Raw genomic sequence first — 71,714 nt, 5'->3', positions numbered from 1 at the left:
TGCTTTGAAGGCCAGCGTAGCAGGAGCGGGGGTTTGGGGACCATGATTTCAGGGGACATCTAAGTCAATTGGCATAATAAAATCTATTAAGAAAACATTTTGCATTCGTCTTTGGAAAGCTGCGTCTGGGGTCTTAAACGCTAGCAATAAAAGCAGCCATCTAAGGTGCATCAATTGGTCTCAACCCACCTGGAGCAAAGGAGAATGAAGAACACCAAGGACACAGGTAAATATGAGCCCAAGAGACAGAAAGGGCCACATAAACTAGAGAATACATCATCCTGAGACCAGAAGAACTAGATGGTGCCCAGCTACAACCGATGACAGCCCTGACAGGGAACACAACAGAGAACCCCTGAGGGAACAGGAGAGCAGTGGATGCAGACCCCAAATTCTTGTAAAAAGACCAGACATAATGGTCTGACTGAGACTAGAAGGACCTTGGTGATCCTGGCCCCCAGATCTCCTGTTTGCCCTGAACAGGAACCTTTCCCAAAGCCAACGCTTCAGACAGGGATTGGACTGGACAATGGGATAGAAAAAGATGCTGGTGAAGAACGAGCTTATTGGATCAAGTAGACACTTGAGACTATGTTGGCATCTCCTATCTGGAGTGGAGATGAGAGGGAAGAGGGGATTAGAAGCTGTCAGAATGGACACCAAAAAAAAGAGAGTGGTGGAAAGAAGTGTGCTCTCTCATTAGGGGGAGAGCAATTAGGAGTATATCAAGGTGTATATAAATTTTTGTACTACAGACTGACTTGATTTGTAAACTTTCACTTAAAGCATAATAAAATTTAAAAAATTTCTTTTTTTAATTTATCCACATGTTGTGTGTATCAGTAGTTTATTCTTTCTCATTTTTGAGGAGTACACCATTGTTTAAGTATACCACATTGTCTTCATCCATTCTCTCTGGATGGATATCTGGGTTGCTTCCAGTCCTCAATTATTGTGAAGAGTGCTTCTCCAAACATCCTTGCATAAGCCTTTGGGGGTAAATGCATTCATTTCCCTTAGGTATAAACAAGAGTGGAATTAGTGACTCATAGAGTAGACATGGAATCCCCGGGTGCTGTGAATGGTTAACATGGTAGCTGTTAAGTGAAAGCTTGGAGATTTGAGCCCACCCACAGGTGCCTTGGAAGACATACCCGGTGATCTACTTCCAAGAAAGCAGTCATTGCAAACTGTTTGGAGCACTGTTCTCGGTGACACACGTGGGGCCACCATGAGTCGGAGTCGACTGGACAGCAACAGGGAAACTGGTCTTAGGGTAGGCATATGCTTAACTTTACCAGGATCATTGGAGCAGTTTTTCAAAGTTGTATAAATTCACAACACCAGGGCATGGGAGTTCCCCTTGGTCCACAAACCCAGTCTTTTTTCTGTTAACCACTCTTTACGTTTATATGAAGCAAATGCCCCTGCGGCCAACGTCCCCAGGTAGGGAAGGGCAGAGAGTGATTCTTTATTGGATTTTCTTAGGATTCTAGCTCCCCAAGGCACACAGTTAATATTCACACAGCACATTTCTCATGCTTCTGTTGACTCTCCTGCAGTGCTGGTTGTAGAAGGTGAGAACTTGTGTTTCTGCACATTGTTGTTGTCGTAGGTGCCATCGAGTCGGTTCTGACTCATAGTGACCCTATGCACAACAAAATGAAATGCTGCCAAGTCCTGTGCCATCCTCACAACGGTTGCTATGCTTGAGCCCATTGTTGTAACCACTGTGTCAATCCATCTGGCTGAGGGTCTTCCTCTTTTTTGCTGACCATCTACTGTACCAAGCATGATGTCCTCCTCCAAGGACTGATCACTCTTGACAACATGTCCAAATTGTGTGTGACATAGTCTCTCCATCCTTTCTTCTAAGGAGCGTTCTGGTTGTACTTCCTCCAAGACAGATTTGCTTGTCCTTTTGGCAGTGCAGGGTATATTCAATATTCCCCGTCAATACCACATTCTGCAGAATGTTACAAATTTGTTAAAAAATATTGTAACTTCTTTTTGTTGTTAATTTTTTTAAAAATGTTGTTTCTTTTTAAAAGACAAAATATATTCTCCAAGCCTCATTCTCACCTGTATGAGTAGGGACCTTGGTGGTCCAAGCGGTTTTCATTCAGCTACTAACCTGAAGGTTGTTGGTTTGAACCCACCCAGTGATATGCTGATGATCTGGTGATCTGCTTCTGTAAAGATTACTTCCAAGAAAACCCTATGGAGTAGATCTACTCTGTAACACATGAAGTCACCATGTGTCATAATTGACTCACTGGCAATGAGTTTGGTTGTTTTCATTTATTTGCTTGTTTGCTTAGGTCTATCAGTCAGGATCCTAGCACGATTGAGGAAAAACAATGAAGGGACTATTTGAAAAGTTGTGGTCAGGTTAGACAGGGGAAGAAGAAGTACCCTAGAAGGCTAGCACAGGTGGGTGGTTCCTACCTGTGTTGGTCTGAAGGAAGGAGAAGACGGCGTGGTTTTCTGGGCAGCTGAGCATTGTGCCTTTGGGATAAGGCTGCCTGCCAGGAGAGATGGCCTTAGGAGAGGAAAGTAACCAGTATAAAATGAAGCCCCACAAGAAGTGAGCCAGCCAGGGTAACAGTATAATCATTCCCACTTCTAATTAGTGTGACCATATGTCTTGGTTTGCTCTGAACAGGCCTGGTTTTAGCATTAAAAGTCCCCTATCCCAAGAAACCCCTTAGTCCCTAACCCAGGATTGTTGGACATCCTGCCACCTTCTCCTTTCCTGCCATTATCCCCTTCAGCTGCACTCAGCCATGAGGAAGAGGAGAAAGGACCAGGGGGCCAGCCTCCCATGGCTCCAACCAGATGGGTGTGGGGGAGTCAGCACAAACCACCCAGAACCCACTGCATGGGGGGCTGAGGGAAGCAAACCCGAGGGCCTAGTCTGGGCTGAATGGTGGAGTCACAGAGGCCTCTCTGGGCAATCTGCACCCCTCAAGCTCAGACACCCTAGCCCACGGTTTGCACTTGATTTCTAACGTAAAGTTTGAACCCACCGAGGGTGCCACTGAAGAAAGGCCTGACAATTAACTTGTGTAAAGATTGTTCCTGTTATTTGTGGTTGGGTGGATTCCAACTCATGGTGACCCCAAGTCTACAGAGTAGAACAGCTCCAGAGGGTTTTCAAGACAGTGATGTGACCTTTCAGGAGCAAATCACCAGGCCTGTCTTCTGAGGTATCTCGAGGGAGTTAGAACCACCCACCAATAGGTTAGTAGCTCTGAGCAAACTGTGCCATTCAGAGACCTTTTCTAGATGGATGGATGGATGGGTGGGTGGGTGGATGAATGAATGGATGGATGGCTGGTTGAATGAATGGGTGGTTGGATGAGTGGATGGATGGTTGGACAGACGGACGGACGGACGGATGGACGGACGGACGGACGGACGGATGGACGGATGAATGGATGGATGGATAGACCGAGGCATAGCTACATAGACAGACTTATAGTTACATAGATGGATACAGAAATGGATACATAGATAACTGTGATTGAGTGGATTTCAACTCATGACAACCCCAAGTAATCAGGGTAGAACTGCTCCACACAGTTTTCTAGGTTGTGACCTTCCAGAAGGAGGTCACCAGGACTGCCTGCCAGGCATCTCTGGGTGGGTTTTAACTGGCATCCTTTCAGCTGGTAGTCAAGTGCTAACTGTTGAGCCATCCAGGGACCCCTTCCGTGAAGATAACAGCCAAGAAAACCCTCTGCAGCTCTTCTACTCTGCACACACAGGGTTGCTGAGAGTTGGAATTGACTCAGCAACTTTGGGTTTGGTTTTTTGGTTTAGACTCCTTTGGACCTGATCACGTGGACCAGATCCCGGCCCATTTTGGAGGGCTTGAATGCTGCCTGGGACATGAAATTTACAGACAAACCTAGCTGAGCCTGGCATTGGGGGATATTATGGGGCCCGAGGAAGCACTGGGACTAGTTTAGTCAGGGACCCCTCCCCCACAGCAAGGCTCAGGCCTCTGAGTCTAAAATGGAGCCCTGCAGGCAGCAGAGGTCCCTCACCTCCCCGGAATGAGGATTGGGAGGGAGGACAGGGGCAGTCAGAGGAGCCAGGCCTCAGAGACACAGAAGAGATGCTGTGTGGGGGCCCGACCATTGCTGTAAAAGGCTTTGCAGACAGGGCAGGAGCCTGTGGTTTGGGGAGGGGACACTGGAAGCCTCAGCCTGAAGTGACAATGACACCAGACAGTGACATAACAGGGCATCCCCCAATCAGGGAAATGAGGCTGAGGACTCCAGCTCTCTCACCCCAGATGCCCAAACCCAGAGTAAGCAATGATGCTACCCTGTCCAGGGGCCCTGAGCTCCCAGAGCTCCTGCTGGGTGCTGTTTTGCCTCCTGGGGACAGAGGAGTCCTGTGGACAGTTAGCCCCTGCACTCGGAGTTGGGCCGACCCTGGGGGCACCATCAGCACCCCCGTGCTCATCTCCTCCTTGCCCTCACCCTCCTGCCATGGGCCCAGTGGGTTCCGGAGTCACCCAGACACCAAGACACCTGATCAAAATACCAGGACAGTAGGTGATGCTGAGCTGTTCCCCCCATTCTGGGCACCTCTCTGTGTCCTGATACCAGCAGCTCCTGGGCCAGGGACCAAGGTTCCCTTCACTATTACAGGGGGAAACATCAAGAGAAAGGTGACACCCATCACCGTTTCTCAGGCCAACAGTTCTCTGACTTCCACTCGGAGTTGAAACTGAACACCCTGGAGTGCGGGGACTCCCCCATGTTCCTCTATGCCAGCAGCTTGCACAGCCCTGCAGAGCCCCCTCCACCCTGTTCACAAAGCCCTCTGCCCGGCTCAGGAAGTGACAGTGAGAGTGAGGGTGGCCCCCAGGTTGAGCTCAGGCCTGTTGAGGGAGAGCTCCCCAGGTGCTCTTTGCTCTGCTCATCCCTGTAACCTGTGTCACTCCTGACAGAAGTGTGCTGAGGAAGGACTGAGTGACAGTTTGTTCAGATGCAGAACCACAACTGACAGAGGTGAGGCCACTCTCCAGCTGGCAGAAGTCACAAACAGCAGAGCGAGGAGGCACACTGGGCTCCGTTCCTCCAGTACCTGTGGGCCCCCCACCCCACTCTGCAGAACCATCCCTGCATCAGCTTCCCCTTTCCAGGCCCAACTGTGCAGGAGCAGGAAGGTCATAGGTCATGCACCACGTGGAATTGTCATGCTGCTTCCCTGACGACTTCAGGGCAGAGATCCCCCGTGGGTCCTACAGATGCCAAGAGAGAAAGGCGAGGCTTTCAGCACTGGAGCCCTCACAGGGATTCCGGGTGTGTGAGGTCTTTTATGAAGGCTGTCCCTGGGTGGTCCAAACAGGGAACATGCTCCACTGCTAACTGAAAGGTTGGAGGTTCCAGTCCCTTCAGAGGTGCCTCAAAAGAAAGGCCTGGCCATCTCCTTCTGAAAAACCGTCTGCTAAAACTCCTACGGAGCACAGTTCCACTCTGACGCACTTGGAGTCGTCATGAGTCAGAGGTGACTCAGCTGTTCCTGGTTTTGTTGGGTTCTGTATGAGCGGGGTTTCCAGCAGTGTCTTCTCAGCTGCACACAGAGAGGAGGGGGGATTTGCTAGGGAGGCTTCCTATGCATGGTGGGGCCTACCAGGAGAGAAAGGGCATGAAGAGTTGGCATTAACTAGTCAGTTCCTCTTATTTAACCCACATTTGTACATGCCCCTTACTTTATACAAGATACGGGATCACATGAAATAGGAAAGGGAACTTCAAATGACATAAGCCTCTTTCTTGTTTGGGGGTTCCAGGGTCTCCAATGCTAAACGTACAATATTGACCTTAAACATCTGCCTGTTTCTGTGGAAACTTCTGTCTCATGAGTCACAGGCCAATTACGGAATGCGGGTGGTCAGGGCACTACTGTGCATGCAGGGTCCAGCTCTGCTCCCTGGAGAAGGTTCCAGAAGAAAACACTCATGGGCAATTTCACCAGTTACCAGCTGTTTTCAAGTTGAGTCTGACTCATAGCGACCCCATGTGTGTCAGAGTAGAACTGCTCTATGGGGTTTTCAAAGGCTGACTTTCCAGAAGCAGATGGCCAGGCCTTACTTGTGGGGCACCTCTGGGTGCACTCAAACCTCCAACCTTTTGGTTAGCAGCTCAGGGTGTTAACTGTTTGTACCCCCAGCGACTGTGTCCACTGATTAGCAACCTTAATTTCCTCTACAGCCTTAATCCCCTGCCATGAAATCTAATAAATTCATAGGCTTCAGGGACTGGGATGTACACATGTTTGGGAGCATCCTCCTGCCAACCACACCCAGGAAGCAGGTGCCCTGATGTATCTAGCTAGGTGTGGGCAGGTGTCCCACCAGTCAGTGAATTGATAAGGAGTTGAGTGAAACCTTCCTGAGTGCTGGTTGAAGAGGTGCCCTGGGATCTGGAGCCCTGACTCCAGAGAGTGTCTTTGCATGTGGAAGGGTGTTAACAGGAGGGTGGGCAACCAAGCAAATGAGAAAAGGACTCTTGAAGGAATATCTGGGACACATGAGTCATAAATGGCACCAGGAAGCCCCAAAGATCTCCCCTGTCATTCTGGACTGCAGGGATAGTTAGGTAAAAAAACGCCAGTGAGTCAAGGAGGAATTCCACAAGTGTTTTGCAGAAAGCAGGAAAGACTCATCTCCTCGTAAGATTTGTGCAAATCAGAGGACTGCATTCCTCCCACTCGGAGCTGCTGGCTGCATGTTTGTTTTTCACCTGAGGTTTCCCAGGGAGTGGGTAGGAGTGGGCGTGACCACTGGGGCAGGCTGCTCTGGGGCCAGGCTGGGACAGGACGGTGACATCTCAGAAGGGCCCCTCCAGAGCTGGTTCCTGCCATGCGCCTCCTGTGCACTTTGGTCCTGGCTGTCCTGGGGGCAGGTGTGTCCTGGGCAGGAGCCTCCCCTCTCCTGGGATTTCCCGATCCCGCCCCAGCTTTTCCCTATGGCCTCGGCACCAGCTTTGGTCTCTGTCCCCACAGGGCACACGGATGCTGGCATCACGCAGACCCCAAGACACAAGATCACAAGGACAGGAGGGAACTTGACCCTGTAATGCACCCAGGACATGAACCACAACTTCACGTACTGGTACCGACAAGACCCGGGACTGGGCCTGCGGCTGATCCACTACTCTAACGGTGTTCCTGATACCTACAAAGGCGATGTCCCTGAGGGGTACAATGTCTCCAGGTCAAACACGAAGGACTTCCCCCTCATGGTGGGGTCGGCTGCCCCCTCGCAGACATCTGTGTACTTCTGTGCCAGCAGTGTCTCCACAGCGCTGCACAGCCACCTCAGCCCCTCACAAAAAGGGTTCAGGAAACCCATGCAGCCCGCTCAGCCTGGGGACCTTGGAGCTGGGGTGGCAGGCGCAGGGGCTTCTGTTGCTGCTGAGGTCTAGCTTCAGGCCACTCTTAGCCAGCCAGGACCTAGTGATGGGACTCAGCTGTGTGTCTCTGGGTTAGCAACAATCACACAGAGCTGCAGTGTGTCCTGTCCCTGAGACCCTTGCCTGGCTCCCAAATGCTTGACCTTTTCCAACCCTGCTCCCCCTGAAGGAAAGGGAGTTTGTAACTACAGTGTCCAGTTAATGAAAGTGGACGTGTTTTAGTGACTATGGAACACCTGGCCATTCCCCTAGCAGTGAAGTGAGGAGTTGAACCCCCTGTAACAGCCTCGTGGGTTCTGGAAGCACGGGGAGACGCTCTAGGGCATATTGCACACCGGTGTTTCTGGACGAAGAGGCTAAGTCTCCTTCCATAAAGAAGTGGAGAGGAACTGTTTCTGTGGCACGGAGACTTGAGTGGCAGGGCTTTGGCATGGGACGTGGAGACATAGTCTCTCACAGAGAGAAGAGAATGCAGGGGACATGGGTCTTTGACTGGGGCAGTGGGCCAGGACCCCTGTGGTAATTTTTTTAAAGAGCGCTTACCCGCTGCAGTAGAGTGGATTCCGACTCATAGTGACCCTATAAGACAGAGTAGAACTGCCCCATATGGTTTGCAAGGAGTACCTGGTAGATTCGAGCTGCTGACCTTTTGGTTAGCAGCCGTAGCTCTTAACCACTATGATGCCAGGGTTTCCAAAGGGAGCTTATACATATTCAAATCAGTGATGCAAGTGTGTTATAATGTGGGCACATGTTCCTGAGGCCATGGGAACTGATGAGACTGTGGGAAAAGGGACACTTCCTCCTCTGCTCATGTGCACAAAACCCTGCCCCAGCAAATCCTCCAGTCCTGCCCAACCCACCATGGGCTCCAGGCTCCACCGCTGGGTGGCCCTCTGCTTCCTGGGGGCAGGTGAGTCCCTGGACACCAAGTAGTTCCAGTGTGTGGTGTGTGCGTGTGCATGCATGGGGGCGTGTGTGAGTGTGCGTGTGTGCTTGTATGTGGTGCGTGTGTGTGGTATGAGTGTGTGGTGTGTGTGTTGTGAGTGATGTCTGTGTTTATGTGGTGTATGCATTGAGTGTGTATATGGTATGTGTGTTATGTTCATGTGTATGGTGTATGTGTTGTGTGTGGGGGTGTGTGGTGTGTGTGCCTGTATGGTATGTGTGTATGCACAATATATGTGGTGTGTATGTGTGTGTGCATGTGTGGTTTGTGTGTGGCTGTATGTGGTTAGTGTATGTGTGGTGTGTGTGTTGTGCGTGTGTGTCTGTCTGTGTGGTGATTCCCATCATTGTTTCCATTCTGTTCCTAGCGTCTTTCTCCTCAGGTCACAGATGTACTGGAGTCTCCTAGGCCCCCAAGCACAGGGTGGCAAAGAGGGGCCAGGCTGTAGCCATCAGGTGTGATCCAATTTCTGGTCATGCTAGCCTTTTCTGGTACCGACAGACCCGGGGGCAGGGCCTGGTGCTCCTGACTTATTTCCAGAATAAAGACGAAGCAGACAAATTGGGGATACCTGAGGTTCGGTTCTCAGTGGAGAAGCCTGACGGGTCATCTTCCATGCTGAGGATCCAGGCTGTGGAACCGGGGAACTTGGCCGTGTACCTCTGTGTCAGCAGCTTAGCCACAGCGTGGCATGGCCACCTCCTTCCTGTGCACAAACCACATACTCCTCCTCTCTCCTTGCCTCTCCTAGAAGCCTGAGCAGAGCCTTCCTCTGTCCTCCACTCCCCAGGGAAAGAAGTAGACTAGGACATCAGCTGACCTTTGTGTAGGAGGAGACGGGACCACAGGAGAACTCCTGAAGCACTGTGGTTGTAGGTGGAGAGAAGGAAATCATTAGAAGGAGACAGAAATGTCTGCCCAGTGCTATACTGATCTGTATTTACTGGGGTTACCTTGATGGTCTCCCTTGTGTGGCAGGGGGTAGGGCTTTTTTGTATATCTTCAGTAACAGAGATGAAAGAACCTCCTACTTCAAGTGCTGAGTTTTTCTTCCCATTTTACAGAAGATATTATTTCCTTCTATCCCTCACTCTATTTCTCTTCCTTTGAGAACATAGTTGAAAGGAAGAAAGTCCCAGTTAGATGACAACTGTCAGATATGCTACCGGAGTTAAGTAGAATGAGCTTAGAATAGTAAACATAGTAACTCAAAGGATTAGAGTTTGGGTGTTTTACGCTGGCTTCTCTAGATGAGCAAAACCAGTCAGGGGTATATATTAAGACATATGTTGTTGTTGTTAGGTGCCGTCGAGTTGGTTCCGACTCTTAGCGACCCTATGCACAACAGAACGGAACACTGCCAGGTCCTGAGCCATCCTTACAATTGTTGTTATACTTGAGCTCATTGTTGCATCCACTGTGTCAATCCACCTCTTTGAGTGTCTTCCTCTTTTCCGCTGACCTGTACTCTGCCAAACATGATGTCCTTCTCTAGGGACTCTTCCCTCCGGACAACATGTCTAAAGCATGTGAGATGCAGTCTCACCACGCTTACGTTTAAGGAGCATATAGAAAGACATATAGAAAGATTTATTTCAAGAAAGTGGCTCACACAATTGTGGAGGCTGGCAAGTCCCAGATCCACAGGTCAGGTGTCAGGCTAGAGGCTTCTCCAGACTCACATGCTTGCAGGAGCTGGTGAATCCAAAATCTGCAGGTCGTGCGGCAGGCTGAAGGTTTCTCCAGGAACTGGAGGTCAACCATGCAATGAGCGTAGGATCGAGAGAGAGAGTATGAGCTTTGCCAGAACAACCACATATATTGGATGCAGGCCACACCCCCAAGGAAATTGTCCTCCCACCTGATTGTGTCACATCAGATGACAAAATGGAGGATGATTACATAATATCTGCCAAACCATAAGATCCATGGTCTAGACAAGCTGACACATAACGTTAACCACCACATAGGGTTAGGACTAGTGCTGGGATTAGGGTTCAAGAAAATTGATTGCAAAACTTCCAGAATATCCTGGAATATGCACTCTGCTGCCTACACAGAAGCCCCTGGGTGGCGGACGAGTTTGTGCTCCACTACTAACCGGAAGGTTGGCAGTTCAAATCCACCCACCGCAACCAGGGAAGAAAGGGCTGGATATCTGCTTCCACAGAGATTACAGTCAAGAAAACCTTGTGGAGCTCAGTTTTACTCTGTAACACACGAGTCCCTTGTAATTCAGAAGCTAAGTCAATGGTTTGGTGTTTGGTTTTGAATATGCAGACAGTTCCTAGAGTCTCTTGGGCCAGAGCAGAAGGGATAAAACTTGATGGGGCTACCTTTTTGGCCTCAAGATGGCACTGTGGTACCATTGAGGTCTAGGGGGCTCTGGGGGGGGCGGTCTGGGGGAGCTGCCCAGGAGGGGAAGGGTTAAGAAAAACTTCACCACATCCCATATTAGGCAGACCTTTTGAAGCTCTCAGTCACTGCCAGGCTACCTATAGCTCTGCAGGAGGTGGGTGGTCCCTCTAATTGCTGATGAGACCCACAGTGGGAGATCTGTGGGCCCACAGCCTTCATCCCAGGGGCAAGTGCAAAGAGAGGAAGAGGAGAAACCCTGGGGTGGGGTCTACCCCGAACTCAGTGCACTGTGCCTTACCCTATTGTTCCTGCAGTCAGAGTGCCCTGGGCTTGGGACCCTGGGGGAAAGCTACCCAAATGTCCATTGGAGAAGGGGCTCTGAGGAAGAGGAGGATTAGGAAGGAGAGGAGGAGGAGAAGAAGGGAAAAGGAGATGAGAAGAAAGTGGAGGAAGAGAAGGAGAAGAAGGAAGAAAAAGAGGAGCAAGAGAAGGATGAGAAAAAGAGCTGTTAGGAGGAGGAAGAGAAAGTGGAGAAAAAAGAGAAGGAGGGGGAGGAAGAAAGAACAGGAGAATGGGGCTCCGTAGAGGAGGAAGAGGAGAGCATTGGTCTGGGTGGTATGTATGTGCTTGTGCATGTGTGGGCACGTGCATGTCTGTGTGTACATGTTTGTGTGCCTGTGACTTTGCATGTGTGCATGTCTGTGCATGTGATAGAGAGAGAGAATGCAGATAGCACTTCATGCTACATCATCAATTTCAAATATTCTGGGCATCTGAGTAAAGTAGAGAGCAGTCGCTCCCAACCTGAAATTTATGGCTTATTTTCTTTCCAAGGGATAGGAGCAAAGTAGGATGCCATTGAGCAGCTTTAAACTCCCCGGGTGATTTGGGATTTTACACCTCTTAAATAATTACATAAGTCACTTTAGTATTATTGGGTGGCTGTTGTCCTTGTTTTAACTTCTGTGATATTCACCCCTGATACATGGAGACCCAATGAAGAACAGAATGAAACTCTTCCTGGTCTTGCGCCATCCACCTGATGGGGTATGGATTGGAATGTCATGATTGCCATGATTTTCATTGTCTGATTTTCAGAAGCAGATCACCAGCCCTTTCTTCTTATTCCATCTTAGTTTGGACTCCTCTAAAATCTGCTCAGCTTTACAGCAACACACAGGCCTCCAATGACAGATGGGTGGTGGTTGAGCATGAGGTGAACTGGCAGGGAATCAAAGCTGGTTCTCCTACATGGAAGGTTAGAGTTCTGTCTCTGAATCATCACCACCCCCAGCAAACAAAAGCTCTCTGAAAGAAAAAAATGTCAATAGCAAACTATAAAACCCACAAGGAAACAAACCACTCAGGGGAAATGTTAATAGATGCCCCAGACAGCAGCCTTGGACCTGGAGATAATGAGCTAGTAGGATTATCAGCCGGAGACTGTAAGCTAAGTCTCTACCAAGTACCTGTGGGCATAGGGCGGGTTTTGGAGGGTTCTGAAGCTGTCTCAAGGGCAGATTAAGGAAGGAACTGAATAACCGTTGCTTTGGCTTGCATTAAACCCCATGTTGTTGTTGTTGTTAGGTGCCGTAGAGTCGATTCCGACTCATAGCGATCCTGTGCAAAACAGAATGAAACACTGCCCAGTCCTGCACCATCCTTACAATTGTTGTTGAGCTCATTATTGCAGCCGCTGCGTCAATTCAGCTCGTTGAGGGTCTTCCTCTTTTCCACTGACCCTGTACTCTGCCAAGCTTGATGTCCTTCTCCAGGGACTGATACCCCCTGACAACATGCCCAAGGTATGTAAGACGCAGTCTCACCATCCTTGCCTCTAAGGAGCTTTCTGGCTGCACTTCTTCCAAGACAGATTTGTTCTTTGTTTTGGCAGTCCATGGTATATTCAATATTCTTTGCCAATGCCACAATTCAAAGGCATCAACTCTTCTTCAGTCTTCCTTATTCATTGTCCAGTTTTCACATGCATATAATGTGATAGAAAATACCATGGCTTGGGTTAGGTGCACCTTAGTCTTCAGGGTGACATCTTTGCTCTTCAATGCTTTGAAGAGGTCCTTTGCCGCAGATTTACCCAATGCAATGCGTATTTTGATTTCTTCCCTGCTGCTTCCGTGGCTGTTGATTGTGGATCCAAGTAAAATGAAATCCTTGACAACTTCAATCTTTTCTCCGTTTATCATGATGGTGCTCGTTGGTCCAGCTGTGAGTATTTGTTTTCTTTATGTTGAGGTGTAATCCATACTGAAGGCTGTGGTCTTTGATCTTCATTGGTAAGTGCTTCAAGTCCTCTTCACTTTCAGCAAGCAAGGCTGTGTTATCTCCATAGTGCAGGTTGTTAATGAACCTTCCTCCAATTCTGATGCCCCATTCTTCTTCATATAGTCCAGCTTCTTGGGTTATTTGTTCAGCATACAGATTAAATAGGTATGGTGAAAGAATACAACCCTTATGCATACCTTTCCTGACTTTAAACCAATTGGTATCCCCTTGTTCTGTCCAAACAACTGCCTCTTGATCTATGTAAAGGTTCCTCACGAGCACAATTAAGTGTTCTGGAATTCCCATTCTTTGCAGTGTTATCCATAGTTTGTTATGATCCACACAGTCCAATGCCATTGCGTTGTCGATAAAACACAGGTAAACATCCTTCTGGTATTCTCTGCTTTTAGCCAGGATCCATCTGACATCAGCAATGATATCCCTGTCCTCTTCTGAAACTGGCCTGTATTTCTGACAGTTCCCTGTCGATATACTGCTGCAACCATTTTTTAATGATCGTCAGCAAAATTTTGCTTTTGTGTGATATTAATGATATTGTCCTATAATTTTCACATTTGGTTCGATCACCTTTCTTGGGAATAGGCATAAACATGGATCTCTTCCAGTCAGTTGGCCAGGAAGCTGTCTTCCATATTTCTTGGCATAAACGAGTGAGCACCTCCAGCACTGCATCTGTTTGTTGAAACATCTCAATTGATATTCCATCGATTCCTGGAGCCTTGTTTTTCGCCAATGCCTTCAGAGCAGCTTGGACTTCTTCCTTCAGTACCATCAGTTCCTGATCATATGGCATCTCTTGAAATGGTTGAATATCGACTAATTCTTTTGGTATAATGACTCTGTGTATTCTGTCCATCTTCTCTTGATGCTTCTTGCATCGTTTAATATTTTCCCCATGGAATCCTTCACTATTGCAACTCGAGACTTGAATTTTTTCTTCAGTTCTTTCAGCTTGAGAAACGCCGAGCATGTTCTTCCCTTTTGGTTTTCCATCTCCAGCTCTTTGCACATGTCATTATAATACTTTACTTTGTCTTCTCAAGAGGCCCTTTGAAATCTTCTTTTCAGTTCTTTTACTTCATCATTTCTTCCACTTGCTTTAGCTGCTCGACGCTCAAGAGCAAGTTTCAGAGTCTCCTCTGACATCCATCTTGGTCTTTTCCTTCTTTCCTGTCTTTTCAGTGACCTCTTTCTTTCTTCATTGATGATGGCCTTGATGTCATTCCACAACTCGTCTGGTCTTCGGTCACTGGTGTTCAATGCATCAAATCTATTCTTGAGAAGGTCTCTAAATTCAGGTGGGATATACTCAAGGTCGTATTTTGGCTCTCGTGGACTTTCTCTGTTTTTCTTCAGTTTCAGCTTGAACTTGCATATGATCAATTGATGGTCTGTTCCACAGTCGGCCCCTGGTCTTGTTCTGACTGATGATATTAAGCTTTTCCATTGTCTCTTTCCAAAGATGTAGTCAACTTGATTTCTATGTGTTCCAGCTGGCGAGGTCCATGTGTATAGTTGCCGTTTATTTTTGGTGAAAGAAGGTATTTACAATGAAGAAGTCATTGGTCTTGCAAAATTCTATCATTCGCTCTCTGGCATTTTTTCTATCACCAAGGCCATATTTTCCAACTACTGATCCTTCTTTGTTTCTAACTTTCGCATTCCAATTGCCAGTAATTATCATGGGTTAAAACCCATGAGCTCCTCCAATTTCTTCTTATAAAAGTTGACAAAGTGATACTGAGCATTAACTTTCTTCTCCTCTAACCCACATCCCTCCTTTGCACCTTGCAGGTGGATGCCCACAACCAAGAGCCAGTTTTCTTACATGGATGAACAAGCTTCAAGACTGGGAGGTCCAGAGGTGGGCTTCCCAGGGTGCAAAGCCATGTGCAGCAAGATTGTAGGTGCCCGTACCCAGCATCCGAGGTCACAGAATGGGGAGCAAATCCAGTCAGCATATGGCCACTCCGCTAAAAGCCAATGACAATGTGGAGAAACTGCTGACCACTTGGCCAAATTATGAAGTCAACGATGCATGCAATGATTTCAACAGCCTTTGAAGTCATTTTTTGTCTATTTTGAAGTTTTTGTGTTAAAAACTTTTTGTAGAGGCAAGATTCAAAATGGCTTTCTTGGGCCAAGAGCTAAACAAGAATTAGTCGTAATGCCATTTTTCTGAAACAGCAACTTTATCCAGAATCAAACTTAGGAAGTTTTCCTTATCAGCATGAGTTAGCGATACTTAACCAGCATGGGTTAGCAACACTCATCTAGTCAAGACAAAACAACTGAGCATTCAGTGATAACTTTCCCAAAACAAAAGGATGGGTGGGGGAGTGGATGGATGGATGGATGGATAGATGGGCAGGTGGGAAGATGTACGGATGGACGGATGGATAGGCAGTTGGGAAGTTGGATGGATGGATGGACGGACGGACGGACGGACGGACGGACGGACGGGTGGACGGGTGGACGGGTGGACGGGTGGGTTGGTGGGTGGGTGGGTGGGTAGTCAGGTAGATAGAAGACAGAGAGAGAGAGATAATAGACAGGCAGATAGATAGATACACAGATACGTAGATAGCTGTGGTTGAGTGGATTCTGACTCATGGTGACCCCATGTGTGCAAAGTAGAACTGCTTCACAGGGTTTTCAAGGCTGTGACCTTTTGGAAGCACATCACAAGGCCTGTCTCCAAGGCCTCTCTGGGTGGATTTGAACTGACACTATTTTGGCTGGTAATCAAGCCCTTAGGTGTTTGTGTGACCAAGGGATTCCTTCTGTAAAGACCACAGCCATGAAAACTCTTTGGACCAGTTCTAGTCTGCGCACCTAGGGTATTCGTACTCGGAATAGGTTCAGTGGCTATGGGTTTGGTTTTTTTCATTTAGACTTTTTTGGACTTAATTACGTGGCCCACATCCTGATCCACCTTGCAGGGTTGGAATGCTGCCTGGGACAGATAGTCTAAATACAAAACTGGTTGAGACTAGCGCTGGGGGATAAATTTAGCCATGGATCCTCCCTCGCAGCGGGGCACAGGCCTCAGACTCTAGAATGGAGCCCTGCAGGAACAGAGGGCTTCAGGCTTTCATGGGAGGAGGAGTGGGAGGTGGGACGGGGCAGTTGGAAAAGCAAAGCCTCAGAGACACACCAGAGATGCTGTGTGGGAACCTGGCCCCCGATGAAAAAAACTTTGCAGATGGAGCGGGACTCTTTGGGATGGTGGGGCACTGGAAGGCTCAGCCTGTAGGGGCAATGGCATCCGACTGGGATGTCACAGAGTGTCCTCCAATCAGCTCTATCACCCCAGAGGCCCAAAACCCCATTAAGCAATGATGTTTCCCTAGCCTGACTGGCCCTGGGCTCCTGACTCTGTTGCTCAGTGTTCTGAGCTGTTTTGCCTCCTGGGGGCAGGTGAGTCCTGTATACAGTGGGCCCTTGCACTCAGAGCTGGGAATCCCCTGGGTGTGTGCCATCAGCCCCTCCTGAGCTCATCTCTGCCACTTGCCCCACAGGCCCAGTGAGTTCTGGAGTCACTCCCCTCCCCAGTCCCCAAGATATCTGATCAAAGCACCAGGACAGCAGATGATGCTGAGCTGTTCCCCACTCTCTGGGCACCTCTCTGTATCCTGGTACCAGCACGTGCAGGGACAGAGCCCTCAGTTTCTACTTCAGCATTACAGCAAGAAAGAGAGAAAGAAAAGTAACACTTCAGACCAGTTCTCAGGCCAACAGTTCCCTGACTTCTTCTCAAAGCTGAATCTGAATGCCCTTGATAGGTGGGACTTGGTCATGTTCCTCTGCCAGCAGCTTGCACAGCCCTGCAGAGCCTCAGCTGCTCTGTGCACAAAGCCCTCTGCCAGTTCAGGAAGTGACCATGAGAGAGCAGGCAGACTTCCCCAAGCAGCTGATTTCAAGCGTACGATATTTATATAACTGTTAATATGCAGTTCATTAGCAAACATGCACTTTATCAACTCTACTCCACTTAGGACTCAAGCAGTGATCTTGGCTGCAGTGTGCTGGGCATCACTGGGCTTTTTAGGACCTTCCTGAACAATTACTAATAAAGCTCACACTGACCCTGAAGAGGGCACTGTTGTTGCCTCATCTTCCAGTGAGAACACTGGTTTGTTGAGCTGAATCCCTGGCATCCACATGGGGCAGGATGCCCCCTTAGCCCAGAGCTGTGGGATATTAAGCCTACTTTCTCAAGCACCACATCTTTTATTTTTTGCTTTAACATAGAGAAATTCATTTTCTCACAGTCTAGTAGGCTAGAAGTCTAAATTCAGGGCATCAGCTCCAGGGCAAGGTCCTCTGTCTGTAGTCTCTGGAGGAAGGTCCCTTTGGTCAATCTCCCTGGACGAGGAGCTTCTCTGTGCAGGAACCCCAGGTACAAAGGATGCACTCTGCTCCCAGTGCTTCTTTCTTGGTTATCAACACCACATCGTAAGACATGTACATTAAAAGAGGGCCTCATCTGTGGTTGTACACTATTTCTATCTAAAAGTCATTCACCCTAGATCAACCTTGCTGGGTGATAGTACTTTGGAGGTTTGGGGAAGACCATTTTATTTAAAATATTCACCCAAATCACCGAAAGTACCCTAATGATTTAACCTGAGCGTCTAAATGACAGAAATACTTGGAGAGTTAAAAACACAGGAGAAGTTGTTTCATACCGGAAATAATCATGAGCTCAAAGGTCCAAACTGTCTTGGGAGGAGGTCAAAGACAGCACACCCTCTTGGGAGAAATGTCCAAATTTCACTTATTCTGGGATGTGCCCTTGTGTACACTTGGGGGCCCTGAGGCCAAGAGCCCAGCTGGGACAGTGAAATCACTGAGTGATTCCAAGAGAGCTCAGGTTCCATTTTCCCAACACACTGCCTGAGGAGACCCTTCTCTCCCCTCCCTGGGCCCCGACCCACCCCGGGCTCCAGGCTCCTCTGCTGCATGGCCTCTGCCTCCTGGGTGCACCTGAGTCTTCAGACCACCAAGTAATCCCATTGTTTGTGTGTGGATGTGGGTGTGTATGTGTACGGGAGTGCGGCGTGTGCATGTGGATGCGTGTTTGTGATATGTGGTATATGGTGTGTGCATGTGTGTGATCTATGAACATGTGTGTACGTGTGCAGTATGTGGTGTATGTGTGTGCCTGTGTGTTCTATATGGCATGTGGTGTGTTCATGTGGGTGTTGTATGCATGTGTGTAATGTGTACATGTATGTGGTGAGTGCCCAAGGTCCTACACCCCGGTCCCTCCCATGTCCATAGTTGGATATCCAGGTACTGAGTCATCTGTAAATGAAGGAAACTTTTTCTTTGTAAATGAGCTCGGGTGCAGCTGTGTGCCAGAGAACATCTTCCGCTCTGGTGAAGTTTAGGTCCAGGATCAAGTTCGGGGCCACGGTTCTTCAGGTTCTGTGCACAGACCAAGATCTTGGTTCGTAAATGTGTAGGATTTCATTGCCAAATTCAGGTGTGGTCAGGCCAAGCCTCAGTCAGAAACCACGGCTTGGCAGGCTACAAGGGATGGGGAAACTCTGGAGGAGGGGATGATGCCTCTGCGGCAGCTTCAACATCACAGAATGATCCTATCAGGGAAAAGGGGTGCAGAGCATTAGAGTGCTAGGCCTAGGACACCCCACCCTGAGTGGGAAACACTGCCTATCCTGCCTGGAATGCCATAAGCTCCAGGCTCATCTGCTGGGCGAACCTCTGCCTCCTGGGGCAGGTGAGTGCTGGCCACAGGTGGGAAGGCATCAACCTGCCTTTACCATCCCCGAAGTTCAAGCCCTATCATGAGGATGGCTGCAGCCAGGCCCCCTGCACTCTGTCCTCAGCTTCTTCCCTGTCCCCCCTTATACAGGCCCAATGGGTTCTGGAGTCACCCAGTGCCTGAGACACCTGAGCAAAGCATAAGGACAGCAGGTGATGCTGAGCTGTTCCTCCCTCTCTGGGGACCTTTCTATGTACTGGTACCAGCAGGCCCAGGGCAAGGGCCCTTAGTGCCTCCTAGAATATTATGAGAGGAAAGAGAGAGACAAAGGAGACATCTGGCATCCGTTCTCAGGCCAACTGACTCCCTGACTACCACTCGGAGCTGAACCTGAGTGCCCTAGAGCGGGGGGGACTTGGGTTTTTCCTCTGTGCCACCAACATGCACAGCCCTGCAGAACACTTGCCGCCCTTTACACGAAGCCCTCTGCCCAGCTTAGAAAGTGATGGTGAGCTTGAGGGTGGCCCCCAGGCTGAGCTCAGGCCAGCTGAGCCGAGGGCTCCCCAGACTCTCTTTGCTCATCCCTGTAACCTGTGTCACTGCTGACAGAAGTGTGCTGAGGAAGGACTGTGTGACGGTTTGTTCAGCTGCAGAACCACTACTGACAGAGGTGAAGCCACTGTCCTGCAGGCAGCGGTCACAAACAGCAAAGCGAGGAGGCACACTGGGCTCCGTTCCTCAGGCACCTATGGGCCCTCTGACCCCCCTGCAGAACTATCCCTGCTTCAGCTTCTCCTTTTCAGGCCCAGCTGTGCAGGAGCAGGAAGGTTATAGGTCATGTATCAAGTGGGATTATCATGCTGCCTCCCTGACAACTTCAGGGAAGAGACCCGCGTGGATCCTACGGGTGACAAGAGCAAAGGCGCACCTTTCTGCACTGAAGCAGGCATTCATACCCAAACTGTGTGCCATTTTTCATGAAGGTTGTCCCTGGGGGTGCAAACGGTGACCACACTCAGCAGCTAACTAGAAGGTTAGAGGTTCCAGTCTACTCAGAGCTACGTCAAAAAACAAAGGCCTGGCAATCTACTTCTGCAAAAACATCTACTGAAAACCCTATGGAGCTCTGACACACATGGAGTCACCATGAGTTGGAGATGTCTCAGTGGCAGCTGGTTTTGTTGGGTTTGTGTGAGCTGGGGGGTTTCGGTGGAGTCTTCCCTGTTGCACACAGAGAGGAAGGGGGTTTGCTAAGGAGTCTTCCTGTTCGTGGTGCAGCCTACCAGGAGAGAAAGGACGTAAAGGGTTGGAATTCGTTAGTCAAGTTCCTTTATTTAACCCACATTTTTGTGCCATATAGTTTGTACAAGATTTGGGATCACATGAAAAAAGAAACTTAAAATGAAAGTAACTCTGTATCTTGCCTCGGGAGCTCCAGGGTCTACAATCCTAAATGTACAATATCGATCCTAAACACCTACCTGTTTCTGCGGAACCTTCTGTCTCATGAGTCACAGGGAATTACAGAATGCAGGGGGTCAGGGCACTACTGTGCATGCAGGGTCCAGCTCTGCTCCCTGGAGAAGATTCCAGAAGGAAACACACATGGACAATTTTATCAGTATCTGGCTGCAGCCGAGTAGACTGTGACTCACAGCAACCCCATCTGAGTCAGAGTAGAACGTCTTCACGGGGTTTGCAGTTGCTGACTTTTCATAAGCAGATCTCCAGGCCTTACTTTGGAGGCACCTCTGGGTGCACTCAAACCTCCAACCTTTTGGTTAGCAGCTGAGTATGTTAATCCTTTGCACCACCAGGAACTGTCCACTGATTAGCAACCTTAATTCAATCTGCGGCCTTAATCCCCCGGCATGAAGTCTAATACACTCACAGGGTCCAGGGCTTGGGATGCGGACCTCTTTGGGGATCATTCTCCATTCTCCTGCCGACCACACCCAGGAAGCAGGTGTCGTGATGAATCTAGCTAGGTGTGGGCAGGTGTCCCACCAGTCAGTGAATTGATAAGGAATTGAGTGAAACCTTCCCGAGTGCTGATTGAAGAGGCGCCCTCGGATCTAGAGCCCTGACTCCAGAGTGAGTCCTCGCAGGTGGAAGGAGGTTAATAGGACGGTGGGTGACCGAACAAATGAGGAAAGAACTCTTGAAGCAGTTCCAGAACACAGGAGTCTTAAATTGCACCAGGAAGCCACAAGGATCTCCCCTGGCATTCCGGACTGCAGGGACAGTTAGGTAAATAAAAGCCAGTGAGTCAAGGAGGAATTCCATCCTCAGGGAGAAATTTATGCAGAGTTACAAACTGTTCTGCACAAAGGCAAGAAAGACTCATCTACACACAGGACCTGGGCAAATTCAGAGCAGTGCATTCCTTCCAGTCTGGGCTGTTGACCTGAGTGTTTATTTTGACTGGAGGTTGCAGGGAAAAGGGGCGTGACCACTGGGACAGGCTGCTCTGGGGCCAGGCTGGGGCAGGAGGGTGACATCTCAGAAGGACCCCTCCAGAGCTTGTCCCTGCCATGCGCCTTCTGTGCGCTGTGGTCCTGGCTGTCCTGGGCGCAGGTGTGTCCTGGGCAGGACCCTCCCCTCTCCTATGACTTCCAGATCCTTCCCCAGCCTTTCCCTTTGGCACCAGCTTTGGTCTCTTTCCCCACAGGGCACACGAATGCTGGCGTCACCCAGAACCCGAGGCACAAAATCACGAGGACAGGAGAGAACATGACCCTGCAATGTACCCAGAACATGGACCACAACGCCATGTACTGGTACCGACAAGACCTGGGACTGGGGCTGTGGCTGATCCACTACTCTGTCGGTGTTGGTGATGCTGGAAATGGTGACATCCCCGAGGTTTACAGTGTCTCCAGATCAAAAAAAGGGCACTTCCACCTCACACTGCGGTCGGCCACCTCCTCGCAGACAGCTGTGTACTTCTGCGCCGCCAGCAGTTACTCCACAGTGCTGCATGGTCACATCAGCCCCTCAAAAAGGGCTCATGAGGCCCCCTTAGCCTGCTCAGACCCAGGGCTTCAGAGCTGGAGTGGAAGGTGCAGGGCCCTCCATTCCTTTTGAAGTCCAGCTCCAGGCCACTCTCAGCCAGTCAAGACCCGGGAATGGGACTCAGTCATGTGTCTCTGGGCTAGCAGCAATCGCACAGAGCTGCAATGTGTCTTGCCCCCAAGCCCCTCGCCTGGCATGCATGCTCCCCCTGAAGGAAAGGGAGTTTGAAACTACAGTGTCCAGTTAATGGAAGTAGACATATTTTAGTGACCATGGAACACCTGGGGGTTCTTCCAGCAGTGAAATGAGGAGCTGAACCCCCTGTAACAACCTCGTGGGTTCTGAAGCATCGGGAGACGCTCTAGAGCATGTTACACACCACTGTTTCTGGACGAGGAGCCTGAGTCTCCTTCCAAAAAGAAGAGTAGAAGAACCTTTTCTGTGGCATGGAGACTTGAACGGAAGGGCTTTGCCATGGTGGGTAGAGTCCTTCATGGAGATGAGAGAAGCCAGGGGACATTGGTCTCTGACAGGCAAAAGGAATAGGAGCTCCGGACTCAGACACTGGCCCAGGGATCACTTCGTCTCCTGCATCCCTGGATACCCCAGTGACTTCAAGCTCCTCCATGCCCAGCCGAGTCAGCCCCCAGTGCCCACCTTGCCTAAGGATGGGGATGCTGAGCAGTGTGGCCAGGAGGGAGGAGGGGCCATGGCAGACAGGAACACATGGACCATGGGATCTACCTCAGTCAGGCATTTGAGGTGCTGGAGGTGGGTCACAGTGAACATGCCTGGCAGATGAGGAGAGTGGTGAGGGAGAATGTGCAGTTAGAGCTGTGGTGTGAGTCTCCTGTCCAGACAGTCCTGGGGCTCTGGGCCAGCACCCATGAGGTGATGTTTTCAAAAAGGAGCTTGTACATATTCAAATGAGTTGTCAAAGTGTGTTATAATATAATCACGTTTCTGGAGGCCTTGGAGACTGATGAGACAGTGACATGACCTGACTTCTGTGGGGAAGGATGTCTCCCTCCTCTGCTCATGAGCACAAAGACCCTGAACCAACAAACTGTCCAGGCCTACCTGACCCACCATGGCCTCCCGGGTCATCCACTGTGTGACCTTCTGGCTCCTGGGGGCAGGTGAGTCCCTGGACACCAAGTATTTCCCATGTGTATGTGAGCACGTGTGTGCATGCATGGGGGGCACGTGTGAGTGTGTGTGTGAGTGGTACGTACAGTGTGTATATTTGGTGTGTGTCTGTGTGGTGATTCCCATCATTGTCCCCATTCTATTCGCAGTGTCTGTCTCCTCAGGTCACACAGATACCAGAGTATCCAAGGCCCCTGGCACAGTGTCACAAAGAGAGGCGAAGCCATAGCCCTCAGGGACACAACTGCCTTTACTGGAACCAATAGAACCTGGTGTTTTTGATGTAGTTCCAAAATGAGGCAGCAGAGACGTCGGGGATGCCTGAGGCTCGGTTCTCAGTGGAGAAGCCTGATGGGACGTCTTCCATGCTGAGGATCCAGCCTCTGGAGCCAGGGGACTCGGCCACATACCTCTGTGCTAGCAGCTTAGCCACAGCGTGGCATGGCCACCTCCTTCCTGTGCACAAACCCTGTACATCTATTCTCTCCTTGCCGCTCCTAGAAGCCTGAGCAGAGCCTTCCTCTGTCCTCCACTCCCCAGGGAAACAGTAGACTAGGACATTAGCTGACCTTTGTGTAGGAGAAGGCCAGACCACAGGAGAAATCCTGAAGTGCTGTGGCTATTGGCCAGGGGATGGAAATCATTAGAAGGTAACAGAAATGCCTGCTCACCCCTCAGCTGATCTGTGTTTACTCGAGTTACCTTGATGTTCTTGTGTGTGGTGGTGGTAAGGGCATCTTGGTATATCTTCAGTAATGGAGAGAAAAAGAAACCCTACTCTCAAGTGCTGGGTTTTTCTTGTATTTTACACTAGATATTATTTCCTTCTATCCCCAGGTCTATCCCTCTCCCTTTTAGAACATGGTATTAAGGGAAGAAAATCCCAGTTAGACAAAAACTCTCAGATATGCCATAGGATTTAAGCAGAATGAGTAGAATAGGGATGTTAAACATGGTAAGTTGAAGGAATAGAGTTAGGGAGTTTAGGCTGGGTTCTCTAGAGGAGCAAAACCAGTGAAGTGAATGTATAAATATATAGAGAGAAAGATTTATTTCAAGGAGATGGCTCACACAATTGTGGAGGCTGGCAAGTCCCAAATCCACTGGTCAGGTGTCAGGCTGAAGGCTTCTCTAGGAACCGGAGGTCAATCATGAGATGAGTGCAGGATCGAGAGAGAGAGAATGTGCTTTTCCAGAACTTCCACATACATTGGATGCAGGCCACACCCCCAGGAAAACTGCCATTCCAATTGATTGGCCGCTCACATCAGATCACAAAACAGATGATGATTAAATACCATCTGCCAAACCATGAGAACCATGGCCTAGCCCAGTTGACAGATAACATTAAGCTTCACATAGGGCTAGGACTAGTGTTAGAACTGGGGTTAGATGATGCTGATTGTAAAACTTGCAGAATATTCTGGAATATGTCCCCTGCCATCTATGCAGAGGTCCCTGAGTGGGGCACAAGTTTATGCTCAACTACTAATTGAAACGTTGGGGGTTCTAATCCATCCAATACAATGACAGAGGAAAGCGTTGCAGATGTGCTTCCATAGAGGTTACCCTCAAGAAAACCCTATGGAGCTCAGTTCTACTCAGTAACACATGAGGTCTTCAGAAGCTGAAATCAAAGGCAATGGTTTGATGTCTGGTTTTGAATATGCAGACACTTCCCAGCAATCCTTGGGCCAGTGCAGAAGGGTTAAACAATGATGATGCTTCCCTTTTTGGCCATAAGAGGGTGCTGTGGTACTACTGAGATCTTGGGGTCCTGGGTGTGTCCAGATGAGCTGCCCAGGAGGTGAAGGGTGAAGAAAAACTTCATTGATCCAATATTAGGCAGATGTTTGAGGCTCCTGGAAACCCTGGTGGCTTAGTGCTTAAGAGCTCTGGCTACAAACCAAAAGGTTGGCAGTTCGAATCTACCAGGTGCTCTTTGGAAACCCTATGGAGCTGTTCTACTCTGTCCTATAGGGTCGCTAAGAGTCGGAATTGAATGGAGCGCAACTGGCTTGTTTTTTTTTTTTTTTTTTTAAGCTCTCAGTCACTGCCAGCTACCTACAGCTCTGTGGGGAGGTGTTAAAAAAAAAAGGAGGTGTTAGGTCCCTCTAATTGCTAATGAGAACCACAGTGGGGGAACTGTGGACCCACAGCCTTGATGCCAGGAGGAGGTGCAAAGATAGGAAGATGAGAAACCCTAGGATGGGGTCTACCCTGAAATCAGAGCTCTGCCCCTCAGCTTGTCCTTCCTGCAATCAGAGGGGCCTAAGCCTGATACCCTGGAGGAAGGCTGATCCAACTGTCCACTGGAGAAGGGGCTTTAATGACGAGGAGGAGGAGGAAAGAGAGAAGGAGCAGAAGAAACAGAGGATGAAGAACCACCACTGTCCCTGTCAGATAAAAATGCTCTGGAGGGAAAACAAATGTCAACTGCAAACCATAACACCTACAAGGGAACAAACTACCCAGGGGAAATGTTAATACATGGAGCACACAGCGGCACTCGACCTGGAGATAATAAAAAAAAAAAACCCAAACCCGCTGCCCTTGAGTTGATTCCGACTCATAGCCACCAGCTAGTAGAATTATCAGCCAGAGACTGTAAGCTAAGTTTCTACCAAGCACCTGTGGGCATAGGACAGGTTTTGAAGGGCTCTGAAAGTATCTCAAGGGTCGATTAAGGAAGGAACTGAAATAACCATTGCTTAGGCTTGAGCTAAAACCCATGAGCTCTTCCAATTTTTTCTTATAAAAGATAACAAAGTAATATTGGTCATTAAGTTTCTTCTCCTCCAGCACACATCCGTTCCTGGCACTTTACAGGTGGACACCCACACCCCAGAGCCAGTTTTCTTAACATGGATGAATGAACTCCAGGACTAGGAGGTCCAGAGGTGGGCTTCCCAGGGTACAAATGCACATGCAGGAACAGTGTGGGTGTCCGTACACACCTCCCCAGGTCACAGTTGTTTTTAGGTGCCCTCGAGTCAGCTCTGACTCATAGCAACCCCATATACCACAGAAGGAAGCACTGCCTGGTCCTGCACCATGCTCACAATTGTTATGCTTGAGCCCATTGTTGCAACCACTGTGTCAATCCATCTCATTGAGGGTCTTCTTCTTTTCCACTGACCCTGTACTTTACCAAGCACAATATCCTTCTCAGGGACCGGCCCTTCCTGGCAACATGTCCAGAGCATGTAAGATGCAGTCTCACCATTCTTGTTTCTATGGAACATTCTGGTTGTACTTCTGGGACAGATTTGTTCATTCTTTTGGCAGTCCATGGTATATTCAATATTCTTCTCCAGCATCACAATTCAAAGGTGTCAATTCTTCTTCAGTCTTTCTTATTCACTGTCCAACTTTCTCATGCGCGTGATGTAATTGAAAATACCATGGCTTGGGTCAGGCCCACCTTAGTCTTCAAAGAGATATCTTTGCTTTTCAAAACTTTAAAGAGGTCCTTTGCAGCAGATTTGCCCAATGCAATGCGTCTTTTGATTTCTTGACTCCTGCTTCCATGGCTGTTGATTGTGGATCCAAGTAAAAAGTAGTCCTGAACAAATTCAATCTTTTCTCTGTTTATCATGATGTTGCATATTGGTCTAGTTGTGATGATTTTTGTTTTCTTTATGTTGAGGTGTAATCCATACTGAAGGCTGTGGTCTTTGATCTTCATCAGTAAGTGCTTCAAACCCTCTTCACTGTCAGCAAGTAAGGTTGTGTCATCTGCATAATGCAGGTTATTAATGAGTCTTCCTCCAATCCTGATGCACCATTCTTCATATAGTCCAGTTTCTCAGATTATTTCCTCAGCATACACATTGAATAGGTATGGTAAAAGAGTAGAACCCTGACAAGCACTTTTCCTGAATTTAAACCACACAGTATCCCCTTGTTCTGTCCGAACGACTGCCTCTTGATCTATGTACAGTTTCCTGATTAACACAATTAAGTGTTCCGGAATTCCCGTTCTTCACAATGTTAGCCGTAATTTGTTATGACCCACACAGTCAAATGCCTTTAGTCAATAAAACACAGGTAAACTTCCTTCTGGTATCCACCTGCGATCAGCAATGATATCCCTGGTTCCATGTCCTCTTCTGAATCTGGCTTGTGTTTCTGACATTTCCCTGTAGATACACTGCTGCATCCGCTTGGAATGATCTTCAGCAAAATTTTGCTTGCGTGTGATATTAATGACGTTGTTCAATAATTTCCACATTCAATTGGATCACTTTTCTTGAGAATAGGGATAAATATGGATCTCTTCTGGTCAGTTGGCCAGGTAGCTGTCTTCCAAATTTCTTGGCATAGACGAGTAAGCAATTCCAGGGCTACATCCGTTAGTTGAAACATGTCAATTGATATTCCATCAATTACCAGAGCCTTGTTTTTTGCCCATGCCTTCAGGGCAGCTTGGACTTCTTCCTTCAGTGCCATCAGTTCCTGATCACATGCTACCTCCTGAAATGGTTGAATATTGACAAATTCTTTTTGGTATAGTGACTCTGTGTATCCCTTCCATCTTCTTTTGATGCTTTCTGTGTCATTTAATATTTTCCCCATAGAATCCTTCACTATTGCAACTTGAGCCTTGAATTTTTTCTTCAGTTTTTTCAGGTTGAGAAATGCTGAGCATGTTCTTCCCTTCTAGTTTTCTATCTCCAGCTCTTTGCACATTCATAATATTTTACTTTCTCATCTTGAGCCACCCTTTGAAATCTGTTCAGTTCTTTCACTACTTCAATTCTTCCTTTTTCTTTAGCTGCCCAGCTTTCAAGAACAAGTTTCAGAGTCTCCGCTGACATCCATTCTGGCCTTTTCCTTCTTTCCTGTCTTTTTAATGACCTCTTGCTTTCTTCATGTATGATATCTTTGATGTCATTACACAACTCCTCTGGTCTTTGGTCATTAGTGTTCAATGCTTCAAATCTATTCTTGAGATGGTCCCTAAATTCAGGTGCGATATACTCAAAGTCATACTTTGGCTCTTTTCGACTTGTTCTAATTTTATTCACTTTCAACTTGAACTTGCATAAGAGAAATTGATAGTTTGTTGCATGTTGGCCCCTGGCCTTGTTCTCACTGATGATATTGAGCTTTTTTCCATCGTCTTTTTCCACTGATGTAGTCGATTTGATTCCTGTGTATTCCATCTGGCAAAGTCTGTGTGTATAATTATGCAGATGAAAAAAGGTACGTACAATGAAGAAGTCGTTGGTCTTGCAAAATGCTATCAGGCAATCTTCGGCATCATTTCTATCACCAAGGCCGTATTTTCCAACTACGGATCCATCTTCTTTGTTGCCAACTTTCTCATTCCAATCATCGATAATTATCAATGCATCCTGATTGCATGTAAGATGAATTACAGACTGCAGAAACTGGTAAAAATCTTCAATTTCTTCAGTTTTGTACTTAGTGGTTGGTGCCTATATTTGAATAATAGTCAAAATAACTAGGCTTCCTTGTAAGAGTATGGATATTATCTGAACACTGACAGTGTTGTGCTTAAGGATAGACCTTGAAATATTCTTTTTGACAATGAATGCAACAGCATTTCTCTTCAAGTTGTCATTCCCTGCGTAGTAGACCATAGGATTGCCTGATTCAAAATGGCCAAGAGCAGTCCATTTCAGCTCACTGTTGCCTAGGATGTTGATGTTTATGCCTTCCATTTCATTTTTGACCATTTCCAATTTTCCTAGATTCATACTTTGTACATCCCAGGTTCTGACTATTAATGGATGTTTGCAGCTCTTTCTTCTCTTTTTGAATTGTGCCAGATCAGCAAATGAAGGTCCTGAAAGCTTGACTCCATCCATGTTATTAAGGTCGACTCTACTTTGAGGAAGTAGCTCTTCCCCGGTCATCTTTTTAGTGCCTCCCGACCTGGGGGCGCTCATCTCCCAGCACTGTATCAGACAATGTTCCACTGCTATTCATAAGGTTTTCACAGATTGCTTCTTTTCAGAAGTAGACTGCTTCTTGCTAGTCTGGATGCTCAGCTGAAACCTGTCCACCATGGGTGACCCTCCTGGTATCTGAATACCAGTGGCATAACTTGGGTTTATTGTTTATGCTACAAGGGGTTTTAAAGCAAAGAGTTGGCCTCCTACTCCAGCTTCTGAGTCTTCTCTGACAGACTGCATCATGCTGTTATCACCAAGATCCTAGTACACCTGGTAGCAAAAGCAGAAATGACACCATTAGCATGTGCCCTGGACCTGAGACATAGGTAGGTGGCTGCATCCCAAGGGCTGCAGGAGACACAAACTCTGCTTCTCTGCTATAAAGTGAGATCCGTGCTCTAAAAATGCCTCTGACAGTTTCCACTCCATTGGGTTGGGGGTTTACCCTTCTCTTCTGCGCAGTAACAGAGATAGGCGCTATGGGTACCCCTTTTCTAGGCACAGGAATACCTCTTTCTCCAAAACTGACTCTGCTGGGAGCCCTGTTGCAGGTCCTGACTGGGATCTCACTTGTCCTCCACATGAGGTTGTGAGTTAAAATGTTATTCTCACTCTCCATCTGGAAACTCTTTTCTTCCCCAACTCCAATGATGGATTGATTCTGATTCAGCTCTTGCATCCTTGACTCTGCTTTTTTTTTTTTAACATCTTTTGAGGACTCCTTGGGAGTGGGGTTTAGTCCTGTTGTTGTGAGTGGTCATTCATCCAACTCTGACTCAGGACAACCTTAGGAGGAACATAACAAAACATTGCCTGATCCTGTGCTGCCTTCAATGTAGCTTTCTATGAGGGATGCCGAGGAGCCCTGGTGGCACAGTGGTTAAGTGCTCAGCTGCTAACCAAAAGCTTGACCGTTCGAACCCACTAGCTACTCCATGGGAGAAAGATGTAGCAAACTCCCTCCTCAAAGATTGCAGCCTTTGAAATGATATGGGGCAATTCTACCCTGTCCTATACAGTAGCAATGAGTCAGAATTGGGTCGACAGCAACAGGTTTGGTATTTATGCCTATGCCATTTATCTTCTCACATTCAATGTCGTGCATGAATTCCTATTTTTTTTCCTCTGTCTTTAGGTATTACCTATGTGAGGGTGATTTTCAGTTGCGTACTTCTGTTCAGATCTCTGACCTGCAGAATATCATGTGAACTTTCCACCCGAACATCCTCACCCTGCATTCCACGGACCCACTGAGTCAGCACAGGCACCGCACCCTCTCCATTCTGCACAGAGAGCCTCTCAGCAGAGCACAGTAATGTGCTCATTCATTTGATCAATGTGTTTACTCACTGACTAGAAAAAATGAACGTGGTACTAAACATTCCCCGAGGCCCTTACAAGGATCTTTAGTGGAGCAGTGGTTATAGTGCTTGGCTGCTAACTCAAAGGTCTGTGGTTCGATCATATAAGCCATTCCTTCTATAAAGATTACAGCCTTGGAAATCATATGGGGCTGTTCTACTCTGTCCTGTACAATTGGTATGAGTCAGAATAGGCTCAACGGCAATTTTTTTTTTTTTTTTGGTTATGTCAGCAGAAAGGCAAAGTCTTGGCTGTGCCCAGAAATCCACATGGGAGTGCGGTGGGGGCGCTCTGGGACCACTGATTCCCAAAGTCGGAGCTGGGGCTGACAGAGGGCTGCCTGTCAAGGGAGGGTTAAGGAGGATCTTCTGTGGTCCTTTCATCAGCCAGAGGCTGGATGGCAGAGACATAGAGAGGCTAAGGTGCAGGTGTTCTGTCCCAGTGGGAAGCTGTGAACGTCAGCCTTAGGGAGACTCTGAACTGCCAGAAGGGAAAAGAGCAGGGCTGTGGCGGGGCGCCTGGATGCCCTGTTGGGGACCGGCAGAGGAAGAAGAGCAGAGAGGCCCTGGGGACACACAGGTGGCCTGGAGCCTCAGGCCTGGACCCACCCTGCTGTTCACCTGCTATGAGAGGCCGGGGGAGAGGCTGGGATCCTGGGACAACTGGGTGAGGTCTGGGAGGGAGGATGGGTGTCCTAGCCAGTTGGGACAGTGGTGTCAGGGAGGTGATGTCACAGCTGCATCTCCAATCACGACAGGGGTACTAGCTCTAGGAAGGGGGCCAAAACCCTGGAAGAGAGACACCACCTGTCCTACCCGACCTGCCATGGGCTCCAGGTTCCTCTGCTGGGTGGCCCTCTGCCTGCTGGGGGCAGGTGAGTACAGGGCACAGGTGGGAAGGTGCCCATCTGCCTTTATCATCCCTGAAGTTCAAGAACACAAGTAGGCTGCAGCCGGGCCCCCTGTACTCTGTCTTCGGCTTCTGTCCCCCTACCCCACACAGGCCCAGTGGGTTCTGCAGTCACCCAGACCCCAAGACACCTGATCAAATCACGAGGACAGCAGGTGACGCTGAGCTGTTCCCCCCATTCTGGACACCTCTCTGTGTACTGGTACAAGCAGGCCTGGGGCCTGGGCCCCCAGTTCCTCCTTCAATATTATGACAGGAAAGAGAGACAGAAAGGCAATATTCCCCGTCGATTTTCAGGTCAACAGTTCCTTGACTACCACTCAGAGCTAAATCTGAGTGAGCTGGAGGTGGGGGTCTCAGCCATGTTCCTCTGTGCCAGCAGCTTGCACAGCCCTGCAGAGCCCCCTCCAACCTGTTCACAAAGCCCTCTGCCCAGCTCAGGAAGTGAGAGAGCAAGGGCAGCCCTCAGGCTGAGCTCAGGGCTGCGAAGCTGGGGGCTCCCCAGGTGCTCTTTGCTCTGCTCATACCTGTAACCTGTGTCACTGCTGACAGAAGTGTGCTGAGGAAGGACTGTGTGATGGTTTGTTCAGCTGCAGAACCACAACTGACAGAGGTGAGGCCACTCTCCTGCTGGCAGAGGTCACAAACAGCAGAACAAGGAGGCACACTGGGCTCCGTTCCTCCAGCACCTGTGGGTCCCCCGACCGCACTCTGCAGAACTGTTCCTGCCTTCATTTCTCCTTTCCAGGCCCAGCTGTGCAGGAGCAGGAAGGTCGTAGGTCATGCACGACGTGGAATTGTCTTTCCTCTCCCCTGACAACTTCTGGGCAGAGATCCCCCGTGATTCCTACAGGTGACAAGAGAGAAAGACACACCTTTCTGCCCTGGAGCCATTGTTCAGTCCCAGGCTTGTGCCATTTTCATGAAGGCTGTCCCTGGGTGGTACAAACAATGACAGAGCTCAGCTGCTGACAGAAAGGTAGGAGGTTCCAGCCCATTCAGAGGTAACTCAAAAGAAAGGCCTGGCTATCTCCTTCAGAAAAATCATCAACTGAAAACCCAAAGGAGCACAGTTATACTCTGACACGTATGGAGTCGGCACGAGTTGGAGTTGACTCAATGGTACATGGTTTTGTTGGGTTTGTGTGAGTGGGAGTGTTCCAGCAGTGCCTTCCTGGATGCACACGGGGTGGGGGTGGCAGATTTGCTAAAGAGTCTTCCTGTTCATGGTGGAGCCTATCAGGAGAGAAAGGACGTAAAGGGTTGGCATTTGTTAGTCATTTTACTTTATTTAACCCACATTTTTTTTCCTTTACTTTGTACAAGATTTGGGATCACATGAAATAGGAAAGGGAACTTCAAATGACATAAGCCTGTTTCTTGTTTGGGGTCCAGGGTCTGCAATGCTAAATGTACAATATTGACCTTAAACATCTGCCTGTTTCTGTGGGACCTTCTGTCTCATGAGTCACAGGCCAGTTACGGAATGCGGGTGGTCAGGGCACTACTGTGCATGCAGGGTCCAGCTCTGCTCCCTGGAGAAGGTTCCGGAAGAAAACACTCATGGGCAATTTCTCCAGTTACCACCCCAGCTGCAGTCAAGTAGTTTCTGACTCAAAGCAACTGCGTGTGTCAGGGTAGAACTGATCCATGGGGTTTTCAAAGGCTGACTTTCCAGAAGCAGATGGCCAGGCCTTGCTTGTGGGGCAACCCTGGGTGCACTCAAACCTCCAAACTTTTGCTTAGCAGCTGAGGGTGTTAACCGTTTGCACCAACAGGAACTCTGTCCACTGATTAGCAACCTTAATTCCCTCTACAGCCTTAATCCCCTGCCATGAAATCTAATAAACTCACAGGCTCCAGGGATCGGGACGTGCACATGTTTGGGAGCATTCTCTTGCCGACCACAGCCAGGAAGCAGGTGCCGGGATGTATCTAGCTAGGTGTGGGCAGGTGTCCCACCTGTCGGGGAATGGATAAGGAACTGAGTGAAACCTTCCTGAGTGCTGGTTGAAGAGGTGCCCTGGGATCTGGAGCCCTGACTCCAGAGAGGGTCTTTGCAGGTGGAAAGGGTTAACAAGAGGGTGGGCAACCAAGCAAATGAGAAAAGGACTCTTGAAGGAATATCTGGGACACATGAGTCATAAATGGCACCAGGAAGCCCCAAAGATCTCCCCTGACCTCTGGACTGCAGGGATAGTTAGGTAAATAAAAGCCAGTGAGTCAAGGAGGAATTCCACAAACTGTTTGCAGGAAGCCAGAAAAGACTCATCTGGTCATAAGACTTGCGCATATCAGAGGACTGCATTTCCCCACTCTGAGCTGCTGGATGCATGTTTGTTTTTGACTTGAGGTTTGGGGGAGGAAGGGCCTGACCACTGGGGCAGGCTGCTCTGGGGCCAGGCTGGGACAGGAGGGTGACATCTCAGAGGACCCCTCCAGAGTCCATTCCTGCCATGCGCCTCCTGTGCACTGTGGTCCTGGCTGTCCTGGGGGCAGGTGGGTCCTGGGCAGGAGCCTCCCTTATCCTGGAATTTCCCAATCCTGCCCCAGGCTTTTTCTGTGGCCTCAGCACCAGCTTTGGTCTCTATCCCTACAGGGCACATGGATGCTGCCGTCACCCAGACTCCAAGGCACCAGATCACAAGGACAGGAGGGAACGTGACTCTTCAATGTGCCCAGGACATGAACCACTACTCCATGTACTGGTACCGACAAGACCCGGGACTGGGCCTGCGGCTGATCCACTACTCTACCGATGTTGATGATATCAACAAAGGTGACATCCCAGATGGGTACAATGTCTCCAGATCAAACAAGGAGCACTTCCCCCTCACGGTGAAGTCGGCAGTCCCCTCACAGACAGCTGTGTACTTCTGTGCCAGCAGTGCCTCCACAGTACTGCACGGCCATCTCAGCCCTGCACAAAAAGGGCTCAGGAGGCCCTCAAAGCCTACTCAGCCTGGGGACCTCAGAGTTGGGATGGTAGGTTCAGGGACATCTGCACCTGCTGAGGTCCACCTCCAGGCCCCCTCAGCCGGCCAGGACCTACTGATGGTAAATGCACAGAGATGCAGTGTGTCCTGCCCCTGAGCCTCTCACCTGGCTCCCAAACGCTAGGCCTTCTCCAACACTGCTCCTAAGCTTCTCCTGAAGGAAAGGGAGTTTGTAACTATACTATCCAGTTAATGAAATTGGACATATGTTAGTCATCCTGGAACACCTGGGTGTTCTCCTAGCAGTGAAATCAGGAGTTGAACCCCCTGTAATAGCCTCACGAGTTCTGGAAGCACAGGGAGACGTTCTAGAACATATTACACACTGGTGTTTCTGGATGATGAGGCTGAGTCTCCTTCCATAAAGAGGATGAGAGGAGCCCTTTCTGTGGCACGGAGATGTGAGTGGCAGGGCTTTGCTGTGGGCCATGGAGACAGAGTCCTTCATAGAGATGAGAGAACACAGGTGATGTAGGTCTTTGACCAGAAGAAGGAATAGGAGCTCCAGACTCAGACACTGGCCCAGGCATCACTTCCTCTCCTGTGTTCCTGGATACGCCAGTGACTTCAAACTCGTCCTGGCCCAGCCAAGTCAGCCCCCAGTGCACGCTTTAACTAAGGACGGAGATTCTGAGCAGTGTGGCCAGGAGGATGGATTTGCTGTGACAGGCACAGACACACGGCCCAATGGATCGTCCTTGGTCGGGCATTTGAGATGCTGGACGTGTTTCACAATGAACGTGCCTGGCAGACGGGCGAGTGGTAAGAGAGAACATAAGCTTATAGACATGGTGTGAGGTCTCCCTGTCCAGACAGCCCTGGAGCCCTGGTTCAGCACCCATGGGGCCATGTTTTTAAAAAGGAGCTTATACACATTCAAATCGGTCATCCATCCATATGTGTTATAATATGATCCCATGATCCTGAGGCTGCGGGGACTGATGAGACAGTGTCTTCATCTGCCTTTTGGGGAAAAGGACTCTCCCTCCTCTGCTCATGTGCACAAAGACCCTGAACCAGGAAATCCCACAGTCTTGTCTGACCCACCATGTCCTCCAGGCTCCCCTGTTGGGTGGCCCTCTGCCTCCTGGGGGCAGGTGAGCCCCTGCATGCCAGGTAGTTCTAGAGTGTGGATGGAGTATGTGTGAGTGTGTGTATGTGAACATATATGGTGTGTGTGTGTCTGTCTGTCTGTTTGATGATTCCCATCATTGTCCCCATCCTTTTCCCAGCAGCTGTCTCCTCAGTTCACATTTTGCTACAGTTTCGCAGGCCCCCAGGCACACGGTCATAAAGAGAGACCAGGCCATAGCCCTCAGAAGCGATCCAGTTGTGGGACACAGCTGCCTCTACCGGAGCGAACAGGCCCTGGGGCAGAGCCTGGTGTTTTGAAACAATGTCTGAAACAGTGATGCAGTAGACATGTGGGGATGCCTGAGGCTCAGTTCTCCCTGGAGAGGATTGATGGGTCCTCCTCCACACTGAGGATACAGCCTGTGGAGCAGGGGGACTCGAACATGTACCTCTGTGCCAGCATCTTAGCCAAAGCACGGCATGGCCACCTCCTTCCTGTGCACAAACCACATATTCCTCCTCTCTCCTTTCTGTTTCTAGAAGACTGAGCAGAGCCTTCCTCTGTCTTCCACTCCCCAGGGAAAGCAGTAGACTGGGACATCGGCTGACCTTTGTGTAGGAGGAGGCCCGACCACAGGTGAACTCCTGAAGTGCTGTGGCTGTAGGTGGGTGGATGGAAATCATTAGATGGTAACAGAATTGTCTGCTCAGTCCTCTGCTGAGCTGGTTTACTCGAGTTACGTTGATGTCTCCTGTGTGGCCAGCATAGGGCATTTTTGTGTGTCTTCAGTAATGGATGTAGAAAGAAATCCTACTCTCGAGTTCTGTGTTTTTCTTCCTGTTTTAGAGTAGATATTATTTCCTTCTATCCCCAGGTCTGCCCCTCTCCCTTTCAGAACGTGGTTTAAGGGAAGAAAATCCCAGTTAGATGATGACTGTCAGATATCCCATAGGATTTAAGTAGAATAGGGATGTTAAACATGGTAACTTGAAGGAATAGAGTTAGGATGTTTTAGGCTGGGTTTTCTAGAGGAGCAAAACCAGTGAAGTGTGTGTATAAATTTATATAGAAAGGTTTATTTTGAGGAAAGGGCTCACAGAATTGTGGAGGCTGGCAAGTTCCAAATCTACCAGTCAGGTGTGAAGCAGGAGGCTTCCCCTGACTCACGTGGTTGCAGGAGCTGGTGAATCCAAAATCTGCAGGGTGGGTGGCAGGTTGTAGGCTTCTGCAGGAAGTGGAGGTCAATCATGAGATAAGTGCAGGATTGAGAGAGAGTAGGAGCTTTGCTAGAACATCCATATATATTGGATACAGGCCACACACCCAGGGAAACTGCCCTTCCAACTGACTGGCTGCTCCCATCAGATCACAAAATGGAGGATAATTACATAACTTCTGCCAAAGCACTGAGAACCAGGGTCTAGCCAAGCTGACACATAACATCAACCACCATCTCGGGTTAGGACTAGTGCTGGGATTGGGGCTAGAGGATGCTGCTTGTAAAGCTTCAAGAATGTTCTGGAATATGCACCCTGCCAACTATGCAGAGGTCCCTGGGTGGCACACAAGTTTATGCTCAACTACTAACTGAAAGGTTGGCGGTTCAAATCCATCCAATAGAACCACAGAAGAAAGGGCTGGAAATCTGCAGTAACACATGAGTTCTTCACAAGTTGGAATCAAAGGCAATGGTTTGGGGTTTGGTTTTGAATATGCAGATACTTCCCAGCATCCCTTGGGCCAGAGCAGAAGGGATAAACTATGATGCTGCTTCCCTTTTTGAACAAAAGATGGTGCTGTGGCACCACTGAAATCTTGGGGTCCTGGGTGGGTCCAGATATGCTGCCCAAGAGCAGAAGGGTTAAGAAAAACTTAACTGATCCAATATTACGCAGGTGCTTGAGGCTCTCAGTTACTGCCAGGCTACCTACAGCACTGTGGGAAGTGGGAGGTCCCTCAAATTGCTAAGGAGAACCACAGGGGGAGAACTGTGGGCCCACAGCCTTTATACCAGGTGAGGTACAAAGAGAGGAAGATGAGAAACCATAGGTTGGGGTCTACCCTGAGCTCGGTGCACTGGGCCTCACCCTGTCACTGCTGCAGTCACCAGGGACTGGGCCTGATACCCGAAAAAAAAAAAAAAAACGAGGTGAAGGTTAATCCAACTCTCCATTGGAGGAGGGGCTCTAAGGAAGAAGAGGAGGAGGAAGGAGAGAAAGGGAGAAGAAATAGAGGAGGAAGAACCACCACTGTCCCCTATCAGACAAAAATTCTCTGGAGGGAAAACAAATGTCAGTTGCAAACTACAACACCTACAAGGATGCAAACCACCCAGGAGAAATGTTAATAGATGGAGCAGACAGCAGCCTTGACCTGGAAATAATCAGCTAGGAGAATTATCACCCAGAGACTGTCACCTAAGTCTCTACCAAGCACCTAAAATGGTTCAATGTTGACAAATTATTTCTGATGTAGTGACTGTATATTCCTTCCATCTGTTTTTGATGCTTCCTGTGTCATTTCATATTTTTCCCATAGAATCCTTCACTATTGCAACTTGAGGCCTGAGTTTTTCTTCAGTTCTTTCAGCTTGAGAAATGCCAAGTGTGTTCTTCCCTTTGGTTTACAATTTCTAGCTCTTCACACATGTCATTATAATACCTTAGTTTGTCTTCTCAAGCCACCCTTTGAAATCTTCTGTTCTGTTCTTTTTACTTCAGCAATTCTACCTTTTACTCTAGCTGCTTGACATTCAAGAGCAAGTTTCAGAGTCTCTGCTGACATCTGTTTTGGTCTTTTCCTTCTTTCCTGTCTTTTAAATCACCTCTCGCTTTCTTCATGTCTGATGTCTTTATTTCATTGCACAACTCCTCTGGTCTTTGGTCATTAGTGTTCAAATCTATTCTTGAGATGGTCTCTAAATGCGGGTGGGATATACTCAACCTCGTACTTTGGCTCTTGTCAACTTGTTCTAATTTTCTTCAGTTTCAATTTGAATTTGTATAAGAGCAGTTGATAGCCTCTTCCACAGTCGGCTCCTAGCCTTGTTCAGACTGATGATATTGGGCTTTTCCATCATCTCTTTCCACAGATGTATTCAATTTGATTCCTGTGTATTCCATCTGACGAAGTCCATGTGCATAGTTGCCATTTATGTAGAAGAAAAAAGGGATTCGCCATGAAGAAGTCATTGGTCTTCCAAAATTCTATCATGCAATCTCTGGTATCATTTCTATCACCAAGCCCATATTTTCCAACTCCAATCCTTCTTCTTTGTTTCCAACTTTCACATTCCAATCACTGGTAAGTATCAATGCATCGTGGTTGCATGTTTGAACAATTTCAGACTGCAGAAGCTGGTAAAAATCTTCAATTTCTTCGTCTTTGGCCTTAGTGGTTGGTGCGTAAATTTCAATAATTGTATTAACTGGTCTTCCTTGTAGGCGCATGGATATTTTCCTATCATTGACAGCGTTGTCCTACAGGATAGATCTCGAAATGTTCTTTTTGACAATAAATGCAACAGTGCCCCTCTTCAAATTGTCATTCCGGACATAGTGGACCGTACGATTGTCTGATTCACATTGGCTAATATCAGTCCATTTCAGCTCACTAATGCCCAGGATGTTGATGTTTATGCCTACCATTTCATTTTTGACTGACCATTTCCAATTTTCCTAGGTTCATACTTTGTACATTCCAGGTTCCGATTATTAATGGATGCTTGCAGCTGTTTCTTCTCATTTTGAGTAGTGCCATATTAGCAAATGAAAGTCCCGAAAGTTTGAGTCCACCCACGTTATTAAGGTCAACCCTACTTTGAGGAGGCAGCTCTTCCCCACTAGTCTTTTGAGTGCCATCTAACTTGAGAGGCTCATCTTCTGGCACTATATCAGACAGTGTTCCATGGCTATTCCAAAGGCTTTCACTGGCGGATTCTTGTCAGAATAGACCGCTTCTTCCTAGTTTGTCTTAACCTGGAAGCTCAGCTGAAACCTGTCCACCATGGGTACCCTGCTGATATCTGAATACCAGTGGCATAGATTAGGTTTATTTTGTATGTTACAAGGGATTTTAAAGCAAAGAGTTGGCTTCTGACTCTAGCTTCTGAGTTTTCCCTCACAGTCTGCATCACACTGTTATCGCCAAGATCCTAGGACAGCAAAAGCTGCTAGCAAAAGCAGAAACGATGCCCTTAGCACGTGCCCTGGGCCTGAGACACAGGTAGGTGGCTGCATCCCAAGACCTACAGGAGGCACAAACGCTGCTTCTCTGCTATAAAGTAAGGTCCACACACTAAAAATGCCTCTGATAGTTTCTACTCCATTAGCTTGGGGGTTCACCCTTCTCTTCTGTGCAGTAACAGAGGTAGAGTGCTATGTTCACCTCTTTTCTAGGCACCCGCATCCATTTTTCTCCCAATCCGACTCTTAGGAGCCTTGTTGCAGGTCCTGCCTGCGTTCTCACTTGTCTTCCACAGGAGGTTGAGAATTAAAACATTAATCTCACCCCCCTCCTGGAAACTCCTTTCTTCCCCAACTCCAATGATGAGTTGATTGTGAGTGGTCTTTGAGTCGGCTCTGACTAAGGACTAACCTTACGTCCAACAGAACGAAACTTTGCCTGGTCTTGTGCTGTCCTTCAATGTGGGTTTTTATTAGGAATGTTGAGGAGCCCTGGTGGTACAGTGATTAAGCGCTCGGCTGCTAACCAAAAGCTTAACTATTGGAACCTACCAGCTGCTTCACAGGAGGAAGATGTAACAATTTACTTCCTCAAAGATTACAGCCTTGGAAATCCTATGGGAGAATTCTGCCCTGTACTGTGGGGTAGCTATGAGTCGGCATTGAATCAATAGCAACAGGTTTTTTTTTTTTTAATTAGGGATGCCTACTCAATTCATTTGTCTTTTCACTTTCAATGTCGTGCATGAATTATTGTTTTTTTTTTTCTCAGTCTTCAGCTATTACCTCTGTAAGGGTGATTTTCGGTTGCGTACTTCCGTTCAGATTTCTGATCTGCAGAACATCGTGTCAGCTTTCCAGCAGAACATCCTCACCCTGCATCCCAGGGACCCACAGGCTCAGCACGTGCACTGTGCCTGCGCCATTCTGCTCGGGGAGCCTCTCAGGAGAGTCTGGTGTTACATGTTCAAATCATTCATCTAAGTGTGTTGTCATATGGTCACATGATCCCGAGGCCATGGGGTCTGATGAGAGTGTGATATTACCTGCTTTGTCGGGAAAGGGACACCCCCTTCTCTGCTCATGTGCACAAAGTCCCTGGCCCAGCAACGTCTCCAGTCCTGCCTGACCCACCATGGAGTCCAGGCTCCTCTGCTGGGCAGCCATCTGCCTCCTGGTGGCAGGCGAGTCCCTGGACACCAAGTAGTTCCAGTGTGTGTGTGTGTGTGTGTGTGTGTGTGCACGTGGGGGCATGTGTGAGTGTGCATGTGTGTGTGGTGTATATGGTGTGTGCTTTCATGTGGTGTGAGTGTGTGGTATATGTGTGTGGTGCGTGTGAGGGTTGAGTGTGATGTCTGTGGGGTGTGTGTTTGTGTAGTGTATGTGGTGAGTGTTATGCCCGTGTCTGTGGTGTGTGTGTTGTGTGTATGCGTGTGTGTGTGGTGTGTGTGTGCATGTCTGGTTTGTGTGCGGTTGTATGTGGTGAGTGTATGTGTGGTGTGTGTGATGTGTGTGTGTCTGTCTGTGTGCTGATTCTCATCATTGTTTCCATTCTGTCCCAAGGGTATGTCTCCTCAGGTCAAACAGGTGCTGCAGTCTCCCAGGCCCCCAAGCACAGGGTCACAAGGAAGGGCCAGGCTGTAGCCCTCAGGTGTGATCCAATTTCTGGTCATGCTGGTCTTTTCTGGTACTGGCAGACCCGGGGGCAGGGCCTGGTGTTCCTGACATATTTCCAGAATGAAAATGAAGTAGACAAATCAGGGATGCCTAAGGATTGGTTCTCTGTGGAGAGGCCTGAGGGGTGGTCTTCCACACTGAGGATCCAGCCTGTGGAGCCAGGGGACTCGGCCGTGTACCTCTGTGCCAGTAGCTTAGCCACAGCGTGGCATGGCCACCTCCTTCCTGTACACAAACCGCATACTCCTCCTCTCTCCTTGCCTCTCCTGGAAGCCTGAGCAGAGTCTTCCTCTGTCCTCCACTTCCCAGAGAAAGAAGTAGACTAGGACATCAGCAGACCTTTGTGTAGGAGGAAGCCAGACCACAAGAGAACTTCTGAAGCTCTTTGGCTGTAGGTGGATGGATGGAAATCATTAGAAGGTGACAGAAATGTCTGCCCAAACCTCTCCTGATTTGTGTTTACTGGGGTTACTTTGATGATCTCCTGTGTGTGGCAGAGGACAGGAATTTTTTGTATATCTTCGGTAACGGAGACAAAAGGATTTCCTTCTACTTCAAGTGCTGGGTTTTTCTTCGTATTTTGGACTAGATAATTATTTCTTTCTATCCCTCATTCTATTTTTCTCCCTTTCAGAATGTGGTTGTAAGGGAGAAAATCCCAGTTAGTTGATAAGTGTCAGATATGCCACAGGAGTTAAGTAGAATGAGCTTGGGATAGTAAACATAGTAACTGGAAGGAATAGAGTTTGGGTGTTTTAGACTCGTTCTCTGGATGAGCGAAACTAATGAGGAGTATATATAAAGACACATGGAAAGATTTACTTCAAGAAAATGGCTCACACAATTGTGGAGGCTGGAAAGTCCCAAATCCACAGGTCAGGTGTCAGGCTGGAGGCTTCTCTTGACTCACGTGGTTGCAGGAGCTGGTGAATCCAAAATCTGCAGGTCATGTGGCAGGCTGAAAGTCTCCAGGAACTGGAGGTCAACCATGAGATGAGTGCAGGATCAAGAGAGAGAGTATGAGCTTTGCCAGAACAACCACATACATTGGATACAGGCCACACCTCCAAGGAAAGTGTCCTCCCACCTGATTGGCTGCTCAAATCAGATCACAAAATGGAGGATGATTACATAACTTCTGCCAAACCATGAGAACCATGGCCTAGCCAAGCTGACACATAACGTTAACCACCACATAGGGTTAGGACTAGTGCTGGGATTAGGGTTCAAGAAAGTTGATTGCAAAACTTCCAGAATATCCTGGAATATGCACTCTGCCGCTTACGCAGAAGCCCCCGGGTGGCCGAAAAGTTTGTGTTCCACTACTAACCGGAATGTCAGCAGTTCAAATCCACCCACTGCAATCAGGGAAGAAAGGGCTAGATATCTGGTTTCATAGAAATTTCAGTCAAGAAAACTCTGTGGAGCTCAGTTTTACTCTGTAACACGTGAGGTTGTCATAAGTCAGAATCTTTTGTCAATGGTTTGGTGTTTGGTTTTGAATATGCAAAAACTTCCTGGAATCCCTTGGGCCAAGGCAGAAGGGATAAAGCTTGATGATTCTTCCCTTTTGTGGCTACAAGATGGCACTGTGGTACCACTGAGGTGTAGGGGGCTCTGGGAGGTTCTGGGGGAGACACCCAGCACCGGAAGGGATAAGAAAAACTTTAAGACATCTAATATTAGGCAGGTGTTTGAAGCTCTCAGTTACTGCTAGGCTAGCTATAGCTCTGAGAGAGGTGGGAGGTCCCTCTGATTACTAATGAGACCTACAGTGGGAGATCTGTGGGCCCCCAGCCTTAATGCTAGGGACAAGTGCAAAGAGAGGAAGTTAAACGCCTTGGGGTGGGGTCTACCCTGAACTCAGTGCACTAAGCCTCACTCATCCTGTCCTTCCTGCAGTCAGATGGACCTGGCCCTGAGAACCTGAGGGAGGGCTGACCCAAATGTCCACTGGACAAGGGGCTTCAAGTAAGAGGAGGGTTAGGAAGGAGAGGAGGAGGAGAAGGAACAGATGAGGAGGAGAAGGAGGGGGAACATGGAGGAAGAAATAGAGGAGGAAGGGAAGAAAGGGGGAGGAGGAAGAAGAGAAGGAGGAATAAAAGGAGGAACAGGGAGAAAGAGGAGGAGGAAGAGCAACTAAGGAAAGGAAGAGTACGAGGACGAATAGAAGGAAGAGGAGGAGAAGGAGCTCCAAGGAGGAGCAAGAGGAGAGCATTGGGCTGGGTGGTCCCCCTTGCCCTGTCCTGGCAGGAGCCCCAAGCTCCTTTGGGTAACCCTTTGTCTGCTGAGAGCAGGTGACCACAGGCCTGGTGGAAACCACTCTTCTGCGAATGCAAAGCCCTGGCTCCCAGCCCTCCCCATCTTCACAAGGTCAAGCAACCTTCCCAACCTTGTCTTCACTATGTCCACCTTTCCAACAGTCCCAAGGATGAGGGAATCCCCCAGATGCCAACATACCTCATTACACAGGCAGGGAAGAAGGTGACCTGGTGTGTTCTCAGGACATGGTCATTTTGCAATGTCCTGTGAGGACAAGACCCAGGGCAGGGCCTGAGATGACCACTACTCAGGGAATGTTGGCAGCACTGCAAAGGAGACATCCCAGCTGGGTAGAAGATCTCCTCAGGAAGAGCCAGCATTTCCCCCTGACCCTGGGTCAGTGGGCCCCAAACAGATGGGATTCCTCTGTGCCAGTAGCTCAGCCTCAGAGCCACACAGCCATCCAGCCACTCCCAATGCACAAAGGGCAGTCACTGTGCAAGTGGATATCCCTCAGGGGGCCCCATCTCAACCAGGAGGAAACCACCTTATAGAGGCACCAAAGCTCCTCCTGATCTCCCTGCAGTGGAAGCTCAGTCTTTGGGGCTGTGGGAACCTCAGTGTCGGTTGGAGTATGTGTGAGCATGTAAGTGTGTTTGTGTGTATGCATGTGTGTGTCTGTGTGTGAGTGTGCATTGTCTGAGTATGTGCATGTGTTTGTGCATGTGTGAGTGTATATGTTAGTGTGTGTGCATGTGTCTGTGAGCGTGTGTGTGCATGAGTGTGTGCGTGTGTGTGTGTGTGTGTGTGAGAGAGAGAATGCTAATAACACTTCATTCTACGTCATCAGTCTGGAATACTGTGGGTATCTGAGTTAGGCAGATGGCAGTCACCCCCAATCTGACATTTATCGTTCATTTTCTTCTTAAGGGAGATGAGCAAAGGAGGAGGAGGACACTGAGCAGCTTTAAACCCTCCCGGGTGATCTGGCATTCTCCAACTCTAAAACGATTACATCATGTCACCTGAACCTTAGTACTACCGGGTGGTGGTGGTTGTTGTTGCTTTCAGCTGCTCTCGAGTTCACCCTGACTCATGGCGACCCCATGAACAGTGGAACCAAATGCTGCCCAGACCTGTGCCATCCCCATGATGGGCCATGGATTTGGACCACTGTGATCAGTAGGGCTTTCCTCGGCTGATTTTCAGAAGTAGCTCATCAGATCTTTCTTCCTAGTCTATCTTACTCTGGAAACTCTGCTGAAGTCTGTTTAGCATCATGGCAGCACACAAGTCTCCACTCACAGACGGGTGGTGGCTGCGCTCGAGGTGCATTGGCTGGGAATCGAACCCGGTTCTCCCACATGGAAGGTGAGAATTCTACCTCTGAACCACTACTGCCTCTATCAAATAACAATTCTCTGGAGGAAAAAAAAAGTAACTCACAGAGTATGAAACCCAGAAGGAAACAAACCACTCAGGGGAAATGTTAATAGATGCCCCCGACAACAGCATCGGACCCGGAGATAATCAGCTAGTAGAATTATCAGCCAGAGACTGCAAGCTAAGTCTCTACCAAGCCCCTGTGGGCATAGGGGAGGTTTTGGAGGGTTTTGAGGCTGTCTCAAGGGTAGATTAAGGAAGGAACTGAAATAACCATTGCTTTGGATTGCATTAAGACCCATGAACTCCTCCATTTTTTTCTTTTAAAAGATGACAGAGTAATACTGGGCATTAAGTTACTTCTCCTCCAGCCCACATCCCTCCTTGGCACTTTGCAGGTGAATGCCCACAACTGAAAGCCAGTTCTTAACGCGGATGAATGAGCTCCAAGCCTGGGAGTTCCAGGGGTGGACTTCCCAGGGTGAAAAGCCACTTGCAACAAGATTGTGGATGCCCACACCCAGCACCCCAGGTCCCAGAGAGGGGAGCCAATCCAGTCACCAAATGAACACTTGGCTAAAAGCCAATGGCTACAGGGAGAAACTGCTGACCACTAGGCCAAATTATGAAGTCCCGGGTACATGAAATTAATTCAACAGCCTTTGAAGTATGTTTTTATTTTTTGAAGTTTTGTGTTAAAGTTCTTTTTATAGAGCTACAAGTTAAAGTGGCTTTCCTAGGCCAAAGTTCCCCTCACCATCCTTAGTTTGGGGTGCTCTCTGTTCACACACATTTTCTTACTCAATAGACCCTGTTAACTCTGACTTGTTTGTATAGTTGTTTTCCTTTGACATTGGCTACAGCTTTGCTTCCTCCATTGCACCTCAGTGTCTCCTTGCAGTGCAGCTTATTTCAGCCCTGAATTTGGATGTTATACTTCTGTCACAGACACTTCTCAAATTCTCAGTAGTTTATGTGACTACTTGAGCTTTCTCGTCTTCTCTTTTTGTGTGTGTTTAAATACTTTTTAAAATGGACTAATGGAATACAAGTATGTGCTTGTATATTCACTTCATTTATTTTTTTATCCTTAATAGAGGGCCAAATGCTCAAAACATGGGTACAGCTTGGTTAACTTGATAAATGTAGACCCCTGTGCAAACAGAACACAGATCAAGATAAAGCAGATTTCCATCCAGTAAGAAAGGTTTCTTGTCTCCTTTCTCATCAATCTTGCAGAGGTGACCATTTTTCAGTTTTCTATCACCATAGATGAGTTTCGTCTGTTCTTGAACTTTGTATTAATGGACTCATGTAGTAAATATTTATTTTTTACTGAATTCTTTTCCTAAAAAATATTTTTAGGAGGCGGGGCTGAGAAGGCAGAATAGACAGACACTTCCAGTGAGCCCTCTGACAATAAAGACCAAAAAAAACAAGTGAAACGAGTGTATTTATGACAAGCTAGGAGCCCTGAACATCAGAGGCAAAGTTAGAAAATGAACTGAAGGTCAGGGGGAGGAAGAGGAGGTTTAGAAGCTGAGAGAATTTGCCAGACCTGAATCCCCCAGAGCCCTTAGGTACCATTCCCGGGAGCTGAGGTGATACGCTGGTACTAGTGTTTGGCCACAGTTTCCTCAGGGAGAAGCAGCCAGCCACACAGCCTACTCGCACCTCCGGAACCAGAGACAAATGGCACTCTCAGCAAAAGATAAATTATCATGTATATTTTACTGCACCCCCCCACCCCCAAGCATGCTTCAGTGCCTGTTCATTTCCCTAGGCTCTGTTGAGTGCCTTGAGCCATCCTCTAGGCCCTGGAGAAGGAATAAATTTGCAACTGGGGGAAAAGATTATTTGCCAGCTCCACTAACCTGGTGAGCTTAGGACAGAAGCGGCTCCAGTCTAGGCATGAGCGATCTGTGGACTTTGAGTACCTTTCCCCCCTGCATTGATCTGTGTGGGCCTATTTGAGGAGAATAGGCCCTTGTTGGCAGACTACAACTGTTTCAGCTGTGCAGTGGACAGGTGGGTGTTTGATGGTTGACACCACTTTACCTATTATACAGGGTCCTCACCTACCCACATCAGGGTCCTAAGGACTGGTGGCTTCACTCAGTTCACCCAGCCACCTGCAAAAGAGGTCCAAGGATAACTCGTACCTCCCAGTCCTTACAACCAAAAACATAGGGTTTCCATGGTCCATCTGTAGAACCCACCCATCTGTACACTCTAGGGAACAGGGACACGCTTTCCTCAGAGACACAAGGGGGAAGATTCTCAGCCATCTGCCTTTTTCAGAGCATGACACCCTGCGGCAGCCAGATACCAGAACCCACACCGATCACCCCTGCCCCTCTTAGACTGTAGGACACTGCCTGAACCACACACTTGATGATCAGTTACCTGGCAACCTGAGCTGAATTCATACAAGAAAAGTGAATGGACTGATATACCTGATAACAGGTGTAGACATCTGCGGACAGGATGTCAGCACTCCAAAGGAGAAAATAATCAAGCTAGCTCACTCAAGCAACCCATTTGGCCATATTAAAACAAAACAAAGCAAGAAGCTACAACACAGTAAGCAAACATAAAAGAAATTAATACAAAAACTAATAGATGGCTCGGAGACAACAGTCGATATCAAGGCACATAAAGAAACAGACCATAATCACCTCAACAAGCTGTCAAAACAAAGAATCAAGGGACCTTCTAGATGAAAGTGCCTGCCTGAAATTACTGGAGGCAGAATACAAAAGATTAATACACAGAATCCTTCAAGATATCAGGAAGGAAATCAGGCAATATGCAGAACAAGCCAAGGAACAGACAGATAAAGCAGTGGAAGATATTAAAACGGTTATTCGGGAATATAATGAAGAATTTAAGAAGCTGGAAAATCCATTGACAGAAAGCAATCAGAAATTTAGAAGAATAATAACCAAATTACAGAATTAGACAACTCAACAGAAAGTCAGAGGAATAGAATTGAGCAAATGGAAGGCAGAATTTGTGAACTTGAAAATAAAGCACTTGGCACCAATAGATTTGAAGAAAAATCAGATAAAAAATTAAAAAAATGAAGAAACCTTAAGAATCTCATGGGACTCTATCAAGAGAAATAACCTACAAGTGATTGAGTTCCAGAACAGGGAGGAATAACAGCAAGTATAGAGAGAATTGTTGAAGATGTCTTGGCAGAAAACTTCCCTGATATCATGAAAGATGAGAAGATATCTATCCAAGATTCTCATTGAACTCCACATACGGTAGACATATTATAATCAAACTTACCAAAACCAAAGGTAAAAGAGAGAATTTTAAGAGCAGCTAGAAATAAACAAAAAGTCGCCAACAAAAGGAGAGTCCATAAGAATAAACTTGGACTACTGGGTAGAAACCATGCAGGCAAAAAGGCAATGGGATAATGTGTATAAAAAATGAAGGAAAAAAAAATTGCCAGCCAAGAAGCATATATCCAGCAAAACTGTCTCTCAAATATGAATGTGAAATTAGGACATTTCCACATAATCAGAAGTTTAGGGACTTCGTAAAAACCAAACCAAAGCTACAAGGAATACTAAAGGGAGTTGTTTGTTTAGAAAATCAATAATTTCAGGTATCGACACAAGACTAGAGCACTGGGCAGAGCAATCAGATGTCAACCCAGGCAGGGAAATCCCAAAAATAAATCAAGGTAATAAAATGCTCAAAACAGGGAAAGAGTGATATTATTACGTAAAAGAAGACAACATTAAAACAATCCAGGTGGACTAAGAAATATAGTCGTAGATCTTTCATATAGAGAAGAAGACAAGGCCATACAAAGAAATAAAAGTTGGGTTTAAATTTACAATAATAGGGGTAAATAATAAGGTAACCTCAAAGGAGACAAACTATCCCACACATCAAAATAAAATACAAGAAAAGATAGAGACTCAGCAGAAACAAAATCAACAACAACAAATATGAGCAAAAGACAATATAGAAAGATAATCTACCCAGCACAAAAGGTTAAGTGGGAAAAAGAAACTGCCAACAACACACAAAAAAAGACATCAAAATGACAGCATTCAATTCAGAGATATCCATAATTACAATGAATGTAAATGGTTAAAAGCACCAGTAAAGAGACAGAGAGTGGCAGAATAGATTAAAAAACATGATCTGCCTATATGCTGCCTACGAGAGACACGCCTTAGACTTACAGATACAAACAAACTAAAACTCAAAGGATGGAAAAAATGTATATATCAAACAAACAACAATCAAAAAAGAGCAGGTATGGCAATATTAATTTCTGACAAAATAGACTTGAAAGTTAAATCCATCTTAAAGGATATGGAAGGACACTATATGATAATTAAAGGGACAATATACCAGGAGAATATGACCATATTAAATATTTATGCACCCAACGACAGGGCTGCAAGATACATAAAACAAACTCTAACAGCATTGAAAAGCGAGATGCACATCTCCACAATAACAGGAGACTTCAACACACCACTTTTGGTGAAGGACAGGACATCCAGAAAGAAGCTCAATAAAGACAGGCAAGATCTAAATGCCACAATCAACCAACTTGAATTCATAGGCATATACAGGGCACTCCACACAACAGTAGCCAAGTATACTTTCTTTCCTAGTGCACATGGAACTTTCTCTAGAAGAGACCACATATTAGATCATAAAGCAAGCCTTAGATTATCCAAAACATTGATATATTACACAACATCTTCTCTGACCCATAAGGCCTTAAAAGTAAAAATCAATAACAGAAAAAGCAAAGAAACCAAGCACTTGGAAACTGAACAATACCCTGCTCAAAAAAGACTGGATTATAGAAGACATTAAGGATGGAATAAAGAAGTTCATAGAATCCAATGGGAATGAAAACACTTCCTGTCAGAACCTTTGGGATACAGAGAAAGCAATGCTCAGAGGTGAATTTATAGCAATAAATGCACACATACAAAATGAGAAAAGGGCCAAAATCAAAGAATTATCCCTACAACTTGAACAAATAGAAAGAGAGCAACAAAAGAAACCCTCAGGCACCAAAAGAAAACAAATAAGAAAAATTAGAGCAAAACAAAATGAAATAGAAAACAGAAAAACAACTGGAAGAATTAACAAGACCAAAGGCTGGTTCTTTGAAAAAATCAACAAAATTGATAAACCATTGGCCAAAATGATGGAAGAAAAACAGAAGAGAAAGCGAATAACCCGCTAAGAAATGAGATGGACGATATTACAACAAACCCATCTGAAATTAAAAGAATCGTATGAGATTACTATGAAAAATTGTACTCTAACAAATTTGAAAACCTAGAACAAATGGATGAAACTCTAGAAACACACTACCTACCTAAACTAACACACACACAGGTAGAACAACTCAATAGACCCGTAACAAAAGAAGAGATTGAAAAGGTAATCAAAAAATTCCCAACAAAAAAAAAGCCCTGGTCTGGGTGGCTTCACTGCAGTGTTCTACCAAACTTTCAGAGAAGAATTAACACCACTACTACTAAAGGTATTTCAGAGCATAGAAAAAGACAGAATACTCCCAAACTCATTCTCTGAAGCCAGCATATCCCTGATACCAAAACCAGGTAAAGACACCACAAAGAAAGAAAATTAGAGGCCTGTAACTCTCATGAACTTAAATGCAAAAATCCTCGACAAAATTCTAGCTAACAGAATTCAACAACATATCGAAAAAAATAATTCACCGTGACCAAGTGGGATTCATACCAGGTATGCAGGGATGGTTCAACTTTAGAAAAAAATTTAATGTAATCCATCATATAAAACAAAAGACAAGAATAACATGATTTTATCAATTGATGAAGAAAAGGCATTTGACAAAGTTCAACACCAATTCATGAAAAAAACTCTCAGCAAAATAGGAATAGAGGGAAAATTCCTCAACAAAATAAAGGGCATTTAAACAAAGCCAGTAGCCAACATCATCGTAAATGGAGAGAGCCTGACAGCATTCCCCTTGACATGGAGAACCAGACAAGGATGCCCTTTATCTCCACTCTTATTCAACATTGTGCTGGAGGTCCTAGCCAGAGCAATTAGGTTAGATAAAGAAATAATGGGCTTCCAGATTGGCAAAGAAAAAAAGTAAAAGTATCTCTATTTGCAGATGACATGATCTCATACACAGAAAAGCTAAGGAAGCCTCAAGAAAGCTACTGAAACTAATAGAAGAGTTCAGCGGAGCATCAGGATATGAGATAAACACACAAAAATCAGTTGGATTCCTCTACACCAACAAAAAGAACATGGAAGAGGAAATAACAAAATCAACACCATTTACAGGAGCCCCCAAGAAGATAAAGTACTTAGGAATAAATCTTACCAGACATGGAAAAGACTTATACAAAGAAAACTACAAAACACTTCTGCAACAAACCAAAAGACACCTACGTAAGTGGAAAAACATACTTTGCTCCTGGATAGGAAGACTTTTCATTATAAAAGTGTCTATTTTACCAAAAGCAATCTATAGATTAATGCCATTCCCATCCAAATTCCATCGACATTTTTTAATGAGTTTGAGAACCAAATCACCAACTTCATACAGAAGGTAAAGAGGCCCCAGGTAAGGAAAGCATTACTGAAAAACAAGAACAAAGTGGGAGGCCTCTACCTGATATTAGAACCTGTCATACCACCACAATAGCCAAAACAGCCTTGTACTGGTACAACAACAGATACATAGACCAATGGAATGGAATTGAGAATCCGGACATAAATAAATCCACATATGAGCGGTTGATATTTGACAAAGGACCCAAATCAGTGAGATGTGGGAAAAGACAGTCTTTTTAACAAATGGTGCTGGCATAACTAGCTATCCATCTGCAAAAAACTGAAACAAGACCCATACCTAGTTCCATGCACAAAAACGAACTCAAAATGGATCAAAGACCTAAACATAAAATCTAAAACAATAAAGATCATGAAAGAAAAAACAGGCACAATGTTAGGAGCCCTAATACATGGCATGAACAGTATACAAAACATTACTAACAATGCAGAAGAAAAACCAGGTAACTGGGAGCTCCTAAAAATCAAACACCTATGCTCATCCAAAGACTTCACCAAAAGAGTAAAGAGATTACTTACTCACTGAGAAAAAGTTTTTAGCTATGACATTTTCGATGAGCTCCTGATCTCTAAAATTTACATGATACCACCGAAACTCAACTACAAAAAGATGTATAACCCAATTAAAAAATGGGCAAAAGATATGAACAGACACTTCACTAAAGAAGACATTTGGGTAGCTAACAGACACATGAGGAAATACTCACGATCATTAGCCGTTGTCGTTGTTGTTGTTAGGTGCTGTCAAGTTGACTCTGACTCATAGGGACCCTATCCACAACAGGATGAAACACTGCCGGGTCCTGCGCCATCCTTACAATTGTTGTTATGCTTGAGTCCATTGTTGTAGCCACTGGGTCAATCCACCTCGTTGAGTGTCTTCCTCTTTTCCACTGACCCTGTACTTTGCCAAGCATGATGTCCTTCTCCAGACTGATCCCTCCTGACATGTCCAAAGTATGTAAGATGCAGTCTCATCATCTTTGCTTCTAAGGAGCATTCTGGTTGTACTTCTTCCAAGACAGATTAATTCGTTAGCAATTAGAGAAATGCAAATTAAAACTGCAATGAGATTCCATCTCACTCCAACAGGCCTGGCATTAATCCAAAAAACACAAAATAATAAATGTTGGAGAGGTTGTGGAGAGACTAGAACGCTTATACACTGCTGGTGGGAATGAAACATGGTACATCCACTCTGGAAATCGATTTAGAGTGGCCCTTCCTAAAAAAGCTAAATAGGACTACCATATTATCCAACAATCCTACTCCTTGGAATAGATCCTAGAGAAATAAGAGCCTTTACACGAAGAGATGTATGCACAGCGATGTTCATTGCAGCACTGTTTACAATAGCAAAAAGATGGAAGCAACCGAGGTGCCCACCAACGGATGAATGCATAAATAATTTATGGTATATTCACACAATGGAATAGTATGCATCGATAAAGAACAGTGATGAATCTGTGAAACATTTCATAACACGGAGGAATTTGGAAGGCATGCTGGGTGAAATTAGTCAGTTGCAAAAGGACAAATATTGTATAAGACCACTATTATAAGAACTCGAGAAATAGTTAAAACAGAGAAGAATGTATTTTTTGATGGTTGCGAGAGAGGGGAGGGAGAGAGGGAGGGAGAGGGGCATTCACTAATGAGGTAGTAGATAAAAAGTACTTCAGGTGAAGGGAAAGACAACATACAATACAGTCAAGGTCAGCACAACTGGACTTAACCAAAAGCAAAGAAGATTCCAGAATAAACTGAGTGCTTTGAAGGCCAGCGTAGCAGGGGTGGGGGTTTCGGGACCACAGTTTCAAGGGACATCTACATGAATGGGCATAATCAAATCTATTAAGAAAACATTCTGCATTCTTCTTTGGAGAGTGGCATCTGGGGTCTTAAAAGCTAGTAAGCGGCCATCTAAGATACATCAGTTGGTCTCAACCCACCTGGAGCAAAGGAGAATGAAGAACATTAAGGACACAAGGTATTTACGAGCCCGAGAGACAGAAAGGGCCACATAAACCAGAGACTACATCAGCCTGAGACCAGAAGAACTAGATGGTGCCCGGTTACAACAAATGACAGCCCTGACAGGGAATACAACAGAGAACCCCTGAGGGAACAGGAGAGCCGTAGATGCAGAACCCACATTCTTGTAAAAAAAAAGACCGTACTTAATGGTCTGACTGAGACTAGAAGGACCCTGTTGGTCATGATCCCCAGATCTTCTGTTTGCCCCGGACAGGAACCTTTCCCAAAGCCAACTCTTCAGACAGGGATTGGACTGGACAATGGGATAGAAAAAGATGCTGGTGAAGAATGAACTTATTGGATCAAGTAGACACTTGAGACTACGTTGGTATCTCCTATCTGGAGTGGAGATGAGAGGGAAGAGGGGTTAGAACTGTTGGAATGGACATAAAAAGAGAGAGTGTTGGGAAGGAGCAGCCTGCCTCATTAGGGGGAGAGCAATTAGAAGTATATAGCAAGGTGTATATAAATTTTTTTATACGAGAGTGACTTGAATTGTAAACTTGCACTTGAAGCATAATAAAATTTTTAAAAAAATTTTTTTAAAAATTTATCCATGTGCTATATGAATCAGTAGTTTATTCTTTCTCATTTTTGAGAAATACACCATTGTTTAAGTATTCCACAGTGTCTTTATCCATTCCCTCTGGATGGATATCTGGGTTGCTTCCAGTCCTCAATTATTGTGAAGAGTGCTTCTCCAAGCATCCTTACACTAGCCTTGGGGGTAAATGCATTCATTCCCTTAGATATAAACAAGAGTGGAATTAGTGACTCATAGGGTAGACATGGAATACCCGGGGTGGTGCAAATGGATAACATGCTAGGCTGCTAAGTGAAAGGTTGGAGATTCGAGTCCACCCACAGGTGCCTTGGAAGAAATACCCGGTGATCTACTTCCAAGAAAGAAGTCATTGAAAACTGTTTGAAGCAGTGTTCTGGGTGACACACGTGGGGCCATCATGAGTCGGAGTCGACTGGACAGCAACAGGGCAGCTGGTTTTAGGGTGGGCATATGCTTAACTTTACCAGGATCATTGGAGCAGTTTTTCAGAGTTGTATCAATTCACAATACCAGGGCATGGGAGTTCCCCTTGCTCCACAAACCCAGTCTTTTTTCTGTTAGCCACTCTTTATGTTTCTATGAAGCAAATGCCCCTGCGGCCAATGTCCCCAGGTAGGGAAGGGCAGAGAGTGATTCTTTATTGGATTTTCTTAGGTTTCTAGCTCCCCAAAGCACACAGTTTATATTCACACAGCACATTTCTCACGCCTCTGTTGACTCTCCTGCAGTGCTGATTGTAGGAGGTGCAAACTTGTGTTTCTGCACATTGTTGTTGTTGTTAGGTGTGACCAAGCCAGTTCTGACTCATAGCGACCCTATGCACAACAAAATGAAACACTGCCCAGTCCTGTGCCATCCTCACAATTGTTGCTATGCTTGAGCTCATTGTTGTACCCACTGTGTCAATCCATCTGGCTGAGGGTCTTCTTTTTCCCTGACCATCTACTTCACCAAGCATGATGTCCTCCTCCAAGGACTGATCTCTCCTGAAAAATCGTCCAACTTATGTGTGGCATAGTCTCTCCATCCTTTCTTCTAAGGAGCATTCTGGTTGCACTTCCTCCAAGACAGATTTGCTTGTTCTTTTGGCAATGCAGGGTATATTCAATATACCCCGTCAATACCACATTCAGCAGAATGTTACAAATTTTGTTAAAAATATTGCAACTTCTTTTTGTTGTTGTTGTTGTTTTGTTTTGTTAAAAAAGGAGGTTGTTCCTTTTTTAAAGACAAAATATATTCTCCAAGCCTCATTCTCACCTGTAGGAGTAGGGACCTTGGTGGTCCAAGCGGTTTTCATTCAGCTACTAACCTGAAGGTTATTGGTTTGAACTGACCCAGTGATATGGTGATGATCTGGTGATCTGCTTCTGTAAAGATTACTTCCAAGAAAACCCTATGGAGCAGTTCTACTGTGTAACACCTGAAGTCACCATGTGTCATAATTTACTCACTGGCAATGAGTTTGGTTGTTTTCATTTATTTGCTTGTTTGCTTAGGTCTATCAGTCAGGATCCTGGCAGGATTGAGGAAAAGCAATGAAGGGACTATTTGAAACATTGTGGTCGGGTTAGACAGGGGAAGAAGAAGCACCCTAGAGGGCTAGCACAGGTGGGTGGCTCCTACCTGTCTTGGTCTGAAGGAAGGAGAAGAAGGTGTGGTTTCCCTGGCAGCTGAGCGCTGTGGCTTTGGAAGAAGGCTGCCTTTTAGGAAAGATGGTCTTAGGGGAGAAAAGTAACCAGTATAAAACGAAGCCCCACAGAAAGCGAGCCAGCCAGGGTAACAGTATAATCATTTCCACTTCTAATTAGTGTGACCGTATGTCTTGGTTTGCTCTGAACAGGCCTGGTTTTAGCATCAAAAGTCCCCTATCCCAAGAAATCCCTTAGTCCGTAACCCAGGTTTCTTGGTCATCCTGCCACCTTCTCCTTTCCTGCCATTATCTCCCTTCAGCCTCACTCAGCCATGAGGAAGAGGAGAATGGACCAGGGGCCAGCCTCCCATGGCTCCAACCAGATGGGTGTGGGGGAGCCAGCACAAACCACCCAGAGCCCACTGCATGGGGGGCTGAGGGAAGCAAGCCCCGAGGGCCTAGTCTGTGCTGGATGGTAGAGTCACAGAGGCCTTTCTGAGGAATCTGCACCCGTCAGGCTCAGACACCCTGGCCCCTGGTTTGCACTTGATTACTAACCTAAATTTTGGTGGTTTGAACCTACCCAGGATACTGACGAAGAAAGGTCTGTCAACCAACCCCTGTGAAGATTGTTCCTGTTGTTTGTGGTTGGGTGGGTTCCAAATCATGGTGACCCCAAGTCTGCAGAGTAGAACAGCTCCAGAGGGTTTTCAAGACAGTGACATGACCTTTCAGAAGCAAATCACCAGGCCTGTCTTCTGAGGTGTCTGTGGGTGGGTTAGAATCACCCACCTCTATGTTAGCAGGTATGAGCAAACAGTGTCACTCAGGGACCTTTTCTAGATGGATGGATGGATGTGTGGTTGGGTGGATGAATGGGTGGTTGGATGAGTGGATGGATGGATGGACGGACGGACAGATGGATGGATGGATGGGTGTGTGGGTGGGTGGGTGCATGGATGAATGGGTGGGTAGACCGAGACATAGCTACCTAGACAGATTTATAGATACAGAGATGGATACAGAGGTGGATACATAGATAACTGTGATTGAGCGGATTTCAGCTCATGACAAGCCCAAGTAATCAGGGTTGAACTGCTTCATACAGTTTTCTAGGTTGTGACCTTCCAGAAGGAGGTCACCAGGACTGCCTGCCAGGCATCTCTGGGTGGGTTTTAACTGGCATTCTTTCAGCTGGTAGTCAAGTGCTAACTGTTGAACAATCCAGGGCCCCCTTCCATGAAGATAACAGCCAAGAAAACCCTCTGGAGCTGTTCTACTCTGCACGCATAGGGTTGCTGAGAGTTGGAATTGACTCAGCAACTTTGGGTTTGGTTTTTTCGTTTAGACTCCTTTGGACCTGATCACGTGGACCAGATTCCGGCCCATTTTGGAGGACTGGAATGCTGCCCGGGACATGAAATTTATAGGCAAACCTAGTTGAGCCTGGCATTGGGGGATATCATGGGGCCCAAGGAAGCACTGGGACTAGTTTAGTCAGGGACCCCTCCCGCACACCAAGGCTCAGGCCTCTGAGTCTAAAATGGAGCCCTGCAGGCAGCAGAGGTTCCCCACCTCCCCGGAATGTGGAGGGGTAGGCAGGACAGGGGCAGGCAGAGGAGCCAGGCCTCAGAGACACAGAAGAGATGCTGTGTGGGGACCCGACCCTTGCTGTAAAAGGCTTGGCAGACAGGGCAGAATCCTGTGGGGTGAGGAGAGGACACTGGAAGCCTCAGCCTGAAGTGACAATGACATCAGACAGTGATGTCACAGGGCATCCCCTAATCAGGGAAATGAGGCCGAGGACTCCAGTTCTCTCACTTTAGATACCCAAACCCTGAGTAAGCAGTGATGCTGCCCTGCCAGGGGCCCTAAGCTCCCGGAGCTACTGCTGGGTGCTGTTTCGCCTCCTGGGGACAGGTGAGTCCTGTGGAGAGCGAGCCCCGCACTCAGAGTTGGCCCTCCCCTGGGGGCACCATCAGCGCCCCTGTGCTCATCTCCTCCTTGTCCTCCCCCTCCTGCCATGGGCCCAGTGGGTTCCGGAGTCACCCAGACACCAAGACACCTGATCAAAGTACCAGGACAGCAGGTGATGCTGAGCTGTTCCCCCCATTCTGGGCACCTCTCTGCAGACGCTGGGCGAGGGCCCAAGGTTCATTTCACTGTTAGAGGGGGAAACATCAAGACAAAGGTGACACCAATGACCGGTTCTCAGGCCAGCAATTCTCTGACTTCCACTCGGAGTTGAACCGGATCACCCTGGAGTGGGGGGACTCAGCCATGTCCCTCTGTGCCAGGATCTTGCACAACCCTGCAGAACCCCCTCCACCCTGTTCACAAAGCCCTCTGCCCGGCTCAGGAAGTGACAGTGAGAGTGAGGGCAGCCCCCAGGTTGAGCTCAGGCCTGCTGAGAGAGAGCTTCCCAGGTGCTCTTTGCTCTGCTCATCCCTGTAACATGTGTCACTCCTGACACAACTATGCTGAGGAAGGACTGAGTGACAGTTTGTTCAGATGCAGAACCACAACTGACAGAAGTGAAGCCACTCTCCTGCCGGCAGAGGTAACAAGGAGCAGAGGGAAGAGGCACCCTGGGCTCCATTCCTCCGGTACCTGTGGGCCCCCCACCCCACTCTGCAGAACTATCCCTGCATCAGCTTCCCCTTTCCAGGCCCAACTGTGCAGGAGCAGGAAGGTCATAGGTCATGCACCACGTGGAATTGTCATGCCGCTTCCCTGACGACTTCAGGGCAGAGATCCCCCGTGGGTCCTACAGATGCCAAGAGAGAAAGGCCAGGTTTTCGGCACTGTAGCCCTCACAGGGATTCAGGGTGTGTGAGGTCTTTTATGAAGGCTGTCCCTGGGTGGTCCAAACAGTGAACATGCTCCACTGCTACCTGAAAGGTTGGAGGTTCCAGTCCCTTCAGAGGTGCCTCAAAAGAAAGGCCTGGCCATCTCCTTCTGAAAAACCGTCTGCTAAAACTCCTACGGAGCACAGTTCCACTCTGACGCACATGGAGTCGTCATGAGTCAGAGGTGACTCAGCTGTTCCTGGTTTTGTTGGGTTCTGTATGTGCGGGGTTTCCAGCAGTGTCTTCTCAGCTGCACACAGAGAGGAGGGGGGATTTGCTAGGGAGGCTTCCTATGCATGGTGGGGCCTACCAGGAGAGAAAGGACATGAAGAGTTGGCATTCCTTAGTTAGTTCCTCTTATTTAACCCACATTTGCACATGCCCCCTACTTTATACAAGATATGGGATCACATGAAATAGGAAAGGGAACTTAAAATGACATAAGCCTCTTTCTTGTTTGGGGGTTCCAGGGTCTGCAATGCTAAATGTACAATATTGACCTTAAACATCTGCCTGTTCCTGTGGAACCTTCTAATGAGTCACAGGGCAATTACGGAATGTAGGTGGTCAGGGCACTACTGTGCATGCAGGGTCCAGCTCTGCTCCCTGGAGAAGGTTCCAGAAGAAAACACTCATGGGCAATTTCACCAGTTACCAGCTGTTTTCAATTTGACTCTGACTCATAGTGACCCCATGTGTGTCAGAGTAGAACTGCTCTATGGAGTTTTCAAAGGCTGACTTTCCAGAAGCAGATGGCCAGGCCTTACTTGTGGGGCACCTCTGGGTGCACTCAAACCTCCAACCTTTTGGTTCGTAGCTTACGGTGTTAACCATTTGTACCCCCAGGGACTCTGTCCACTGATTAGCAACCTTAATTCCCTCTACAGCCTTAATCCCCTGCCATGAAATCTAATAAACTCACAGGCTCCAGGGATTGGTACCTGCATATGTTTGGGGACCATTCTCCTGCCGGCCACACCCAGGAAGCAGGTGCCTGGGTGTATCTAGCTAGATGTGGGCAGGTATCCCACCAGTCAGTGAATTGATGAGACACTAAGTGAAACCTTCCTGAGTGCTGGTTGAAGAGGTGCCCTGGGATCTGGAGCCCGGACTCCAGAGGGCGTCTTTGCAGGTGGAAGGAGGTTAACAGGAGGGTGGGCAACCAAGCAAATGAGAAAAGGACTCTTGAAGGAATATCTGGGACACATGAGTCATAAATAGCACCAGGAAGCCCCAAAGATCTCCCCTGGCTTTCTGGACTGCAGGGTTAGTTAGGTAAATAAAAGCCAGTGAGTCAAGGAGGAAATCCACAAACTGTTTTGTGGGAAGCCAGGAAAGACTCATCTCCTGACTAGATTTGTGCAAATCAGAGGACTGCATTCCTCCCACACTGAGCTGCTGGCTGCATGTTTGTTTTTTACCTGAAGTTTCCAGGGGGTGGGGGAGGGGGCGTGGCCACTGGGGCAGGCTGCTCTGGGGCCAGGCTGGAAAGGAGGGTGACATCTCAGAAGGGCCCTTCCAGAGTTGGTTCCTGCCATGCGCCTCCTGTGCACTGTGGTCCTGGCTGTCCTGGGGGCAGGTGTGTCCTGGGCAGGAGCCTCCCCTCTCCCGGGACTTTCCGATCCTGCCCCAGCTTTTCCCTGTGGCCTGCGCACCAGCTTTGGTCTCTGTCCCCACAGGGCACACGGATGCTGGCATCACGCAGACCCCAAGGCACAAGATCACAAGGACAGGAGGGAATGTTACCCTGCAATGCACCCAGGACATGAACCAGAACTCCATGTACTGGTACCGACAAGACCCGGGACTGGGCCTGCGGCTGATCCACTACTCTAATGGTGCTCCTGATACCTACAAAGGCGATGTCCCCGAGGGGTACAGTGTCTCCAGATCAAACACGAAGGACTTCCCCCTCACGGTGGGGTCGGCCGTCCCGTCGCAGACAGCTGTGTACTTCTGTGCCAGCAGTGTCTCCACAGCGCTGCACAGCCACCTCAGCCCCTCACAAAAAGGGTTCAGGAAACCTACGCAGCCCGCTGAGCCTGGGGACCTTGGAGCTGGGGTGGCAGGCGCAGGGGCCTCTGTTGCTGGTGAGGTCCAGCTTAAGGCACTCTCAGCCAGCCAGGACCTAGTGATGGGACTCAGCTGTGTGTCTCTGGGCTAGCAGCAATCACACAGAGCTGCAGTGTGTCCTGTCCCTGAGACCCTTGCCTGGCTCCCAAATGCTCGACTTTTGCCAGCCCTGCTCCCCATGAAGGAAAGTGAGTTTGTAACTACAGTGTCCAGTTAATGAAAGTGGACGTATTTTAGTGACTATGGAACACCTGGGCATTCCCCTAGCAGTGGAGTGAGGAGTTGAACCCCCTGTAACAGCCTCGTGGGTTCTGGAAGCATGGGGAGATGCTCTAGGGCATATCACACACCGGTGTTTCTGGACTAAGTCTCCTTCCATAAAGGCTAAGTCTCCTTCCATAAAGAAGTGGAGAGGAACTCTTTCTGTGGCGCGGAGACTTGAGTGGCAGGGCTTTGCCATGGGACGTGGAGACATAGTCTCTCACAGAGAGAAGAGAATGCAGGGGACATGGGTCTTTGACTGGGGCAGTGGGCCAGGACCCCTGTGGTAATTTTTTTAAAGAGCGCTTACCCGCTGCAGTAGAGTGGATTCCGACTCATAGCGACCCTGTAAGACAGAGTAGAACTGCCCCATACGGTTTGCAAGGAGCGCCTGGTGGATTCGAGCTGCTGACCTTTTGGTTAGCAGCCATAGCTCTTAACCACTATGCTGCCAGGGTTTCCAAAGGGAGCTTATACATATTCAAATCAGTGATGCAAGTGTGTTATAATGTGGGCACATGTTCCTGAGGCCATGGGAACTGATGAGACTGTGGGGAAAGGGACACTTCCTCCTCTGCTCATGTGCACAAAACCCTGCCCCAGCAAATCCTCCAGTCCTGCCCAACCCACCATGGGCTCCAGGCTCCACCGCTGGGTGGCCCTCTGCTTCCTGGGGGCAGGTGAGTCCCTGGACACCAAGTAGTTCCAGTGTGTGGTGTGTGCGTGTGCATGCATGGGGGCGTGTGTGCGTGTGCGTGTGTGCTTGTATGTGGTGCGTGTGTGTGGTATGAGTGTGTGGTGTGTGTGGTGTGAGTGATGTCTGTGTTTATGTGGTGTATGCATTGAGTGTGTATATGGTATGTGTGTTATGTTCATGTGTATGGTGTATGTGTTGTGTGTGTGTGTGTGTGTGGTGTGTGTGCCTGTATGGTATGTGTGTATGCACAATATATGTGGTGTGTATGTCTGTGTGCATGTGTGGTTTGTGTGTGGCTGTATGTGGTTAGTGTATGTGTGGTATGTGTGATGTGTGTGTCTGTCTGTCTGTCTGTGTGGTGATTCCCATCATTGTTCCCATTCTGTTCCCAGCACATGTCTCCTCAGGTCACAGAGGTGCTGGACTCTCCCAGCCCCCAAGCACAGGGTCACAAAGAGGGGCCAGTCTGTAGCCCTCAGGTGTGATCCAATTTCTGGTCATGCTGGCCTTTTCTGGTACCGACAGATCCGGGGGCAGGGCCTGGTGCTCCTGACTTATTTCCAGAATAAAGATGAAGCAGACAAATCGGGGATGCCTAAGGATTGGTTCTCAGTGGAGAAGCCTGATGGATCATCTTCCACGCTGAGGATCCAGGCTGTGGAACCAGGGGACTTGGCCGTGTACCTCTGTGCCAGCAGCTTAGCCACAGCGTGGCATGGCCACCTCCTTCCTGTGCACAAACCACATACTCTTCCTCTCCTTGCCTCTCCTAGAAGCCTGAGCAGAGCCTTCCTCTGTCCTCCACTCCCCAGGGAAAGCAGTAGACAAGGACATCAGCTGACCTTTGTGTAGGAGGAGACAGGACCACAGGAGAACTCCTGAAGCACTGTGGTTGTAGGTGGAGAGAAGGAAATCATTAGAAGGAGACAGAAATGTCTGCCCAGTGCTATACTGATCTGTATTTACTGGGGTTACCTTGATGGTCTCCCTTGTGTGGCGGGGGTAGGGCTTTTTTGTATATCTTCAGTAACAGAGATGAAAAAACCTCCTACTTCAAGTGCTGAGTTTTTCTTCCCATTTTAGAGAAGATATTATTTCCTTCTATCCCTCACTCTATTTCTCTCCCTTTCAGAACATAGTTGAAAGGGAGAAAGTCCCAGTTAGATGACAACTGTCAGATATGCTACAGGAGTTAAGTAGAATGAGCTTAGGATAGTAAACATATTAACTCAAAGGAATAGAGTTTGGGTGTTTCACGCTGGCTCCTCTAGATGAGCAAGACCAGTGAGGGGTATATATAAAGACATATGTTGTTGTTGTTAGGTGCCGTCGAGTTGGTTCCGACTCTTAGCGACCCTATGCACAACAGAACGGAACACTGCCAGGTCCTGAGCCATCCTTACAATTGTTGTTATACTTGAGCTCATTGTTGCATCCACTGTGTCAATCCACCTCTTTGAGTGTCTTCCTCTTTTCCGCTGACCTGTACTCTGCCAAACATGATGTCCTTCTCTAGGGACTGATCCCTCCGGACAACATGTCTAAAGTATGTGAGACGCAGTCTCGCCATCCTTACCTCTAAGGAGCATATTGAAAGACATAAAGAAAGATTTATTTCAAGAAAGTGGCTCACACAACTGCGGAGGCTGGCAAGTCCCAAATCCACAGGTCAGGTGTCAGGCTAGAGGCCTCTCCTGACTCACATGGTTGCAGGAGCTGGTGAATCCAAAATCTGCAGGTCATGCGGCAGGCTGAAATTTCTCCAGGAACTGGAGGTCAACCATGAGATGAGTGCAGGATTGAGAGAGAGAGTATGAGATTTGCCAGAACAACCACATACATTGGATGCAGGCCACACCCCTAAGGAAATTCTCCTCCCACCTGATTGGCTGCTCACATCAGATCACAAAATGGAGGATGATTACATAATATCTGCCAAACCATAAGATCCATGGTCTAGACAAGCTGACACAGAACGTTAACCATCACATAGGGTTAGGACTAGTGCTGGGATTTGGGTTCAAGAAAATTGATTGCAAAACTTCCAGAATATCCTGGAATATGCACTCTGCTGCCTACGCAGAAGCCCCTGGGTGGCGGATGAGTTTGTGCCCCACTACTAACCGGAAGGTTGGCAGTTCAAATCCACCCACCACAACCAGGGAAGAAAGGGCTGGATATCTGCTTCCACAGAGATTACAGTCAAGAAAACCTTGTGGAGCTCAGTTTTACTCTGTAACACACGGGTCCCTTGTAATTCAGAAGCTAAGTCAATGGTTTGGAGTTTGGTTTTGAATATGCAGACAGTTCCTAGAGTCTCTTGGGCCAGAGCAGAAGGGATAAAACTTGATGGGGCTTCCCTTTTTGGTCTCAAGATGGCACTGTGGTACCACTGAGGTCTAGGGGGCTGGCGGGGGGGGTCTGGGGGAGCTGCCCAGGAGGGGAAGGGTTAAGAAAAACTTCACCACATCCCATATTAGGCAGGGTTTTGGAGCTCTCAGTCACTGCCAGGCTACCTATAGCTCTGCAGGAGGTGGGTGGTCCCTCTAATTGCGAATGAGACCCACAGTGGGAGATCTGTGGGCCCACAGCCTTCATCCCAGGGGCAAGTGCAAAGAGAGGAAGATGAGAAGCCCTGGGGTGGGGTCTACCCTGAACTCAGTGCACTGTGCCTTACCCTATTGTTCCTGCAGTCAGAGCGCCCTGGGCCTGGGACCCTGGGGGAAGGCTACCCAAATGTCCATTGGAGAAGGGGCTCTGAGGAAGAGGAGGATTAGGAAGGAGAGGAGGAGGAGAAGGAGGGAAAAGGAGATGAGAAGAAAGTGGAGGAAGAGAAGGAGAAGAAGGAAGAAAAAGGAGCAAGAGAAGGATGAGAAGAAGAGCTGTTAGGAGGAGGAAGAGAAAGTGGAGAAAAAAGAGAAGGAGGGGGAGGAAGAAAGAACAGGAGAATGGGGCTCCGTAGAGGAGGAAGAGGATAGCATTGGTCTGGGTGGTATGTATGTGCTTGTGCATGTTTGGGCACGTGCATGTCTGTGTGTACATGTTTGTGTGCCTGTGACTTTGCATGTGTGCATGTGTCTGCATGTGATAGAGAGAATGCAGATAGCGCTTCACGCTACATTATCAATTTCAAATATTTTGGGTATCTGAGTAAAGTAGAAACCTGAAATTTATGGCTCATTTTCTTTGCAAGGGATAGGAGGAAAGTAGGATGACATTGAGCAGCTTTAAACTCCCCGGGTGACTTAGGATTTTACAACTCTTACATAATTACATAAGTCACTTTAGTATTATTGGGTGGCTGTTGTTGTCTTTGTTTTAACTTCTGTGATATTCACCCCTGATACACGGAGACCCGATGAAGAGCAGAATGAAACTCTTCCCGGTCTTGCGCCATCCACCTGATGGGGTGTGGATTGGAATGTCATGATTGCCATGATTTTCATTGTCTGATTTTCAGAAGCAGATCACCAGCCCTTTCTTCTTATTCCATCTTAGTCTGGACTCCTCTAAAATCTGCTCAGCTTTACAGCAACACACAGGCCTCCAATGACAGATGGGTGGTGGTTGAGCATGAGGTGAACTGGCAGGGAATCAAACCTGGGTCTCCTACATGGAAGGTAAGAGTTCTGTCTCTGAACCATCACCACCCCCTAGCAAACAAAAACTCTCTGAAAGAAAAAAAATGTCAATTGCAAACTATAAAACCCACAAGGAAACAAACCACTCAGGGGAAATGTTAATAGATGCCCCAGACAGCAGCATTGGACCTGGAGATAATCAGCTAGTAGAATTATCAGCCAGAGACTGTAAGCTAAGTCTCTACCAAGTACCTGTGGGCATAGGGTGGGTTTTGGAGGGTTCTGAAGCTGTCTCAAGGGTAGATCAAGAAAGGAACTGAAATAACCATTGCTTTGGCTTGCATTAAAACCCATGTTGTTGTTGTTGTTAGGTGCCGTAGAGTCGGTTCCGACTCATACCGACCCTATGCAAAACAGAATGAAACACTGCCCAGTCCTGCACCATCCTTACAATTGTTGTTATGCTTAAGCTCATTGTTGCAGCCGCTGCGTCAATCCACCTCGTTGAGGGTCTTCCTCTTTCCCACTGACCCTGTACTCTGCCAAGCATGATGTCCTTCTCCAGGGACTGATCCCTCCTGACAACATGCCCAAAGTATGTAAGACGCAGTCTCACCATCCTTGTCTCTAAGGAGGATTCTGGCTGCACTTCTTCCAAGACAGATCTGTTCGTTGTTTTGGCAGTCCATGGTATATTCAATATTCTTCGCCAATGCCACAATTCAAAGACGTCAACTCTTCTTCAGTCTTCCTTATTCATTGTCCAGCTTTTACATGCGTATGATGTGATAGAAAATACCATGGCTGGGGTCAGGTGCACCTTAGTCTTCAGGGTGACATCTTTGCTCTTCAACGCTTTGAAGAGGTCCTGTGCAGCAGATTTACCCAATGCAATGTGTCTTTTGATTTCTTCCCTGTTGCTTCTGTGGCTGTTGATTGTGGATCCAAGTAAAATGAAATCCTTGACAACTTCTATCTTTTCTCTGTTTATCATGATGTTGCTCATTGGTCCAGTTGTGAGGATTTGTTTTCTTTATGTTGAGGTGTAATCCATACTGAAGGCTGTGGTCTTTGATCTTCATCAGTAAGTGCTTCAAGTCCTCTTCACTTTCAGCAAGGAAGGTTGTGTTATCTGCATAGCGCAGGTTGTTAATAAATCTTCCTCCAATTCTGATGTCCCGTTCTTCTTCATATAGTCCAGCTTCTCGGATTATTTGTTCAGCATACAGATTGAATAGGTATGGTGAAAGAATACAACCCTGATGCAGACCTTTCCTGACTTTAAACCAATCAGTATCCCCTTGTTCTGTCTGAACAACCGCCTCTTGATCTATGTAAAGGTTCCTCATGAGCACAATTAAGTGTTCTGGAATTCTCATTCTTCCCAATTTTATCCATAGTTTGTTATGATCCACACAGTCGAATGCCTTTGCATACTCAATAATGGTATTCTCTGCTTTCAGCCAGGATCCATCTGACATCAGCAATGATAGCCCTGGTTCTGTGTCCTCTTCTGAAACTGGCCTGTATTTCTGGCAGTTCCCTGTCGAGATACTGCTGCAACCATTTTTTAATGATCTTTAGCAAAATTTTGCTTTTGTGTGATATTAATGATATTGTCCTATAATTTTCACATTTGGTTCGATCACCTTTCTTGGGAATAGGCATAAACATGGATTTCTTCCAGTGAGTTGGCCAGGAAGCTGTATTCCATATTTCTTGGCATAAACGAGTGAGCACCTCCAGCACTGCATCTGTTTGTTGAAACATCTCAATTGACATTCCATCGATTCCTGGAGCCTTGTTTTTCACCAATGCCTTCAGAGCAGCTTGGACTTCTTCCTTCAATACCATCAGTTCCTGATCATATGACATCTCTTGAAATGGTTGAATATCGACCAATTCTTTTTGGTATAATGACTCTGTGTATTCTGTCCATCTTTTTTTGATGCTTCCTGCATCGTTTAATATTTTCCCCATGGAATCCTTCACTATTGCAACTCGAGGCTTGAGTTTTTTCTTCAGTTCTTTCAGTTTGAGAAACGCCAAGCGTGTTCTTCCATTTTAGTTTTCCATCTCCAGCTCTTTGCACATGTCATTATAATACTTTACTTTGTCTTCTCGAGAGGCCCTTTGAAATCTTCTGTTCAGTTCTTTTACTTCATCAATTCTTCCTTTTGCTTTAGCTGCTCGACTCTCAAGAGCAAGTTTCAGAGTCTCCTCTGACATCCATCTTGGTCTTTTCTTTCTTTCCTGTCTTTTCAGTGACCTCTTGCTTTCTTCATAGGTGATGTCCTTGATGTCATTCCACAACTCGTCTCGTCTTCGGTCACTAGTGTTCAGTGCATCAAATCTATTCTTGAGAAGGTCTCTAAATTCAGGTGGGATATACTCAAGGTCATATTTTGGCTCTCGTGGACTTGCTCTGATTTTTTCCAGTTTCAGCTTGAACTTGCATGTGAGCAATTGATGGTCTGTTCCACAGTAGGCCCCTGGCCTTGTTCTGACTGATGATATTAAGCTTTTCCATTGTCTCTTTCCACGGATGTAGTCAACTTGATTACTATGTGTTCCAGCTGGCGAGGTCCATGTGCATAGTCGCTGTTTATGTTGGTGAAAGAAGGTATTTGCAATGAAGAAGTCATTGGTCTTGCAAAATTCTATCATTCGCTCTCTGGCATTTTTTCTATCACCAAGGCCATATTTTCCAACTACTGATCCTTCTTTGTTTCTAACTTTCACATTCCAATTGCCAGTATTTATCATGGGTTAAAACCCATGAGCTCCTCCAATTTCTTCTTATAAAAGTTGGCAAAGTGATACTGAGCATTAACTTTCTTCTCCTCTAACCCACATCCCTCCTTTGCACCTTGCAGGTGGATGCCCACAACCAAGAGCCAGTTTTCTTACATGGATGAACAAGCTTCAAGACTGGGAGGTCCAGAGGTGGGCTTCCCAGGGTGCAAAGCCATGTGCAGCAAGATTGTAGGTGCCCGTACCCAGCATCCGAGGTCACAGAATGGGGAGGAAATCCAGTCAGCATATGGCCACTCTGCTAAAAGCCAATGACAATGTGGAGAAACTGCTGACCACTTGGCCAAATTATGAAGTCAACGGTGCATGCAATGATTTGAACAGCCTTTGAAGTCATTTTTTGTCTGTTTTGAAGCTTTTGTGTTAAAATTTTTTGTAGATGCAAGATTTAAAATGGGTTTCTTGGGCCAAGAGCTAAACAAGAATTAGTCTTAATGCCATTTAGCTGAAGCAGCAACTTTATCCAGAATCAAACTTAGGAAGTTTTCCTTATCTGCATGAGTTAGCAATACTTAACCAGCATGGGTTAGCAACACTCATCTAGTCAAGACAAAACAACTGAGCATTCAGTGATAACTTTCCCAAAACAAAAGGATGAGTGGGTGAGTGGATGTATGTATGTATGGATGGATGGATGGATGGGCAGGTGGGAAGTTGGAGGGATGGAGGGAGGGAGGGAGGGAGGGAGGGAGGGAGGGAGGGAGGGAGGGAGGGATGGGCGGGCAGGTGGGAAGATGGATGGATGGGTGGATGGATGGATGGATGGATGGATGGATGGATGGATGGATGGATGGATGGATGGATGGATGGATGGGTGGGTAGTCAAGTAGATAGAAGACAGAGAGAGAGAGATAATAGACAGACAGATAGACAGATACATGGCCCTATACACAAAGCCCTCTGCCCACCTTAGGAAGTGATGGTGAGAATGGGGCGGCCCCCAGGCTGAGCTCAGGCCAGCTGAGCCGAGGACTCCCCAGACTCTCTTTGCTCATCCCTGTAACCTGTGTCACTGCTGACAGAAGCATGCTGAGGAAGGACTGTGTGACGGTTTGTTCAACTGCAGAAGCACTACTGACAGAGGTGAAGCCACTATCCTGTAGGCAGAGGTCACAAACAGCAAAGCGAGGAGGCACACTGGGCTCCATTCCTCAGGTACCTGTGGGCCCTCCGACCCCTCTGCAGAAGTATCCCTGCTTCAGCTTCTCCTTTTCAGGCCCAGATGTGCAGGAGCAAGAAGGTCATAAGTCATGGACCACGTGGGATTATCATGCTGTCTCCCTGACAACTTCAGGGCAGAGACCTGCATGGATCCTACAGGTGACAAGAGAAAAGGCGCACCTTTCTGCACTGGAGCTGTCGTTCATACCCAGACCATGTGCCATTTTTCTTGAAGGCTGTTCCTGCAGGTGCAAACGGTGACCACGCTCAGCTGCTAACCAGAAGGTTAGAGGTTCCAGTCCACTCAGAGCTACGTCAAAACAAAGGCCTGGCAATCTACTTCTGCAAAAACATCTACTGAAAACCCTATGGAGCACGGTTATACTCTGACACACATGGAGTCACCATGAGTTGGAGCTGACTCAGTGGCAGCTGGTTTTGTTGGGTTTGTGTGAGCGAAGGGTTCCTGTGGAGTCTTCCCTGTTGCACACAGAGAGGAAGGGGGGTTTGCTAAGGAGTCTTCCTGTTCATCGTGCAGCCTACCAGGAGAGAAAGGACATAAAGGGTTGGAATTTGTTAGTCAATTTCCTTTATTTAACCCATTGTTTTGTGCCCTCTACTTTGTACAAGATTTATTTTTTTACTTTGTACAAGATTTGGGATCACATGAAATAGGAAAGGAAACTTAAAAATGAAAACAAGTATGTTTCTTGTTTGGGGGTCCAGGGTCTCCAAGCTAAACGTACAATATTGACCTTAAACATCTGCCTGTTTCTGCGGAACCTTCTGTCTCATGAGTCACAGGGAATTACAGAATGCAGGGGGTCAGGGCACTACTGTGCATGCAGGGTCCAGCTCTGCTCCCTGGAGAAGGTTCCGGTGAAAAACTCACGGAAAATTTCACCAGTTACCACCCCAGCTGCAGTCAAGTAGATTCTGACTCAGAGCAACTGCACGTGTGTCAGCGTAGAACGTCTCCGCGGGGTTTCCAGTCGCTGACTTTTCATAAGCAGATGGCCAGGCCTTACTTTGGAGGCACCTCTGGGTGCACTCAAGCCTCCAACCTTTTGGTTAGCAGCTGAGTGTGTTAACCCTTTGCACCACCAGGAACTCAGTCCACTGATTAGCAACCTTAATTCAACCTGCAGCCTTAACCCCCCACCATGAAGTCTAATACACTCACAGGCTCCAGAGCTTGGGACGTGGACATCTTTGGGGATCCTTCTCCTGCCGACCACACCCAGGAAGCAGGTGCCCTGATGAATCTAGCTAGGTGTGGGCAGGTGTCCCCCCAGTCAGGGAATTGATAAGGAATTGAGTGAAACCTTCCCGAGTGCTGGATGAAGAGGCGCCCTCAGATCTAGAGCTCTGACTCCAGAGCGAGTCCTTGCAGGTGGAAGGAGGTTAACAGGATGGTGGGTGACCGAGCAAATGAGAAAAGGACTCTTGAAGGAGTTCCAGAACACAGGAGTCTTTAATTGCACCAGGAAGCCACAAGGATCTCCCCTGACATTCTGGACTGCAGGGACAGTTAGGTAAATAAAAGCCAGTGAGTCAAGGAGGAATCCCATCCTCAGGGAGAAATTTATACAGAGTTACAAACTATTCTGCACAAAGGCAGGAAAGACTCATCTACACACAGGACCTGTGCAAATTCAGAGCAGTGCACTCCTCCCAGTCTGGGCTGTTGGCCTGAGTGTTTATTTTGACTGGAGGTTGCAGGGAAAAGGGGCGTGGCCACTGGGACAGGCTGCTCTGGGGCCAGGCTGGGGCAGGAGGGTGACATCTCAGAAGGACCCCTCCAGAGCTTGTCCCTGCCATGCGCCTCCTGTGCGCTGTGGTCCTGGCTGTCCTGGGGGCAGGTGCGTCCTGGGCAGGACCCTCTCCTCTCCTATGACTTCCGGATCCTTCCCCAGCCTTTCCCTTTGGCACCAGCTTTGGTCTCTGTCCCCACAGGGCACACGAATGCTGGCGTCACCCAGAACCCGAGGCACAAAATCTCGAGGACAGGAGGGAACGTGACCCTGGAATGTACCCAAAACATGAACCATGAGTACATGTACTGGTACCGACAAGACCCGGGACTGGGGCTGCGGCTGATCCACTACTCTGTCCGTGTTGGTGAGGCTGAAAATGGTGACATCCCCGAGGGTTATAGCGTCTCCAGATCAAAAAAGGAGCACTTCCACCTCACCCTGGGGTCGGCCGCCCCCTCGCAGACAGCTGTGTACTTCTGCGCCAGCAGTTACTCCACAGTGCTGCAGGGTCACATCAGCCCCTCACAAAAAGGGCTCAGGAGGCCCCCATAGCCTGCTCAGACCCAGGGCCTCGGAGCTGGGGTGGAAGGTGCAGGGCCCTCCATTCCTGCTGAGGTCCAGCTCCAGGCCACTCTCAGCCAGCCTAGACCTGGGGATGGGACTCAGTCATGTGTCTCTGGGTTAGCAGCAATCACACAGAGCTGCAGTGTGTCCTGCCCCGGGGCCCCTCACCTGGCACCCATGCTCCCCACGAAGGAAAGGGAGTTTGAAACTACAGTGTCCAGTTAATGAAAGCAGACATACTTTAGTGACCATGGAACACCTGGGGATTCTTCTAGCAGTGAAATGAGTAGCTGAGCCCCCTGTAACAGCCTCGTGGTTTCTGGAAGCATCGGGAGACACTCTAGAGCATGTTACACACCACTATTTCTGGATGAGGAG

At 47.6% G+C, this 71,714-nt stretch overlaps 1 pseudogene and 4 gene segments (V, D, J or C); all 5 read left to right on the top strand.

The window, feature by feature from the left end:
* The first annotated feature begins 6,861 nt into the window (after positions 1 to 6,861).
* On the top strand, positions 6,862 to 7,448 carry LOC126082198 (T cell receptor beta variable 6-5-like; annotated as a pseudogene).
* A 13,864-nt stretch (positions 7,449 to 21,312) lies between these two features.
* On the top strand, positions 21,313 to 21,865 carry LOC126082197 (T cell receptor beta variable 6-4-like). The segment is given in 2 exon segments: positions 21,313 to 21,355; positions 21,450 to 21,865. Coding segments are annotated over 2 exon segments (459 nt in total).
* A 9,188-nt stretch (positions 21,866 to 31,053) lies between these two features.
* On the top strand, positions 31,054 to 31,670 carry LOC126082196 (T cell receptor beta variable 5-1-like). The segment is given in 2 exon segments: positions 31,054 to 31,102; positions 31,231 to 31,670. Coding segments are annotated over 2 exon segments (489 nt in total).
* A 1,908-nt stretch (positions 31,671 to 33,578) lies between these two features.
* LOC126082194 (T cell receptor beta variable 6-4-like) lies at positions 33,579 to 60,592 on the top strand. The segment is given in 2 exon segments: positions 33,579 to 33,636; positions 60,108 to 60,592. Coding segments are annotated over 2 exon segments (528 nt in total).
* A 10,090-nt stretch (positions 60,593 to 70,682) lies between these two features.
* LOC126082193 (T cell receptor beta variable 6-5-like) lies at positions 70,683 to 71,324 on the top strand. The segment is given in 2 exon segments: positions 70,683 to 70,877; positions 70,972 to 71,324. Coding segments are annotated over 2 exon segments (396 nt in total).
* The last annotated feature ends 390 nt before the right edge of the window (positions 71,325 to 71,714 follow it).

This window comes from Elephas maximus, chromosome 8, assembly GCF_024166365.1.
Source record: "Elephas maximus indicus isolate mEleMax1 chromosome 8, mEleMax1 primary haplotype, whole genome shotgun sequence".
Lineage (NCBI taxonomy): Eukaryota > Metazoa > Chordata > Mammalia > Proboscidea > Elephantidae > Elephas > Elephas maximus.
Note: the sequence above shows the minus strand (reverse complement) of the source record. Positions and strands in the feature narration are given on the sequence as shown.